Below are 56,015 nucleotides of genomic sequence, written 5' to 3' on the forward strand. Positions count from 1 at the left end.
TGCAATCTCTACTTATAAACGATGAGCCGTAAACAATGGTAAAGATATGTGGGACTACGAACAGAATTTGAGCAAATGCTGAAATAACCATCAAAATTACTTGACTGTACATGTTTGTACATCAATCGAACATATCAATCTATAAAGAACTATACTTGATGATTATACCTTAATGGTTTCATTTGTCAAATATAATGAGAAAGTGTTAGAATTAGCTTTCAAGGCTGGTTGAATTTAAAATACTTTTACAACATACAGCTCAGATTTACACTCTTGCACATATTATTGCATGGAATTTACTTTTGTTTTATGTGCTTTATCATTAGGTGAAATTTATTTCCATTGACATATCATAAACAAGAAGCATATATCGATATTATGTACGCATTAAAAATTAATCTGCAAATTGCTTAGGAAGATGGTGACTTCAAGCACAGAACGTATAAAATGCACAAATATACCTGTGGAATTCTTTTATTCATCCATAGAAAACTGACAGCTGTTTGAATTATACAACCCAGTCCATCTCTCAAACCTCCTTGGTCGAACCATCTTGCAATTACAAGACATCAAAGGCATTTGAACATTACTTGGCAAGCTACGACTAGGCCTGATTAAAGTATGATGCCAGCCTAACTTGACTACACAATGACTCCCACATGTGATATGATGAATAAGGGATCTGGCAATAGAAAAAAAATTACAATTGTATTTTAGACTCACTAAATTACTCTCAGATCTGTCGTGACAGATCGAAAGCTCACAATACAATGACTACATACATCTGCAAAACATGTTCAAAATGTGAATTGTGTTGCAGCAATAACATGCAGCCTACACATGAATAGCAGCAAGGATGAGGAATAATTGAAGAAATTCATCTCTCTAGTACACAGTGGCCTTACTACAAAATTTTCGTAAGTCATAACATATTTGGATATTTATGGGTAAACATAGCAACATTAACATCTTAAACAGAACATTTGTCTGTATAATCAACATGTGTCTCATCTTAACTTAAAATTCTTTGGCTCTGCATCCTTCAAGAATTTCTCCTCTAAATGGATACATAACATGAAAAAGACATACGAATGTGATAATTACTGCAATGAAGCCTGAAATGAAATAAGATAAATGCATTCACATCAATAGTTATTGAGGGTACACATCCCACTTTTATACAGTGCATTCCTGTTATAACAAACACAATTATAACAAAATTCTCATTACAATGAAGTAAAAATTCTGGCCCTAAAATTATCATCTTTATATCTTTGCATACTATACTGCTCCGCTTTAATGAAATGTTGATAATATAATGAAAGAAAACAGCCAGTCCCAAGGACTTCATCTTAATGGGAGTTCACTGTATTGTTGAGATATACATGTTTGGAATTCTACATTGAGTAGTCAAAGTTGAGGTGAAGGAAATGATTGATCTAGGAGTGATTGAATCATCAGCATCTCCTTACTCATCACCGATAGCATTGGTGAAGAAATTGGGTGGATAAAACCGATTTTGCTGCCATTTTCGCAAACTGAACTTGGCCATGAGAGTAGATGCAGAACCCATTCCGGACAAAGAAGAGATCTTCCCTCAACTAGCGAAAGGCAACTACTTCAGCAAGCTGGACCCAACAAAAGGTTACTGGCAGGTCCATCTAACAGAGAAGACCAACCCTCTTACAACATTTGTGACACCCCGTGGGTTATATCAATTCCGAACAATGCCCATTTGGACTAATCAACGCCCCTGCCAGCTTTAGCAGTATAATGCCCCAGTTACTACAAGGGATAGATTGAGTGCACAACTTCATCGATGACATATTGGTGAACACAACGACCTGGGAGAAACACCTCGAAGTGCTACAAGAATCCTTCAAACGACTACACCTGGTAAATTTGAAGGCGAAACCAACAAAGCATTTGCTGGGTCAGGAGAGCCTTGAATTCCTCGGACACCAGCTAGGTAGAGGGAAAAATCCAGCCATGGATAGAGAAAGTTGAGGCAATCCAGTGAGCAGAGCGACCACAAACAAAATGGCAACTGCATTCGTTTCTCGGCCTTGGAAACTACTATAGGAAGTTCATGCCAAACTTTGTGGCACTCGCCGTACCCTTCACCGTTCTCACACAGAAGGAAGAACTGAACTACCTAAGATGGGGAGAAGCGCAGGGAAATGTGTTAAGAAGTCTGAAGGGGGAGATTGCAAATGCCCCCATTTCGCATCTTCAGGATGTCGACCCCACTTTCTTCCTCTGGACAGACGCCTCAGAAAGTGGAATCAGTGCCATGCTGCTCCAGGATTTCAACAGCGAGAAGTTATCAGTCACACTTGTGAGTAAGAAGTTACTTAATCAAGAGAGGAAATATTCAAAAAGAGTATTTAAAAAGAGAATGCCTTGCAGTCATCTAGGTCATCCAGAAATTTCGAGCCGTATCTGTAGGCCTACTAGAAGGAATTTGTCCTAGAAGTGGACCATGAATCACTCTATGTGATGTGATGAAGGAAGCTTGCAAACAGGCGGACACTTTCGATGTGATTGTACAACTGTGGAGCAGAAGATCCCACGCATCACCCACTGAAGGTCAGATAGTACAAATTTAATTTTATGCCATGATCCACTGTGTTGAGTATTTCATTGCAGTTGTTTTCCCTAAAACCCTTTGACAAAGACGAACGACCACTTATTTGATTGTTTAGATGTCGGCAAAGGGGAAGGACATATATGTGGTATATTTGATGTTGTATTTCAAACTACAAAGTTATCAGCAGGTAACTGGGTGAGATAATTGCATGCATGAAGCTAGAGAGTCACATAAGAAGAATAAAGCTGACTGAAGTAAGATATTGTCGGGGTCTAAGCTGTCTTGTCCAAACAGGTCATACAATGGGAGACCTTTTCACGCCTATGGAGTCAACTTCACCAGATCTGACAACCAAGAGAAGAAATGTGCCTTTTGCACTCAAGATCATCTCTTATATCAATGAAAGACAATAAATTTTGAACTTGATATAAAAGTGATGCAAACTTCATAATACTTTCATTATACATCATCCAACGTTACATCTTGCCAATTAAATCATCAAGAAGGTGGTGAAATGAACCAGTGTTTCTTCAGGTTTTGAAGGTCTGTCTTTACACTAAGTCTATCATCTTTCTTCGCGGCATAAAATTTTAGTGAATTGTCACTGGCATTCAACGCATATGGTGTAGACAAGAAGTTTCGCAAATCTTGGCTCTCGCAAAAAGTCACAAAATTAAAATGCACGCAAACATTCTTCGTTTTACAGAAATAGGCCAAGTTAGCCAGCTGGGACTAACCGGAGGCATACCGTATTGTCGGTGGGATCTGGATGACGGGAAGACCCTTAAGAAGCAGATAATCATGCTGGAAAAGCTCTGTATGGACGTTATACATCATGCGCATGTTGGCCCATTAAAGAAGCACATCTTGGGCAGAGAGAAACACTGATCAAGTTTTAAACCTTGGTTCTACTGGTGTCGCATGACTGCAGATGCAGGTCATTTGATGAGAATATGTGACTTGTGTGCAAGGATGACGTTTTCTCCAAGACCACGTTCACTGTTACAGCAGATGAAAATGATTGCACTTGATTAGATGGGAGCATTGGCGAGAACAGAGTCGCGCAATCGATGGATTCTGGTGTTACTACCTAAAAGGATTGGTTACATGTCAGCAGATTACATCAACATTTACCCTGGCAAAAGTACTAGGGACATGGAACGAGGAGGTAGTTTACAACTACGGGATACAAAAAGAATAGTTGCGAGTACATTTCTGTACTGAGTTAAACAGTGTCAGTAAGTTACCAGGTAGTGAATATTGTTATATAAGTTTAGCAGGAATTCTTTGTTTGCTTTCTTTCTTCACATCCTATGTTCCACCATTCTCTTTCTTCTTTCATCTTTGTTTCAAATCTTCATTCCTCTTCAGACTCTAATGTTTCTTATTTTCATTCATCTTTCTTAAAATTTCTTATTCTTCCTGCAAATTTCCTACTAAAACCGTATCTTACTTCTGCATATTTAACTGAAACAAAAATGATCTTATGCTTGCATGGCATTTTATCTTAATGTGTTTACCTGTCTTGGCATCAGAAATGAATACCCATTATTCACACCCTGCAGCCATGGCAACAGAAATTAGAGTTCTCGTGCTCTTTGGACATTGGGCAAGGTACAAATTGTGAGTTAGTATTGCAATACTGCACTTACGGTACTAGCAATTGTTCTCACTGGTGACTTGGCAGATGATGCAGTTACACACACACACACACACACACACACACACACACACACACACACACACATTTCATATTTCATGTGCAGAGATCACCTTCCTAATGTCCGTTTGCATCTGAAAACACATCCCTCAGTACAGACAGTGATTTGTGCATCCTTTCACATACCCATCCACAACCACATTCATGGCCAGAGTGACTACCACATCAGTAGTGTCAGATGTGAGAAGCTGATCAGCTGATGCTGTTCTCAATCTCCATATTGCAAGTTACCCATTGTGACATCACTCTAATTCAAGCCACCAAGGGTATGCAAGATAGTACTGCAGCACAGGTTACAGGCAGTGGTTAAATACATTTGTATCAAAGTCCTACTGTGATGACAACAGACAGCGGTACATGTTGCGGCTATAAACTGCCTCACTGGTTCATCTCACCCACCACATGCAGGAGGGATGCACTCTTTGGCTGCCAGCTTTAAGGGCGATGGTGTGGGTGAGTGGGGGCAGTGCAGGTGGGTGGAGGCGGTGTAGGGGTGCTCTCTTGGGGGCTAGTGGAACATGACAGAGAGTGGATCCTGATCATCCAGGGCAGCGATGTGTCTCAGGATGTCCTTCTTGGTGATGATGCCTAGGAGTCTCCTGTCATGGGAAGAGCAGACATTTGGAGTTTAATTCATCATTTTGTTGTTCGTGTGTTTTTTATCTTTAACCATATTGAATACACATAATGACACACACAAAATATTCAGCAAAAAGGAGTCTTCTATTGCAGCACAGCAGAGTATACATATAGTAGCTGCACTAAAGAAATGTACCTTCTCATTCTTTACGTGTCACCATTCTGTCCTGTCCCAGGAGATGTGACTCCAATTTCTCCTTAATTCTAATTATTTCTTCATCAAAACACCCAGTATCAACTGCCCACATAAGTTTTCATTCTACACCTAGTGCTTAAGGAGCAACAGGGTGAGCAATCAGCACCTCAAGGGGGGGGGGGGGGGGGGGTTGCTGGTGTTTTGCTGTTGGTCCATAAGCAGTATTACTTGATCTTACACATGTGTAACAGACACTTTTATTTGCAATTTGCACTTTTCAACACATGAGAATCAAAGATAATGAAAATTGCACAATTCTGAATGCCTGGTACAAAACAAAAAATGACTAACAGAATTATACTATGAAATATATTTCATAAGCGCATGGTTCCAGAAATAACAATCAAAAATGGAGTTTCCTTTAAGATCTGATGCAAAACATACCCATTGTGAGTCACTAGCGTCTGCCGCAGTCCCAGCTTCCGAAACATGTCCACCACAGTACTCATCGGTGTTTGGTCTGTCACTTGCGTAGGACACTGGAACATGATGAACAAGAAAAGAAATGTTCATGTAAATTCGTAAATAACAAGTATATCATGGACACTGAACATTTGTATCATGAGCAAGATCTTTTTTTTTTTTAAATTTCAGTCATCAGTACTGCAAGAAGTTTCTTTCATGGTTAGAAAGGGAGACCATAAGTTCACTTATTTTCTATATTATGGCAATCACTGCATTTGGTGATAAACTTGCTTATCGCCATGAAGTATATCTTCATGCTACTGATGCGGGATCTTGTGTTCAACTCTTTTTTTTTTTATTGGAAGAGGAAAGAGGGGGAAGATGAGAAGGGAGAGGAAAACAATGATGATAACAGTAATATTAATGATTATCATAATCATATTCTTCAACAAAATCATCATTACAATAATGATAATAATAATAACAATGATAATAATAATAATAATAATAATAATAATAATAATAATAATAATAATAATAATAATAATAATAATAATAATAATAATGATAATAATGATAATAATGATAATAATAATAATAATAATAATAATAACAATGATACTACTACTACTACTACTACTACTACTACTACTACTACTACTACTAATAATAATAATAATGATAATAATAATAATAATATAAAATAATAATCATCATCATCACCATCATCATCATCAGAAGAAGAAGAAGAAGTTGAAGAAAAAGAAGAAGGAAGAGAGAGTCCTCCACCAGTTTCCAAGAGAAAAGAACCCTGAGGTGTTGAGCAGAGTTTAGTTTCATGAATCGTATTTGGCACTTGGACCAGCAGCTGAATCCCTGTCATCAGTACCTACAGGTGCTGCAAGACATTCTTACCTGACTTAGAATATGAGTCATCTTCACACCGGCGGGTCTGTCTGGTGTTGTGAACTTTGGCATAGAGTTTGTGAAGTACACTGTTGACTGGCTGACCACGCCTTCACCCTTTTTCCTTGCTCGTTCTGTAATGAGGACAAAAGTGTGACAGAGAGAATAAAATAGATCTATCCTTTACATGCACAGTATCAACTGTATGAGCTAACTAGCTCACTGCAAAGATAGAAAGATTGGAGAAAGCTCACACTTCATGCACTGGTCAGGATCCAAAAACTTCTTGCATGAAAAAATCAGCAAAGGGAAGATTATATTTACTCTTGTTAACAACAACAAAATCACTGAACACTTTAATACGAGACATTTCTACAGAGCTGAGGTGCCACTAATTCTGAGAAAATACAGAGTTGTGTGTAATAAGTAAAAACAGCATTGAATAAACAGAATGAAAGAAATACCGGGTGCACCTGTTTCAATGAGCATAGTTATAACGAAATTTCATTACGATGAAGTAAGAATTCAGGTTCCAAAATCATGTTGTCTTTATATATCATATATCTCTCTATTTGGATATCTACAAAATTCCAACAAAATAAAAGAAAACTGCTGGTCCTGAGGACTTTGCTATAGCAGGAGTCACCTGTATGTCAATGTAACAACAAACTAGTCACTTACTAAGAGCGTATATCAGTTCCCTCCGGTAGACCAATCCCACCAGTCTCTGCGACTCCTTGGATACGATGACAGGGTACGCGTTGAAGGGACTGTCTACGGTCAAGATTTCTGAAGCACCAGAAGCAGTGGAGGAAAAACAGAAACAGTATAATAAAAACTCTTCTGATAATCGAACAATTACTAATACATGAGCATCTCATTACTGTCACTACAAACACAGCCCGTCACAAGTGCAAACATATGGAGTCTAAATGTCACAGCCTTTCACTTTGCCTGAAGTCAGAACATACTTCAGATTTTGTTGTTGTTGCTAACTTGTATGGAATAACCCTCTCTTCCATTCCTTCTTTTTTTATATAACTACTTCTTTTAAAAAGATAAATAACTTCCATTTTGAAATAACACTTTCACCTGTGTACTGCAGTTAAATTGAAAGCTACATCATGTCATATTTACAACCATAGGTGAAATACATCTACATTTTAGCTACAGATATTAAAGTGGTCTAATAGAATGGTCTCTTCAGAATGTCAAAATGTCTCCCTGCTTGTCAGTGAAAACTTAAGTTCTTTCTAAATATACTCATATTTTCCTTTTCTGTTTTTTTTTAAATGAATGATCATAATTTTTTTTTTGCATGAAAAGTGTCATATCAACAACATACTTCAACAGTCAGTAGATCCTCAGTCCTATCATTGGCAAAATGTGAGAGGGTTCTACAATTAAAAATAATGGGCGATATTTTCAATGCCCCATTCTATCAATACATAACTCTGTAGATTAGACTTATCTTCAAGGTGCAAACGTCATTTCGACAAGAAATTTCATCAGAAAAAAACCCAGATGACCCACAATTCTGCTTTCAATTCCAATGATAGGTCAAAATGAAATGTCAACACTTTCACTTTTCCTTTTGCAAAAAAACCCAGGTCAAATACTGGAAATAACAACACCCGTTTTCAGTCAGAGAAGCAAAATCGATGGTTTCTACGTACCAAGATCCTCGACGGTCGTTGTGTCCTGTGTGATGACAACCAGAGGGGGATCCCCTCTCCTATACAAGAATGAGACAGAAAAACAAAACATCAACAAATGACTGGGTGTTAACATCTATTATAAGATATGTTTTGTCATTCTTTTTTTTTTTTAATAGATTATTCCAAACAGCATGGTCACTAACTGACAGTACGATGAGATGGCATCTTTCACTGCAATTACTGCTTGGATGTAAACTTGATGCAATTCCCCTCAACAGTCCCACCCATACATCATCTTGTACGCGGCACGCAGTGAGACTTACTGCGGTTTCATGACATAAAATTGATGCCATCCCCTCCTATAGTCCCACCCATACATCATCTCAAACTGGGCACCCGGAGAGACTTACTGTGGTTTCATGACGTCCACTGCCAGAGAGGTGTGCATGAAATCTCTCTTGCTGTCGAGGAAAGGGTAGCCATTGAGGTGTATGTGGCCGTCGTATCTAGCAGTGACAGCGTTAAGTCAAGGATCCAACAAGGTGGTGCACATGTTTGCCATTAACACACATTTTCCTGTCAAGCTAAACAATCTTATAAACAGACATTGCCAATTACGGGAAGACATGCTCTTTTGTGGATGTGGTACCAGACTTCTTTGCAAAACAAATATAGTGAACTTGCATTTGGAACATATGTCGCCCCCCATAAAAAACTAAGAAGAACTGGCATGGATTTTAGAAAACTTTGATGGCAGCCAAGGATTGCATACAAACACATACACTTGTCATTTGTATATTCACACATTCAATTTCTTGTTGAACTCATGTATTGCGTCAAGTGCAATTTTAACAGTGAAGTGATGGGGAGTTGTCAACACATCATCGAAGAACTTGAAACAATGTCCTCAAATGTTTACTTTTAAAGTTTTGATGCGAGACTTTTTTTTTTCTCATAATGACTAATCTATGATTGTCACACGTGAACATGGATGACAGTGATATTCCATTCACAACAAGAACCATCACCTTCCATTTTCACTTAACCCATGTTGAGGACGAGTCCTGAGTATACTCGGGCAGGTGTCTATGGGAAATGTGTGTTGTAGCAAAATCAAACCGTCCTCAACGGGTTAAAGTCTCAACTGTTCATGACCCAATACCAACTGTAAGATATGAGGGGGAAAAAAATCACAAAATAAGTTTGCACAAATCTTACACTTTGTAGAATGATGTCTCCATGTAAAGAACTGATAATCCAAAGATTAGGAACTATAAAAAGTCATGTCACATGGTTGTGCAATTAGAGAGCATTCATCATATCATATATTGGGACATTACACCCCAAAGGTAGCTGGACAAAGGATACATTCCTTCTTTGCTGAAGGCATCTCCCACCCACTTACTGACCATGACAGCCACCATGAGAGGGACAATGTAGACCAGACCACCGGTCAGCTCGAACATGATGACCACCAGCGAAACTTCAGCCAGTGCCAGGAAGCAAGAGTGAAGAAATGAGAATGATAAAAACAGGTCTCATATGAAAATATGGATGCAACTCACAGCACACACCATTTCTCCACAGTCATGTTGCATTCATAATTCGCCAAAAAGTTGAAAAGAAAGCAAAACCATCAATGTGGATATTCTAGCGTTTTTTTGAATGAAAATCTTTGCATGCTGGCCATCTTTATCCTATCAAGATACAAACAAAACGAATAAACAAACAAACTTTGTATCCCCTGCCCATAAGGATAATCCTTGCAAAGTTTGTTTTCAGTCTATCCATGTGTTTTGACAAAGATGAAAATGGGAAAAGTTCCAGAAGACAGACAACGGACAAGGGAGGTAATGCAATAACTCACTCAAGCCCTCTGGCTCAGGTGAGCTACTGTAGACAGTACCATGCAAAATGTACCATAACTTAGACCATTTATTTAGTAGTTCAGTTATTCAGTCAGTCAAGACAGTTTGCCCAGGAAATGTTGCTTGGTGTTCCCTCTTTGAGTCAATGCTATAGTGGAGAGTTCATTGTTCACATTTAGACTAGCTAATCCTGTAAGTTTAAGCCATAGCACTGAGCAACAGTTATGAGTTTGTCAGTCATTGCCAGCACAATTACACTGTTCACACCTTCAATTACTACAAATCTAACAAGAAAAGGGTGTGCATTCATTCCATTGTATGGACTGCCACATAACTATCTAAAGAAATAAATTTAGGAAAATCAATAATGCCTGAGACTCTGTATAGGATTTCTGTTGGCGGGGTCTCCCCTTTAAGCTATCTCTGAAGTATCCAAAGATCAATATTTGGTAGCCCAGAATGCTCTTTTCACAAACATCTCACCCCATTTCTCCTCCCATCAACACTTACACTTGTCAACCTTCTTTGATTTCTGTCTTAGCTTTGATGTTTGGATTCACAGTGGTCAGCCATTGGGTGTGGCTCTACCAACAAGGGTGAGGTTCTACTGATAAGGGTGCGGTTCTACCAACAAGGGTGTGGTATACCTGATAAGGGTGTGGTTCTACCAATAAGGGTGTGTTTCTACTGTCATGGGCATGTTTCTACTGACATGGGAATAGTTCCACCAATGAGGGCATGGCATACCTGTCATCCTGGTCACTCCACCCAAGGTAGCAGCCGCTCCCACCATGGCATAAAGTCCAGGGGTGACACACTTGCCGATGAACTTACATTCTTTAAAGATTATCCAGTCAGGATTCTTACTACATTGTGAGAGCAGCGAAAGGTTAAACACAACAAATATGTTGCCATGTCCACTTGCTAATGTCAACACATTTACACACATGCGCAATGAATGATGAAAATCTAATGGAAATTTCTACTTCTAATTTTCTCAAACATATCACGGGGGAGCACAACACTAAACTGCATTTGAAACACTCTAATAAACCCCAATACAGGTTAAAAAAACCCCAAACCATTATTTCATATTTCCTAAATCACAACCAAAAACCAAAATAGCCTAATTTCACAAGGGATTTCTTCCAAAGTCCCATCACATCATTCTCTGAAGTCATCCCCTTACTCATAGCCATGGCTCCAAAAATTCATAAAAACATTCCAAAAACAGCTCATCATTAACATAAGTTGCCACATTTACATCTAATTTGTACTTGTCTTTAAAGCTGTACTCACTTCACAAAGAGCAATTTGATATGTCATTCTAGCTGAATTGCTGACTATGGCTATGCCCTATTACACCACAGGTTTCCACAAGAAAAAGTATTAAGTCCTCATAAGGTGGTCTACACTCACAAGGCAATCTGCTCCACCAGGACTCCGATAATACGGCCCACGATCGCTCCCACAGCCATGCTGGGAATGAAGAGACCAGCTGGAACCTGGCAACAAATTCAACAAATGATAATGATGTCGATGACGATAATAAAATGTTGTCAAGCTAACTGCCCCAGAGGGAATTTTTTGAAACCCACACCATCCACTCCCATGAATCTTAATTTCACTAGACTCAGGATAGGTAATGCTGGATTTGTGAATATTTGAGCAAAACCGGACACAAAAACCTAGAAATTTGTGCTTATTTGTATGTCTAGGAATTAAGTGATGGGGTATCCTACAGGATTTTATACAATGGGCATCTTAACCCGTTCCATGTGGGAACCTGGTAGCCTGTGTATTAAGTCTATGGGGATTTCGGAATTCAGTATGGAATGGGTTAATAATGTGACAATGCTATTGCTTGTCTGGTAGTCCTAACTGGTTTTGGAAAAATGCTCCTAGGTGATGTAAAAATGCAAAAAGATTCTCATTTGACTCTTACTGGAACAAACAATGAACAATAAGACTCTGCTCACAAAATTTGGAGGACATCATGTTTTGACACATCCATAATAGCCATGAGTAAATTGATTCTGGCAAGCAAATTTTAGAAGATTAGAGTCACAGCCTTGTGTGGTAGACATGAGACATACTGATCTTCGCTGATCGTTCCAGTCGGGGCTGGTGCCTAAAAGTATACATTAGATCGTACAGCATTCTGCTGCAACAAAAATCAAGAGTCAAAAGGATCCTGGTGCATGAGGCAGAAGATACTTAAAGTCACACTCTGTTTTCACCATGATGACCTATCATCATGTGCTGACCTACCTTGATGCCAAATGTGAAGATGGTGATTATGGCTTTAAAGGCAAAAGCTATTGCTAGCAGCCAGAGGGCTGTGAAGACCCCCGACCCTGCCTCGGCTGTCGGGTAGACGGACTGGTCAATGCGGGTGTAGTTTCTCCTGTAATCACTGTTGACAAATGACAATGATATATTAAGTTTGGAGCAGAGTAAATCCAAGCAAACACACATACTGATCATTGGCACAACTTTTCCCTATTACAGTTGAACCTCTCGTATCCGGACAAGTCGGGACCGGGGCTCATCCGGATAAGGGAATTGGCCGGATACGGGAGACTCAATGCTTTATACATGTACATACATACACATGTAGTAATGTGTATACTGCAACCTTTTCATTGTTACATTTGGGGATGTTTGGGGATGTTAAAATGTCTGAAGGTAAGCAATTTGGATGGAAATTTGATGTAATGTATGTTAATCATGTTGGAAGTAATATGTAATTCATGTGTGTTTGTATAGGAGTTCTCAAGGAGTTGGGAATCCCCCTTTCCTCCCGTAATTATTTTAAAAAAATCACGGCGAGATTGCGTCCGTATAATAGAGAGATTCGGATAAAGGGAGGCCGGATAAGAGAGGTTCAACTGTAGGATATATCATGATAATACGTTGAATTGTGACTCAAATTTCACAAAACTTTGAGAAAAGCTAACAGGCATGTCTTCACCCACATTGATTCAATTTCTTGTAAAGTTTTCATCACATAGCCAAACAATGCTCTGTCTCTGTAAACTGGAACTAGATTTTTCAGGAAAATAAAAGCAGTTTCTAGAATAACACATTCTCTTCACATTATATTCCCCCACCCTGCTGTCAATGTTTACGGCATGACTGTGTTTGCAAATAGCTGTGTGTCATTTCATTGACCAAGATTTCTTAAATTTCAATTCATTTAAAGCACCATGACATCTCCTATAATATGTTCAAGATGTTCATGATTAGAAGTTAAAAAAGAAATCATTGAGCAAACGGGACAAATGGAGTAATAAACAAACATTGTACAAATGTTTCAGTTTCAGTTTAGATTATTTTCATATTCCTCAAAGATGAATAATACATTGTGGTAACATACATTGTGGTAACACAAAATACGTTATAAGCACAAAAATAATTTTCAAATAATCTCACAAAAGAAATATACAGTAAAAGTCATACTTAAACTGTGATATGCTGTTACTACAGATGTACATGAGCAGAGGAGGAAAAATGCGCACGAAACCTAAAAGGAATGAAGAAAAATGTGAAGTAAGGACAAGCACTAACTTAGGTTCCCCTTTGTGGTCTATCCCTGTGTATCATATTAACATAGGGAAAATGTGCAAGAATGCATTGAAACAGTGCTTTTTTAATCAATATAGAATTTATATAGAATTAAGCAAAGAATGATGAACAAATTTGGAGAATGTCCTGTATACAAATATCTTTTGTCTTACCACAGAAGGTCGTCATCTTCCGGCCCACATTCAGAGAAGAGCAGGGAAATTAACTTGCTGGTGTTCATCCTGGTGTACTGGTTTGGAAAACTGAGAACGGCTGTGACGAAGGCTAGCACAATCACCTAATGGGTAAACACACATACACATAGTAGAGAATATTTTCCACTCTACAACAGTGTCCACAACATCTATAATGAGAACCACTCAGAAAAAGGCTGTTACACAGACTAGCAGAGTGATTTGATAAGTAATATAAACTCATAGTATAGTTTCTATGCGATAAGTTTTCATAGTTACTTTCACCAGTACCGTCAGTTTCTATGCAACGAATGGTTTAGCATGCCACTCATTCATTATGAGTACACATGTGATTGATGACTATAGCTTGCTACAAGAGATGAAGTAACATATAATTATAATTTCTATGCAACACAAACATGACCACATGTCTACGGTCACTATATCAACTGAATACATGATCATATCTCACTCACACATGGGCGGTGAGTTAGCTAAGTTGGTAGCGTGTCTGCCTCACAATCCTAAGGACCACGGTTCGATTCCCGGGTCCTTTTGAGCAATGTTGTGTATAATCACACTGTCCCCTCTAACAAGAGGCAAAACACTCTGTCCCTTGAATAGGACATAAAATCCAGGTCCCATGTGTGAGAGAGTCGCAACTCATGTACATAAAAAAAACCCACTTCATTTATTCATCGCAAAGAGCAGGGTGTTTAACCCGATGAAGTGGTCCCGCCTTACATCCAACTGGACCCCATGGAAGCCCAACTATTGCAGCTGAATATGGGCTATCCAGCCATCTTCTCAAATGGAAATGAAACAAACAAATTGGTGTCTTTACTGACTTTAAATGTGGTGGACTCACCTCTGTCACTGGGTATTTTTTGAGTCTGGAAGTCTTTCTGAATTTGCACCATTTCAGATTCAGTTTATTGAAGAAAGCACCATACAGACCCTGTAAAAAAAAATATATATACAGAAATATGCTTCTGATCTGATCTAACAAGGTGGCAAAATAATGAAAACTTTTGTTCATATGGTACTGAGAGAAAAATCCAGAATAAAAGCAAACACGCACGCCATCAATTATAAGTTAAAACATATCAATCCATGATCTTGACATCAAAATTCATGAGAAAGAACATGTATTCTTTTCTCTCAATCTGACCAATGTATTACATACGGGTTCCAAAGGGCAATGAATGGACAAGATAAAAAAAGTTGAATCCTGTTTATACTGTAAAAGTGGATATTTTCGTGTGAGTAATTTCTTGCACTCCGCAGGGTAAGAAGAATATTGAGTGTTTTTAACTTCACGGAATCAGGACATTAACTACTGGAACATATGATATGCAAAAATATTTGTGTGCTTTTATTTTCACACTAGCTTCCGCTTGCGCGAAATCCACAAAAATTTCCACACCACAAAAATGTTCACTTTTACAGTATGTGCATGTGTACATCATGTGTACAGTGTGTATATGAGAGTGAGAATGCTCACCCCAAATATTCCCAGAATGATGAAGAAGAAGAGCTCATAGAGTGACCATGGAAGGTCGTACTCCACGTAGAACATGACCAGGTGCTCAGTCCCGAATGGGTTCATGCTGCGCAGCACAAAGGCTGCCACCAGGGCACAGAAGAACGACCGCCACAGTGTCTTCAGGGGGAAGTAGTAACTGACCTAAGGGGTGAAAAATAAAATGAAATTATCATGTCAGTGTGTGTGTGTGTGTGTGTGTGTGTGTGTGGTTGTTTTGTTTTGTTGTTGTTGTTGTTTTTTTTTTGTCATACAACAGTGTCACATGCATTGTCAGGCTTGTCAAATAAGGAAATTCAATGAATATATGTGTGCAAATTAATTGAAGACTTTATTAAAACCACAATATCATCTCAACATCAAATTTGCATGTGTGGTTTTTGTTATCAATATGATCCCTCTTTTCTCAATTGAAAAAATGCAAAACTATAAAAGTCTAAACTTTGCTATTCTATGTGTAACTTTCATGAAACATGTACACTACTCTGCTTGATCTACTCTGTTAACTAAAGCCAACTAGAATATGGTGTAGAACTGTATTTTTTTTTTCCACAAGAAATCCTAGCTTCAAATCATGCCTAGTGCATATATTCTTGGTCAAGATGTTTGACCAGCAATGGGCCGGATGCATAAATGCTAGCAATTGCTTGTGCTAGCCTTTTACTCGAATCCGTATGCATAAAAACAAGCAAGTGCTTGCGAGCAGAAGCTTTTGCTAGCAAGCAAATGCAATTGCTTGCTGCCCACAAGCAATTGCTTAAAGACCAAGCATTTACTTAAAACGTATGCATAAAACATACTTTTGCTTGTTCTTGCTAGCAATTGCTTACGATTTTCCAAGCTCTGTAAAATGAGCTTGAGCTTTTGCTTAACTGGGACGTTCCCTTTTAAGTACCATTTTCATATTCATAAAAGAAAGACCACACTTGTGCAGGAGTGGTATAAATCTACAAGAAATTACTCCGAAGTAGTGTAAGAAACTTTTTCGTTTCAACAACGGGAATGTCCAATGGTTAGCACCCAAAATGTGATGAAAAACAGGTAGGATGTCTGACTTCGGTGGAGAGCAAGGAGACCTCTCTCCACGTGCGATCTGGCAGATCCGGGCTACTATAAGCAGTGATGGGAATCAGCCAGTAAGTGTGTGTGTGTATAGATGAATGTGTGCATCTGTGTGTGCATTTATGAGTGTTATTTCATAGCTCTTCTGCTATGTCAGGAAATGTTTCCGCACACACATGCCCTTTCAAATAAATGCTGTCACACTCGCCTTTGTTCTTGTGTTCGCACACGCGTGACATCCCTTTTGTTGAAAATGCAAGCAATTGCTTGTGCGGGACAAGCAAAAGGTATAAGCACAAGCAAAATGTTATGCATATGGATTTAAGCAATTGCTTGAGCTAGACCTGTTGCTAGACGAGCTTGTGCTTTTGCTTGTTTTATGCATTCGGCCCAATGTCTTGACCTAGCTGTAAGAGTAGGTATCTGCCAATGCAGGGGACAATAGTTATGATAGGGCCCTCTGGAAGAGGTCCTTGACACTAGTGAGAATACACTGGTTAGGTTTCGGCTCAGTTTCAGTTTGTTTTTTATTTCTCCACTTGTACAAATGAATCTTGTGATGAATCAACAATAATCTTCTCATGAAAATATAAGTGATTAATAAGAGTCCCTAAAGAAACAAATGGTATCATGTGTACACACAATTATATTTTGTACTTTTATGATACAGGTGGAGGAGACCATCATAAGTGAGCAATTTGCTTGGCTCAGATAACGGCCTCAGGGGGCTATGGTATCTTGATAAAGTCTCTCTTTTTTTGTACGAAATCATATGATAAACTATGCAATAACATAGCATAGTAAATGGAGTGTCAACCAAAGCATATACTGACAAAAGTGTGTGCCAAGTGTGAATTTTAAATCAGAGGATCAAAAACCTTTAAAGGATATCCATATAAGAGCTTTGTCTAATCTGAGAGTATATTCACACTTTCGCACAGCTTGATAAAATATCATACCTGTTGGAAATTGAATGCTATGTGAAAGTTGTGTGTACTCACCTCTTCCAGACTGAACAACACGCCACCAATGGGAGCCCCAAAGGCAACGGACACCCCTGCTGCTGCCGCTGCAGACAGGACCTGAAATCAAAATCGGTTCAGTCTAGTTCAGTTTATTTTCATTCATCATAAAATACATAAAAATACAAAGACACATACAACTACAAACTTAGAAAAACTTGTTTCATGTGAATGGGATCAACAAAAAGAACTTTAAAGTCTTATGAAACGTTAACCCCGGAAATACAAAATATAAAATTAAGAAGGACATGAAAGACGAAAACAACCGTATGATCATAAAAGAAGTAGATGTTACAAAAGTAGCCTTCAAACAAATCAGTAACAGAAAGAATACAAATTCATAAATCAGCACTTCTCATTGAAGAGTATCACTAGAAACACAGCTACCCTTCGCATCTCTTCTGCAATGTAATGCTCTACCTATCATGACTGAATTACTTCTAAATATCACGATAAGTCCATGTCTCCTAATTTGTTTCATTTTTAAAAAGATAGCATATGAATGAATCATTCCCTATCAATGACCTACCTTCTGAGCCTCTATTGACATAAATCTAATGCATCATGTTGTCACCTTGGAGGAAAATCACCAATTTGTCTCTCAAAAAGAAATCATACTTTTTAATGTTTCTAACTGCGGTTCTCAGTCTCAACTTGTCAACTCATGAAATTGTCTACCAAGTCCTGATTCACACAATATTATAATGTGCGAGGGTGTGCTTATACTCATGAAATATATAATATGGCACGGTTCTTACAGTAAACGGTGAATAATACCCCTTCCAGTAACTTATGTATTTTTGGCCAGCTCCTGGCCGGAGTTAAATTGTCCCGCGCCAAGCAGCAAAAATTGCGTTCAGCAACTATAACAGACCTATTCATGAACTTGGCCACATAAGGGATAACTACCATGGTAACTGAATGCGCGCTCCAGCAGAGGCACGACCATGTAATTGTGACCTTTGACTGTGTACAAAATTTTGGCTTGAGCCTGGCACTGCTATCATTCATAAACTCTTTGATCTGCGCTAGGCCCGCACTTGGCCCACACCTGGTGCTAGCTTACAGCAGCGCCAAAATAGCCTGAGCCTGGCATGGGCCACCTTGGCCCAACCCATTCAAAAACTCAAAATTTCATGACTTAGCTTGGGTCTGGCCCGAGCCAGAGAGTTACTAAAAGGGGTATAACGTGGACTTCAGTCATGCCCACCTCTCTTTTCTTGGCCTCGTTCCTGTAGTATTTTGGGAAGAAGTAGGTGAAGACATTGCCACAGCAGCAAGCCACGTGGACCAGGGGCCCCTCCTTGCCCAGGCTCAGGCCGGCCCCGACGGCCATCATCATGGTCAGCGTCTTGATCAGCAGTGTCCACTTGCCCAGGTAGCCCCTCATGATGAACCCACTGAGAATGGTCTTGATCTGAAATGACCATTGTCAAATTAAGTCTGGTCAAGCTACCTGACAGTGTAAAATTGCAAGTGAGAAAAGAAGCTTTAAAAGAAGCATGGAACCTGGTGCCTGGCACTTAAAGGGATATCAATGAATGTATTTGTACATATCAAGACAACTTAATGGTGCCAGAGTAGTCACATACCAATAAATTCATCTTCAATTCTGTCTGCAGTACTTTAAAGATAATGTTTCACTTTTTTTTTTTTTTATGGGCCAATGAATCACATTTCAATCGGTCTTTGATAAGTCATCATTTTGATAAATGGCTTCTTGCATGCTAAAATTGCCTTCTCCATTTTAGCCAGGGGCATCAGATTCTTTTGAAAGTATAAACTTATTGCTTTGCGAATAAGTCTCTAAAAATCACTGCATGCCTTATAAAAAAATCCTGAAAAATATGAAAATAATTTGAGGGTGAACAAATTTGGTCTAAAATTGAACATAAAATACACAACACCCCTGTGCAGTGCACCCACCTCTGGAATGCCAGACCCACATGCATAGGGAGCATACACCCGCACCAGAAGCACCGTGGTTGAGGCTAAACCCACGGCCCACAGGACGTACGCCAGATAGTTGAGGACATACGCGACCGTGTCCGAGGCTGCGTGGCCGACGACCGACGACCACGTCATCCAGGCCGGGCAGTCGTTGGAGTCGAACATGGAGGTATTGCGGATCCAGCAGCACTCCTCCTTGTTCAGCCAGAAGGCATCCCGGCAGACGCCCACCTTGAGGTCACTCATCCAGCTTGTCCCGATGTCAACGATGCCAGCAAAGGCACCTGGTGAGGTTAACAGAGGTCATGACGATGACATGCATATATTTAGGGCATTGCTTCAAACTGAAGTATTCACTTTATACCCAAAGCATGTAGTCTGTGGGAGTCTAAGGAATGATTTTCTTTGATTTATAAACAACACCTCCATGTTCATCCCAAGAACAATTACAGACTGGAACACACTCCTATCGACAGTCTCCAACATCACAAACAAAGACTCCTTCAAAGCAGCAATCCTACAGTACATCCAGGAGCAAAGCAACTAGACCCCACACATCTCTCTCTCCGTGCAATACAACACCAGCGCACCCCCTGTCTGGTTGGACCCTACTAAGGGGTGTTGGACAGTATACAAGAAGAAGAAGAAGAACTCCATCTATCTTATAACAAATTTTTCTACAAAGGTATATAGGATATGTCTTCGTTTTTTGGCAGCTAATTCACGATTACAGAGAAAAGGTACTCAAACTTTGAATTCATATTTATCTTTTTCAATTTTCTGCTCCCCTGCAAAGATATCTTTACTGCAAATCAGCGGCTCTAAACAACATTTACTATCTGCCACTGTTTTTACCTTTTCCTTATTTTTTCCAGTTTTTTTAATGTCTATAAAGAAAATTTCGCAAACAGGATAAACTCACTGAGCTCCACTGCTTTTTGCTTTGAAGAATTATTCTAAAATGTATGGAAGGTGACTATGATAGTCTGATATGGATCACACACATACACAAACACAATTCATACTTACACACACACACACACATATCTAACTACTCAACTACATAACCACGCACTGACGGTTTCACATATTCTGCAGATCTCTCTGCAGTGCCCTTAGTCCCACCTGTAGCCAGGCCGACAAGCAAGACCACTGTCCACCCGGACACACTAAACATCATGTCCTTCAAGGTGTCCCAGCACGAGTCCTTCCGGTTCTTCTTCAGGTTCTTCCGCTCCTGGCGGTAGCGAGCAATGTCCCGCACCCAGTCTATGGTATGAAAGTCATCATACTGGCTCATTTCGGCTGAGAATCTGTCTACATGATCTGGGGGGGGGGGGGAAAGAACAAAGAGAACAAAAACACAAAAATATGAAGAAAATGGAACTAAAGCAGGATGGTTTTGAATAATGACTTTAACTTTCCAATAAAGATGAGTGTCTTCGCATGTAGATTCATCATATCTACTTTTAATGCTGGAATCTTACCTTCAAATCCTTAAAGGGAAATCTCATTACAGAAATCTTGCAAAATCTTGCAAAAGGCTATTTGAGATGTAAAAGGCAGTCTTCCCTATCAAAAATTAAAAGTGTCTACACTGAAATTTTCTATGTCATCTATGATACAAATTTGCACACCAATTAAAAAAAGTGTTTTTACTTGAACTGTCACTAATTTCAAACATTTGCCATGAAAATGTAAGGCTATCATGTTATATGATGCATTCTGAATACTACAATCTTACATATCCTCAGTGGGTACTCCTTCACAAGACTCCAGAAGAAAAAACGATATCTGGCTGCATCTGAAACCGAAAATAACTCAGTTTCACATACAATATGTGTTGAATATCAAGTTGCATTCAGAAAGAACCACAAGATCCAGACAAACATGGTATCACAATGCATTCAAGGTCTGGCACACTGCATGAATTTTTCTACAACTAAGACGGTAAAAACTTTCCCTTCTATTTTCTTTACTGTATTTGAAATTCTTTATGGTCTTTTTAATATTTCACAGACACCTTTATCTTGATGGAATGTCTTTTGATTTACACTGACCACCATTGTTGTTAGATCTCCCGAATGAAAAGCTTCTGTTTGGAGATGGCAAGAAGGGCGTTGCAGGCATGTCGCTGATGTCTAAGAGCTCTTCATCGTCGGTGTCAGAACGATGTCTGCTGCCGACTGTGTCATCGCCCTCTGCACTGCTACCGCTGGGTCCCGGTTCAGATAGCAGACGAGTCGTGTCCTCTGATGCCATGTCATCAAGCTCTAGCCACCTGCAGTAAAGCGACATTGATAATTTCTTCTTCTCGTTTTTTAAAATAGAAATCTCCTTGTCTTCACCAGAACACAGATAAAGTACCAGAACAATCTGCAAGTATGCCTGAATCTCTCATGGTAGGAATGATGAATAGTTACTATGAATCAGTCGTGCTGTTAACAGTGTAATTTGCTTTGGCGCAATAACAATGCACCACTCTAATGGGTTGCAGACCCTTAGTCTGGGTTAGTTAATACTCTCAGTTTCAGGACAAATCATATCTAATAAAAACAAGACAAGTGCCATAATGTGTCTCGCCCATTCGTGTACAAGAAATTGTACGCGAATGGGATATAACAGATAAAAAAAGAGAGATATAACAGATAAAAAGAGATATAAAAGGGTAAAAATTTATGGCAAAAAAGAAACGTGCCATAAAAACTTAACATTGGGTCCTTAAAGTTTGTTGACCCCTGCCTGTGACCTTTGACCTTGTGGTGACCATCCACTCCCCTAGGGACATCTACCATCCAAGTTTGGTCACAAACAGACCTATGGATCAACAGTTATGACCCATGATAGAAACGCGCCATAAAAAATTAACATTGGGCTCTAAAAGTTCGTTGACCCATGCTTGTGACCATTGACCTTGTGGTGACCATCCACTCCCCTAGGGACATCTACCATCCAAGTTTAGTCACAAATGGAGTTATGGATCAAAAGTTATGACCCATAATAGAAACGCGCCATAAAAACTTAACATTGGGCTCTAAAAGTTTGTTGACCCATGCTTGTGACCTTTGACCTTGTGGTGATCATCCGCTCCCCAAGGGACATCTGCCATCCAAGTTTAGTCACAAACGGACCTATGGATCAAAAGTTATGACCCATAATAGAATCGCGCCATTGGGCTCTAAAAGTTCGTTGACCCATGCTTGTAACCATTGACCTTGTGGCGACCATCCACTCCACAAGGGACATCTACCATCCAAGTTTGGTTACAAATGGAGTTATGGATCAAAAGTTATGACCCATAATAGAAACGCGCCATAAAAACTTAACATTGGGCCCTAAAGTTCATTGACCCCTGCCTGTGAGCTTTGACCTTGAGGTGTCCATCCACTCCACAAGGGACATCTACCATCCAAGTTTGGTCACAAATGGAGTTATGGATCAAAAGTTATGACCCATAATAGAAACGCGCCATAAAAACTTAACATTGGGCCCTAAAGTTCATTGACCCCTGCCTGTGAGCTTTGACCTTGAGGTGACCTTCATGGTAAAATGTGAAACTTTGTATGACCCCTCTTCCCTCGAAGTTTGATTGTAATTGAAGCGCAGAGTAAAGAGTTATTGAAGTTTTTGTAGCATTACGGACAGACAACGGACGGACGACGGACGGAGGGATGACGGACGGACAGACGCCGCAGGCGATCCCTAAGTCTCCCCGCACCTCCGTTGGGCTCGACAAAAAATGAACAAACAAATAAAACAAAGATATTCGAAGAAAATCAGGGTACAGTGCACACGTACATATGCAATTGTACACCAAAGACTCAGTGCACTCTTTGAAGAAAATCAATGAGACAATTTTGCCTTATTTTGACTCAGGTTGGATTTTGCATCATGGGTATTATCAGTTTGTCAACCATACTTTTGTCATGCAGTACTCTTTTGTGCTCATACACTGTAATGTTGGGGATGGTGTGGAAGGGGAATCTCCCCCCCCCCCCCCCCCTTCTCTTTCTGCTGGAGGGAGTTTTGACAATTTCACATCATAAATGGTGCACTCCAGTGGATACTTCAGTAAAGATTTCAACATATGCATAAAAAGAGTGTGCCTGTGGGAAAATCTAAAAGATTTGGGCTTGGGCATTTAAATTAAAGGTCGGATTATCAGGGATTTGGGGGACATTTCTTGTTTTACTCCTGCTTTGGGGGTTCAGTGTGAGAATTCTTCATCAGAGCTTGAGACAGTTAAAATTTGGTGAATTGCATGAGTCTCACAACTAATTCCGTGAAGGTTGGCAACCCTGATATCATTAGCATTCTTCTTCTTTTTCTTTTTATTACTATCATGGCTTACAATCAGCCCATCCTAAATTTATTAAAATCACTATTATAAACTATTCACACCATTCAGCAAAAAGGGACCCGAATAACCCAAAGAGATTATAACACAAGAGGGCGTAGTCCAGTGGGGAGGCAGCCGCGCGAGGTAGCTGCCATTTCCCGTTGTGGGAGCCGCCATTGCACGGATCCTGGCAGCGCACTGTTTAATGCGCTCGACTTGAATATTCGGCGCAGTGACCTTGCGTTGCTTTATTGTGACGTCACAATGGTCATCTTTAAGCGTCATAATGGTGCTGAGGTTGTTTGATTTTATGGCTTGAGTGGGAATGTACGCGAAACAAACGTCATAATGCTCAAGTACTGTCTAGTCTACACCCAAGTTCCCACTCTTTATTTTGCAAACAACAAAAAAGTCTGGACTCTACCAAATGGTTCAAATAATATGATACCATCGTAGAAACTAATATTCAAACAATTAACCACATTGTGATTCTGAAAATGAAAATGTGTAATGAAGAATAACATATCATTCCAGATATGATATGAGAAGATATGACTTGAACGTAGACTTAGATCCAGTGCCAGGAGCTGAGTGTGCGCTCCCTCTTCAATTTTGGACGCACTATTTGTACGCACGCGTATGGCGACTACTTACTCTATAGGTATAATCTCTTTGGAATAACCCAATACCTACTGACATATGGATGAACAATCCATGGATACACATATGAAAAGCAGGAAGTCCATGGAGTTTACATGATGCTCTGAAGATGTATAAAGATATTCCTGTGAATGCATTTTAGTGATACCTGATCACATTGCATTACACATCACATCATTTCCTGTCCTTGATCTCGACCTGGACAGATATGTTATTGTAGGACAAGTGAAACCCAAACCTAAGATTCCCCATATTCTATCATACAGACCCTTTTGAACAATTGACGCAAATACAGCATTGGGCCTTTTTGGTGGTTTTGCTGTTGTTGTTGACATGGGTTATGCTCTCCGGGATTCCTATTTAAACTCCAAACAAAAGCATGAAAAAAGTAGCTAGATCTAATGTCGCTTCAATAAAGTCTGAAAATGTGGCATCTTATTCCTTTGCTTAATGAGGAAATAGATTTAAGAAATTAAACTTCCAAACAACAAATCTAGTTTCTCAAGGAAAGATTGGCATCTAATATATTTCACTTACAGTGAACAATGAAGTGATGTATAAAATAAATATTTTTTCACTTCTTTTTTATTCTAAGCAAAAGGGAATCTAAGAGAAAAATTCTTTTGATGATTACTATGATTTTGGGGCTGAATACTTCTCAGACCGAACTGCATTTATTTTGCTAGAACAACTATTGAGCAGCACAAAGTACATAAACCAGGCCTGCATACACCCAGATTTTTTTTTGAATTTCACAAGGAGCTATTAAAGACCCACAAAAGTAAAATGCACCAAAAAGTTCTTGTATACACAATGCATTGAATGGCTCTGGAATTTTACAAAGTTTAATGCCATGGCTATTTTTGGATCGATATGTACACTAACTTATCAACAGATTTGTAGCAATCACAAAAAGACAAGAAATGGATGATGGGATAGGTCATGTAATAAGCTTCAAACAAAAGAGTGAATGGAAGTTTCCCAAACTAGGGTGTAACTACAGACAGAAGAATTTGGGCATAATGATGAACCTGCGCTCATGGGTGAATTGTGCACAAAGCATGATCAAGCATGGATACAAGAGAGAGATCCACTACAAATTGCTAATGATTTTATCGAAATACAGGAACTCTAATTTGCAGGGCTCCAAGGATACAATGTACATCATTTGTGTGTGTTTTTTTGTGTGTGGTGATGATATTACTTACCGTTGAGTTGCGAGTACTTGTGAATAATGATAGGTTTATATTGCAATGGTATGTAATGTGTGTTTTGCTGACCACTCTATGGAGCTTACTGCAGTTATGGCATAGTGTGGGGGGCAGAAGAAAAATTTACTTTTCAAAGATCATACAGCTATCTTATGTTTGATTCAAAAAAACACAATGATTTCAGTCATGTCTAAATTCATCGCCCTCTCTCTCTTTCTCTCTCTCTCTCTCAATTTATATAACAGTACGTACTGCTTTCACTTAATTTGTGGATTATTATTCATTCTTTATTGTGATGAATGCATTTAAAGTACAGAATTTGGTGCAAACACACAATTCTACAGGATGAGGAAGTCTTTATGAACTGGTTTCATGCCCGTGATGTGAATGCAGAGATCAACTAAAAGTGGATGTAAACTTTATTTTCAACTTTCATATTTCTTGCAATCACAGCATTCAATATGACACTCTCTCAGTTTGACATTCACAATCTATTTTTCACAACTTTTGATGTTTCTTTCATGTCACACTTTGACCATTACTAGTTGAAACTATGACAAAATAAACTTCAGAGGATACAATTTTTGCTTGGTTTTCTTTGCTTACATGGACTTCTCTGGTAGTTATGTAGGACTGCGGTACATTGCAAATTACACTAAGTTTCATCACGGGAAATCTTCCTCACTTGTAAACTATGACAGCTTAATTAAACTTCCAAAGCAGAAATTGTGTCAATAATGCATGATAATGAGATCAAGAAAGAATCATAAAAATTTGCTTAACTTTTCAAACTTCTGAAAGTTTCTATGCAGTATGAAATAGTGAAAAGCCAAATGTTTTTTGTTTTTGTTTTTGTTTTTTGCTGTTGATGTTGGTTTGGTTTTCTTTGCTAGCATGGAGTCCCCTGTACTTACATTGAATCCCACATGGCCAATTGATAATATGAAGCAGAACCTTCACCTGTGGTATTCATACTCTCTGCATTTGTACAAAAGGAGACCATGTTTATGCAGGGGGAACAGACTGAGTGTTGTTACACATTATAATAATAATAATAATAATAATAACAATAATAATAATAATAATAATAATAATAATAATAATAATAATAATAATAATAATAATAATAATAATAATAATAATAATGGGCAATTATAATGCGCCAATTCCACATGACTTATGTGCTCATGGTGCAGTAGGAAAATAAATTATGAAATTAAACAAAAATTATTACACACACATATACATGAAAATGAATGAAACAACGATTAAAAAAAATACATACAGCTGTAATGTACAATTCTACTCGAAAGCGGTTACAAACAAATGAGTCTTGATGGCAACTTTAAAAAAGTCCATATTCAAAATGTTACAGATACCCGGTACAAGTAGCTTGAGGCAACTGATTCCACTGGCAAGGTCCAGCATGTGCAAGTGGCCACTTACATGTATTACACTTATAGTCTTAACAGAAATAAATCAAACACAGTTTTTGTTTCTTTGACATATTTACATTTACAAAGTAGGCCTACTGGTACAAGAGAAAAAAAAAATCACTATATTGAAAAACTGAGCTATAGGTACTGGAAAAGGGAAGGAATTTACACTATTGTTGGCCTAAGTATAAAAAGACTGTTCAATTTCATTTCTGTTTATATTTTTTTTAATTATTCAAACACAACTGGAACATGTGCATAATAACTCAAATTAGAGTACAGAGGAATTCCAGTCTGTCTAATAACAAAGAGTAAAATCTTTCAAGTATAAAAGTGATAATTTGATCAAAATCAGATAGAAATTAGGGAAGTTATAAAATTGTGCAATTTCACTAATATCAGCAAAACAATTTTTTTTAAAATAACTTTTTGATATGAATATGCAAATAGGTGAGATGTGGCCTATGATGTCATCACCTCACAATTTTCCACTGATCTTGTGCTAAGAAATGATGAAATTCAATGTTTCTGTTATCAACATGATGTCATCCCTTGTTGAATAACTTCAGAATAATGATCAGTTAGATATATGACAATTAGGGATTGGGACATAACTGCATATGAATGAAGAATTGGAAATTTCCAAAATTGATGTACAAACTATATATAATTAAATGGCAAGTTGTGAGGGGATGACATCCTCTCTTCAATTGACTGTTCAAGAACTGTTATCTGAAAAATTAGAGAAACTTCATTTATATCATAAAGTTCCTTTTTTTTAATGTGATTTTGACTAAATTTCCACTGTTTTGCTAAGCAATTTTACTCCTTCTTCTATGACTGTAAACTTTCAACAGCACTGGAATTTCCCTTTAAAGGTCGATCAATGACACACAAGCATCTAAACATGGATCTTTTTTTTTAATTCCCATATTGCAGAAAGACCTGGTTCACAAATGCGGAAACCTGCAGATGATCAAAGCCCTACTTCACACAACAGTCAGTAGGTGTGGACCTTGTTTGTTTGTTTGTTCGTTTGGTTTTTTTTTTTTGGTGGTGGTTGTGGTGGTTTTTTTCTTCTCACATTTATTGATAGCTGCCATACACTCAGTCATACACTGTGAGTTATCTCAAAGTCTGACCTGTCTGTTGGACCAGTAGACCAGTTACCCAGTTTTGTTTTGTTTTTTCTTTTTTTTTTCATGCTTTATATTGGTCCATTCCTGAAAAAGTTACTGGTCCAACAGTGATTTTTACAGGTCAGGGACCATCGGATTAGTGCCAGTGACAGTGTGCAACGTTGGTTTAGTAAAATCAATTAAATGTGTCTCATTGGTGATTCGAGTATATTGTAATAGATCTACATGACATTCAGTGTGATGCTATCTAGGGACAGAGTATGGTGATGGCTTTGTACACTGCACTGCCACTGGTCACTGTGCACACTGTCACAAAAAAAAAAAAAAAAAATTAGTGTAAACTACACTGAGGTCACTGCCACTACTGCATGCTGCACTAGCACATATCATATGCATGGTAACATTACCATCCATCTAAAGCTTACGTTAGCTGGTACGTGAAAATCAATTATAGACACGAAGTGACGAATATGAACTAATTCTATACCGGTACACAATTAAATTTACATAATGCTCGCTATTCACTTAGATTTGACCTAACGTTAGGCCTACTGCTACTGCCGACTGGGTACTGCAGATGCTGGTAAAGGTTTACTATACTGCAGGTGCGCCTCCCTCGTACAAGGAAACCTTCCATAATAATCACGTGAAGTAAAACACATCATGTGATTCCATGTTTCCCTGCCTCGCCCCGCCCGGCCGCGGCCCCGGGCCCCGTCTCGCTGCCTCTCGTCGTTCTTTTCTCTCTTTGGCTCAACTCAGTAATGCACTTGTCAATTGTAGTCCCGGCCCATGGGTACCCGGGGATGGCCGGGACTTGCATTCCACTTGCAACTTTGCGATGTTACACCACCCGGCCAAGTCCCGGCCAAGTCCCGGCCAGGTCGGGCAAAATTTTCACGGAAATCCCCCGCTAAGTCCCCGGCAGGCCGGGCAAAACTGAAGTTGAAATCCCCGGTCAATTCCCCGACAGTCCGGGCAATATTTGTGCAGAAATCCCCGGCCAAGTCCCGGACAAGTCGGGCATATTTGCATAGAAATCCCCGGTCAAGTCCCGACCCTCAAGGCCCGGTCACACTGCCCAAAAGTCGCGTAAGTTTGCATGAATCACGCAAGAAATTTGGTTGTGCGTGCTTAACCGTCGAGAATTTTCGCTTATTTACGCGATAAAAATCACCGATGAATTGCGCAAGAACTACGGAAATATCACTCAAAAATCACTAAACCACGCACTTTCAGCGCATAGGCAAGCAATAAAGGCCCCAAATAGGGCGAATTCGTGGTTGTGCACGACGACTGAGGTCCACGGAAAATTTATCACAATGAATTGCGCATGAATCACGCATGATTCGCACATGAACGTGATAGCGGCAACATTTTTGCAAACGATCACTGATATTCCAAGCATATTTCGCGCGTTTTTCGCGTAAGGACAACGCAAACTACGCAAAAATTACGTAAAACAGCGCAATACTGCCTAGAACTTTTGGTTTTACGCGAAGCCGAGTTTTGAGCTGCTCAAAAACCTGGCCTTTGAGGACCTGTCACACTGCCCAAAAGTCGCGTAAACGCATGAATCACGTAAGAAATTCGAGCCTTATTTACGCGATACATGCGCATTTCATGAGTTTGTCTACAACGTGGAACCTTCGTAGTTTACGCAATTCCGGGTTTTGAGGAGCTCAAAACTCGGCTTCGCGTAAAACTTTACGCATTATTGCACTGTTTTACGTAATTTTTGCGTAGTTTGCGTGGTGCCTACGTGAACAATGCGCGAAATATGCGTGGAATATCAGCGATTGTTCGCGAAAATGTTGCCGCTATCGCGTTCACCAACGACTGTCCGCTGACGATTACTAGTAGCAGACATGAATAATGACGCATGTTTCGCGCTTGTAACACCTACGTATCACTGAAAATCACTAAAAAAAAATATTGGCGTAGGCCTATGTATCTCTAACAGAACACGCAAATAAGCGCATGTATAAATTACGAAATGCTGATCGATAAATCACTAATGTATCACTAACAACTCACGTATGATTGTGGCGCTATATTTTTGCGTGATCTTTCCGTAATTCTTGCGCAATTCATCGGTGATTTTTCAATGCGTAAATCAGCGAAAATGGTCAAATTCTTGACGGACAAGCACGCAAAACCAAATTTCTTACGTGATTTATGCGATTACGCAACTTTTGGGCAGTGTGACCGAGCCCGCATGGAATCGCGTAAAGCGCAGATCCGGCGCACATCCGCGGACAATACGAGCGAAGGTTCCACGTCAGAAAAATGCATGAAATGCACAAATCGCGCATGTTTCGCGCTAGGCTCTATTTTCTTACGTGATTCATGCGTTAAACGTGACTTTGGGCAATGTTACCGAGTCCTCAATAGCGGGGAATTGCTAGTCAAGCGAAATAATTTATGGTCACATTACCGTACTGGAAATGGTACAAGTCATGGTCAACTCTCAAGCAAAATCTGGCTCAATCCCGGCCAAAATTCCCACCCCAAATGCCTGCCATTTGGTTGGAGCGAATTTCCCCCGACAAACCCCGGTTTATTCCCCGCCCACCGGGGCAAAATGAGTGAATCTCCCCCGACAAAGCCCGGTCCATTCCCGACCCACCGGGGCAAATAAATTGAATTTCCCCCGACAACACCCCGGTACATCCCCCGGCCCACCGGGGCAAATTAAGTGAATTTCCCCCTACAAAGCCCGGTCTATTCCCGACCCACCCGGGCGAAAAAAATGCTGAATTCCCCGCCCAACTTGGTTGCAAGTCCCGGCCATCCCCGGGTACCCATGGGCCGGGACTACAACACTACAATTGACAAGTGCATAAGACTCAGTAAAATTTACCTTACACATTTCTTTATGCATGGGACTATACTGACTACTATGACGCAATTCACCACACTAGCGAGAACGTAATTAAACTCACCAGTCTGTTGAAGGAACTGATCTTGGATTTGATATTCTTTTCAATACGTAGTGACTTTTATGGTAAAAGGCACTCATTTGATCCTGTCACCGACTTTCTTATCGCTCAACTCATGAATGAAAGCTAGCTGTAGCTGGTAACGCCATCGAACAATACATCCGCCGTTGACGTAACTTACTAAAGGGTCACTTTGCACTACTGCGGGTGCTGTGGACCGGCCATGGGTGGGCTGCACGAGCGCACTAAATAATTCTAGTGCTCTTCGAACTGGATGCAAATGGGATTTGCAAATATCCCCCATATCATTTAGTCGATCTTGTGACTTCGCTTGACACAAAATCATGACTGTGGTACCATTTAGATAGAGGAAAAAATATTGTAAAAAAAAAAAAAGAAAAAAGAAAAACTAGAAAAACGCGGGGGAGGGGGTGTACTGTATTAATTTTTTTTCTTTTTTTTTTACCCCCGATATTTCATCTATTTATAAATATTCACTATTCAATGTATTTTCATTCTCTCTCCATGTCTGTCTCTGGACCCTTGAGTACCTTCGATTCATGCGAATTTTGAATAGGGGATTTTAAAATTAGTTATATCTTGAAGATCAAAGAAAAAAATGATCAAATCCCGGGATGAGAGAGACATGGTGGGTAAAAACGTCTTGTCCAAGGACCTAAGCATTGGGCAGGAATCGGACTCGTGTCCGCCGATTGGGAGTCGGGAGTCTTATCTATATCATTAGCGGTATTCTTTTTGTCGTGTCACTCTTCTTTCTATTTTCCGTCTTTTTTTTTTTATCATCATTATCATTACAGAATAGATTATCCTTATCGTAATCTTCGTCATCGTCACCTCGATCATTTCCATATTTCTCATCCCTAGATAAAGTTTTCTTGTGCCTCTCATTAAGTTATTATCAAGAGACGTAAAAATGGGATGCAGTATAGACGCATCATCTTTCTGTCATCTCTCTGTCACTTTGTGTGCTAGGAATACATAGGTGTCATCACTTTGGGCTCCCACACTCAACCCGGAAGTACGTAAGAGGCACTACAATGGGAGGGGAGAGAATGAGCTGAGGACCTTTTTTTTTTTTTTTTTTTTTGCTTGTTAGCTCATGAAACCCGGAAGTACACTTTTGAAAACAGTGCGCCGGCCCTGAGGTATATCATTACTCTCAGTATTATTATCACTTGTCTTGTAATATTGAAACCGTAACCTACTATAAGCAAGCGACTTTGTCATTGAAGGGCGCGTCAGCGCTTGCGCTTTGTATAAAGACAGCATTACCGTCCATGCACTGAACTGTTCGGTTATACCACATCACTAAATATTTCTTTTTCTTGCTTTTATGATTGAAATTTTTCTCGAAATTCCACCAAAAGAATTCATCAGATCACTAAATTTCATTTCTAAAAATTCAAATACTCCCTCGAGAAGGAGGGGAACTCCATAGCACACCTCCCCCGCTACACTAGGGTGCACCGCCATGTTTACACAGTAAAAGGACGCAAACGCAGAAATTTGATCTAGTAATTCATGTCTGAATGGCCTCAATAGTTGTTTCTCAAGTTTTTCATGTAAAATCTTCTTAATATCCCCCTCCCAAATATGCTCCTGATCGTTAAATTTAAGTTCGATATATTATGCAAAAGCTCAGTCGGGAATACCAGATAGGGGATACCCCTTCCCACACCCTCCCCCTTCTTTCTAACCATTAAAAAAAGAGATAAATAAAATAGTACACTATACAGTGAAAAGACGAATGATAAGCGGAAAATTCAGTCATTCACACTCCTTCATTATTTACATTTCTTATTTGGGATTGAACATTTTCCAATCCCCCTAAATGTGCACCAGATCGTTGAATATCGGTTTTAAAAATGCAGATGCTTCACATTCATCCCTTTGTTCCAGCTCCATAAACTTAGTACATTATCAACACATACACGCGGAGAAAGAGGAGAGAAATGGGCCGTATACCATAATCTAAGCCATTCACGTTGTCTTTGAATATTCGTTTTCTTCTTTCTGAGTGAAAAATCGTCGAAATATTCATCCAGAAGTGTTCACCAGACCGTTGAATTTCAACTTTAAAAATGTGAAAGCTCCATCGTGTGCACCAGATTACAGGATTTCAGTGCTTATAGAATACAAAATCTCCAGAGACCGAGAGGGGGTTACACCCCCTCCCGGTCTTTTCGCTTCCTAGGCCTTTATAGCTTGCGATTGAGTGCTCGCCCACAAAATATTGAATATATTCTACCCACCCTCCCGGTCTTTTCGCTCCCTAGGCCTTTAGCTTGCGATTGAGTGTTCGCCCACAAAATATTGAATATATTCTACCCATTTCCCCCCCCCCCCCCTCCGGAAACTAGACTGCCACTTTTGCCCGTGTGTATGTTTGTGTGTGTTGTGTGTGTCGTTATTTGAACGAAATACATGTATATTGTCATCACCTCTTTGGGCCGCAAATCATACTCCCCTCCCCCCCCCCCCCCCCCCCCCCCCAGATCAGAGGACCTGTCTTTATCGTTTTTGAGCAGCGTTCCGGATTTGAATTCTGAAATAGGCAATGCTGAGATTGGGGGGGGGGGGGGCACTATGAATATTTGCTTTCTACTTGTACCAGTTGATTCCGTTTATGAAAAATCCCCCATATTTTACTTGTCCTTGAGATTGCATGTGTAGCTTGCCCACAGACCTTTTCCATTCATTTCCTTTTCCTTTTCTTTCTCCTTTCTTGTCCCATACTGTATTTTGCAGCCACCACTGCTTCGTTGGTTCTGACCGCCTTCTATCACCGATAGTTGCACAGTGAAGAAGTGCCAGAGGTTTCGCCTGTTTAAAACCAATTCTCCCTTTTTTCTATACAAATTATATCAAAAAAAAAAGGATTAGGATTTCTAGTAGTGAAACTATACTTGAAACAGTGCCGACAGTGGTGCTAAGTGCACTGGGTCGGGCAGAGTCCCCTTAGTGATCCGTCATCTTGACACGGTTAGTCCTCTTTTGACCTCTGTCATAACCCTTATGACCCATGGCACGTTTCCCTATGAATATATTAAGACTATAATTTCTACTGACATCTCATTATTCTGAATGAGTGTAGGCATTATAAGTCAAATACACAGGAAAAAAATCACAGTTCTGCTGCTACAATGTCTGTGCCATAATTGTTTTCTATGTTATGATATACTCTACATGTTTGTATTCTAAAATCATAGTAAGTACTGTTTATAGTTATAATTTATGTTTGTATACAATTATCAGCATCAAGAGTATCAATGAGCAATAATGTACAAAGGTGTATATTATTTACTATTGGTATAACATGGGTGCTGTCGTTGTTTTTATTCCAGTGTTTCACGTCTTACACGCTTGGCTTTTTAGTGGAACTCTGTTTTCCGTCGTTATGATTACTTACTTTTCTTTGTTACCATGACAACGTGTGGATTGTTTCTTTATTTTTTAATAATATCATTCGTGCATATACTTTATATTGTATTCGAAGAAACTGGCCTTATCAGATGAATGAAAGACAAATCGACAACTTGTACCGCTTTGAATCATATTTTCTTTTTCTTCTTTCATGATAGAAATAAATAAATAAACTATCGAATTCAATTCAATTCAATTCAGTTATAGCGATTGGGACCTGTTGCAGTTGCAGTGGGGTGTACGGGGAAACATACAACAGTATAGCGGTGCATATATAGGTATTGGTAAAAAGTGTAGTTGGTATAATCCATGACATAATATTATCTGCGTTCATGCGATGGTCCCTGGAAGTTCCTTGTGTCAATGATTGTTTTTAGTTCTGTGTCTGTCGTCGAAGGCTTCTATATTCCTTATACATGTAGTGCAAAATCGCAGGTCTGCTAGTGTGTGATTCGTTGTGTTGAAATGTTGCGCGACTGGACTCGTGTTTGATTTCTAATTATGGTGCTTTTGTGGTTGTTGAATCGTTGCCTGAACTTATCGTTTCCCGATGTGGACAGCCAGGGTTGTTTGCATGTTAGGCTGTACACCGTACTGTCGAATAACACTCGATAATAGAGGCAGCGTGGTAGAGTCATATAAGTTCAATAATGAAGCATTACACATTCATTTGAATTTCACCAGCAGATATACGAGATGTTTCGAACATGTAGGCAAATTCACAATGAAGTCCAGTACAAGCAATGACAAGTGATGTAGGTCCCCTGCGCAGCATGGACCTACCACGAAACACCTGTTTCTGTGAAAAGAGTAATAACATTCTAAAGATGTTTTCCTGCTTTGATATCATAGTGCATCACTGACAGCCAGCCTGGAGTAAAAACAAGACGGCGCTTTGAGATATCTAAAAACTACATGCGCAGAAGATAATAACTCTCTCATATCAAGAAACATACAAGTGCAGTCGTAGTAGTATCGTTGGGAAATCATCGCTCAGTTAATTTCATTTGCGAAATGCACGTATCACTTTCCGATAAAGAAAGCATGTTCGGCAGGTTGGTTGTAATTTGTAATCTAATTTTCCCCATTTTCGCAGTGTTTCAGATCGAGTAAACATGGACAGTAATCAATGATAGATGACATGTACGTTACACGAGTGTCCACAACTCCCTTACTATAGTATTCCAAGCCTTATCAAACTTAGGGCCTACATAAAAACTACCTTACACTACATTCTTGCGGTCGCAGTCTCCTGACTTCGGACGGAGGGTGTGGCCGGTTCCAAGTTTGATTTCTGTATCTGCTACCAGATGGTCGCATATCTGACATCCTAAATTTTTTGGTTGTCAGTAGGTCAGATCGTTTTGTGGACATTATGATCGCGTCCACAAAAGTCCAGCAGTTCTCGGGATCGCGCTATCACTCGTCATAGTCAGCGAAAAAAAAAAAAACCCACCCCAAAACAGAATCGGTAAAAAGAGTCCAGAACTAGACTACTGAGAGTCAAGTCCACACAGTCGAAAAGACCATGACCTCTTTCTGTGAGTGACCATCTTTTGCGGTGATATGCACACATGCGCGACAGCCGGTGCATGCAAATGCAGCTAGCTAGCTAGCTATCGCTGCAGTCTCCCATTGCTGTCCCCATAGATTCCCATACCATTCGGTGACACTGCAGCACACGGTGATCATTCTGACAACATTTTTACATCATGGCTGGTATTGACGCAAAGATGGCAGAATATTTCCAACGCTTTCTGCTGCCCATTGCAGCAGTAATTATTGGCATTCGATTGATTGCCATCATCTACAAGAAAAGCACCCCTCGTTTTTTCGCATATCTCTGCAGACAACTGAGTGGAAAACATCATGAAGCAATACAGAAACACAAGGAGAAGCTGTTTGCCGGAATTTCCTCGCTCTCTCAGGAGAACAAGCGATGCTTTGCTCTAGAAATCGGATGTGGAACTGGCAGCAACTTTGATATGTACCCGCCGAATACTTCCCTGATCGTCGTCGAACCGAATGAGCACTTCAGGACTGATGTAGCGAGTAATGCGGCGAAATTTTCATCGCTGGAAATCGCAGACTTCCTTGCTATGGGAGCGGAAGATTTGAAAGAGCACGTCGCCGACGGGAGCCAAGACGCAGTGGTCAGTACCCTCACCCTCTGCTCCGTCCAGGACCTCGAGGCGGTTGTGAGCGAGGTCTTCCGTGTCCTCAAACCAGTATGTTTGAATTTTGTTTTGTATTATTGTACCAGTGTGAGTTATAAATTGATGGTGATGATAATGATGATGATGAGGGAGAAAGATTTGCGGTGACACCATGTGCATGTAGGCCCGGATCGTTGTTTGGCGGAAGGAGAGCATATAGAAAGAGGAGAATTGAAGAGGGAAGCGACACAATGGGGGCAAAAAGTGAAGAGTGGGGACAGTAATGGGCTAGAAGTTGAAGTTGCACTAGTGGGGCAGGGAGCTGGGAAGAGACGGTACGTGGAGAAAGGAACAGAGAGAGTGGTAAGGAAGAATAGAGCGAGAATCAACTAAGATGTTCGGACATCGTTAGAAGAAGAACGATGAAATAGAAGGGAAGAGGAAGAGGGAGGTGTTGAATGTTGGAAAATCATGGAGATATAAAAGAGATAAAAGTAAAGATTCATGAAAACTAGAGAAGAACGAAGTCGGCGAACAATGTGGACTATAATGAAGATAATAATGATAATGATGATGATGATAATTAAAGTATCAATAATAGCAATAATAATAATAATTATAATGATAATAATCATAATCATAATCATAACAGTGAAATATACACAATTTAGAAAAACCTTCTTTCCTGATGTGTTAAACGGAAGTCATGTAATTGTAAAGCGCACATAATTATGTGACATATTGTATATATCTTTGTTGTGGATGCCTATATATACATCGTAGATGGATGATTCTGAACGCAGGCTTTAAAGGGATGGTCAAGTTTTGGATGAGATGGGGATACAGATTTTGACCTTTTTTTTAGATGACGAGAAACCATGTACCGGTAATATCAAAGAGCATACACGTGTGGAGACTTTAGAGGTGTTCAAAGTTTATTTTTAATTAAGTGTTTAAATGGCCAATTTATCCAATTGAAAATATAAGTAAAACAATGTGGCCCTATACCACTTTATATCAAAAACTCTTTATTTCTGAATATCTCGGCTATTTTCATACCAATTTTCATCAATTAAACTTTGATTTCGGCTTAGAATTGTGTGCTCTTTCATATTGTAAGAGAGGTTTCAATCTACATCTCACAAAAAATGAAAATAGTTGGAAACATAAGCCCTATCTCAACCTACATTATATTCAGATCAAGTGTGGTCAATTTTAAAGTACAGGTAGGTTGGGTCATAGGCATGGCCAGGTTGGATGGCGTCAAACTTATCAGGTAAACTTGATAGATTTGTTATGCCAAACCTTAGGCCTATATAAACCAGAAAATATTATTTCAAATTCGTAAGATGCTGGCTGCATCTCTCGACTTTCCCAAGATTCCTTAATATGCATGAAAAAAAATAAAGATTTTTTTTTTTGTAGTGGTATGTGATCTAAAACTATACAACTTTTTATCATGTCTGTGCGTTGGTGTTTTTTTATCACCGATGTCAAATAATCTGGTAATACTATCTGATCATTATAATCATATCACCATGCACTTACCTGGCGGTAAAGCCAAAGTTGGAAGTCTAAGTTGACTCAACCTCTGTCTGTTCATATGACAAAGCTCTTATCTCATTCTCACCTTTATCCAGTTTTGTGGCTCTCCTTTCAACATTCTCTAAAGCTAATATCCAAATAAGGACTATATACTGGTACTAAATGAGGTCTTACCAGAGCTCTCTATGAATAGTCAGAAGTTTCCCTTTCCAAGTGTAAATAAACAAATGTTCATAATTGGTATTGGTGTTTTTTTTTTTTTTGCTAATTATATCTGTGTCATGTGCTTTACACTATTTCCATCTTACGCATCAGAAAAAGAGGTATAAACCATCAAGATATAGTTTTCAACAATTTTACAATATTATGATGTTCTGTTTCAGTACTAAGTCTATACCTATTCCACAGAATAAACACTGCAATGACATTTAGCAAAACAAAAATTAATGTCCATGATACACAATGAGCAGGTGGATGACATTCATATACAGTAGGTTAATATGCATAATACATAAGAAACATAACTCAGTGGCGGATCCAGAGGGGGGCGCAAGAGGCGCACGCCCCCCCTTATTTATCGTTAAAACAAAAGAAATAAAAAGAAAAAAAATGAAATGAAACCCGGAAGTGGCACCAAAAATAAGAGTCACGCCCCCCCCCCCCCTTTACAGAATTCCTGGATCCGCCCCTGTAACTTATATAATTGTTCGACGATGCAAACATGACTGAGTTAATTTTGCCAGCAAATCCAAATGCAGTGTACTGCATGTGTATAGGGACATTATTCTAATCATCACATGGAATTACATTACAAATCTGGCTTCAATCTGAGAAACAAGCAACTATAGAATAGAACTTGATGATAAAGAATTTCTGTATGTTTCTCTGATCCCTGCGACTCGTTTCTGCGGCAGGGAGGACATTTCTACTTCATCGAGCACACGGAGGCCCACAAGAAGGGGTGCTGGTCCCATATCTTTCAGCGGCTCCTAGCTCCGACCTTTTATGCGCTTACCCAGTGCAATTTGATCACAAATCCATGGATAGCTGTAGAGCGGGCAGGTTTCTCCAAAGTCCAGTACACCAAGACTCAAATTGGATCTGTTCCGAACATCTTCAAGTGGCATGTGTTTGGCTGTGCTGTCAAATAGGATGGGAATCAGACACGATAGTGGATTTGCTCCTTTTTCTTCTTTTTCCTCTTACTTTTGATTTGATGAGTTTTTCCTGTCATGTTCTTATAGTCTACATTTTTTTTTTGCGCTTGAAGTAATTTTTGTTTTTGCGGAATTTGACAAAACGATTGAATATTAAAGGAAAGTGTTAGTTTTAGTTGAGTTTGGTTTATTGCACATGACTTTCATGTGCAAAAGTTCGAGTTGAAGGTAGCGTTTGCATAAAAGATAGAAGTAGGGTTTTCTGTATAGAAATGTCTGTATTTTGCTAATGAAGAATTCAAGTTCAATCCTGTCCCAAACATTGTTTTCCCTTCGTATTCATTCTGATTTCCTGGTATGTCTTTTTTCTGTCTGCATTCCAAATGGCATAGTTTTTTTTTGTCAAAAACCTGCCTCCGAAGAAAGCCAAAAAATTGCATTGAAAGACAATGACATTCAATGCAGTGATCTCATAGTACTTGTAAGCAGTTACACAGAATATTCTTGAAATAATTTGAATGTAGAGGACATTTTTCACATGCTGCCTTTTATAATTCATTATCAAAGATTACATTGTGTTTTCATCCTGATCAGCACAGATGATAGTAAGCTTATGATGTGCACTTTTGTAATTCTGTAATATTTTCTGAAAGAATTCTACTTGAATAAAAGATTGTATATGTGTATTACAGTTCTTTGTTATATTCCAGGTTTGACGATGTCAAATGGATTGAAATTAGTAGCTTTGTACCAAAGAAGAAGCAGCTGGCTGTAAAGTAGTACCATTATACCTTATGATGAAAATATCAAGCAGCCCATAATTAGTTATCAAAGTAAAGTTTAATGTATACTGAGTGGACAGAGTGCTTCGAGTAAACTTTATTGTTGCACTCTTTTCAAACTGAAAAGTTCTGAGGAGCTCTATTAGCACTGTGAAAGTTAACCTGCATATAGACAGATAGAATGCTGTAATACCATATTGACTATTTCACCCACATTTGTATCATGAATAAGAATGTAACTACACATACAGTAGACAATTTGCGTATAACCAAAGATGTACAATGGTGTTCTTTTCAAATTTATGAATGATTTATATGCATGAATGTATAATGTAGTAATGTAGTAAGTGATTAGGGCGAAATTTGTAGTTTTGCTGAGTAGAATATTGATGTGTCAAGTATTGAGCTGCAGAAGCTAACGGTAGAAAATCAAATGAAAATAAAGAAACATAAAAATAAAGAATAAAGAATCAGTACAAATTCAGAAGATGATCCGAGAGGATTTATACTCAGATTACCTAATGAGCTCTCCTAGTCACGTATACAGCAGTGTAAATACTTATCACTGGTACTGCAATTTAAAATGTCTTGACCGCTTGCTTTGCTAACCACACCCATTTTAGTTCAAACTAAGTGCTTTCCACCGCAAGTACAATGTACATTGTATGGTAAATAATATGCTCAACTTGTTAAACACTGACGCTTGTCATTTTTTTTTAAAGACTACAGCTGCTTAATAAGTTTTGGTATCTGCTGTTACTTGTAAGGTGAAAGTACAATGTATTGTCAAAGCTCTGGTCCTGATTTTATAGCATAACAGAATATCGCAAACATATATATTGGAAGTAATGTCTACAGTGTTTTTATTCTGATCTTTTTTTTTTAATAATTCCGCAGAGAAGAAAATATATGAAGGGAAGAGATTCTATGTTCTTGTTTTTGCAGTTTTAGAGCTAAGACTATCGCTATATATACAGAGTTCTCCTGTTAAACGAGTCACTTCATTGAAAGTAATTGAAATTTTTAAGGAAATTAAGTCTGAAGATGAGACTAACATCCCGTTTTATCCTGGAGGACAGTCAAGGTGGAGACCTTTGGACTTTGCAGGTCACGGGCAAATATAGGTCTTTTTCATTCGTCTATATAGAGCTGAGGTGAGGAAGTTCCAGTGACGTGAATTTGTAGCCAAGCATCATTCGTTCCATGTGCTGCTACTGACACACGGTTTCTATACAATGTACTGACCTTGGCGAGGCAGAACTCAATAAGCTGTCCAAACAATTCGCCTGCAGGAGGCACCTATGAGTCTTATGATGACCCATCACAAGTTATTACCATGACAACTGAAGACATTGAAATCGAGGACTATATACTTTCGGCGATAATTATGTCGTTCCCCTTTCTCCCCTCTTAATGTTCCTGCTTATCTTCAGACAGTTTCAACCGGTTTCAGCCGGTTCAGTACGTGAAGTTTAATGATGGCTGTGCCGAGATGCACCACAGAGCCTTCGAGGAACAAAAGGAACTAGAAATGCCGCTTTGGCAACTGGTATACCTCCGCCATAATGTATGATTTTACTAATAAGTCCTTATAGTACAGCTTGACAATGTGTGATGACAGTTTCATCTATTGGCAAAATATCAAAATAAATATGAGGAAAAGATTAAACTTTCAGAAGTTGACCTTGACCTTTGACCCCCTGATCTTTGATCTCATGACCCCAAAAATTCCCTGGATAATAATTATGCACTGCCAGTCAGTACATGCATATGTGCTATGTTCCATGAAGATACCTTGAACCATTTCCGAAAAAGTGAAATGTTAACATTTCACTTGACCTTTGACCTCATGACCCGAAACTTTCACTAGAAAATCTTTATTGGATAGCAGATGTATACACTAAGTTTCAAGAAAATACCTTCAGGCATTGCATAGATAGGGGGAAATAGTGAAATTTTGGGCATTTGACCTCGAACATTATGCACTCAAAAGTTGATAAACACAACTTCACCCCCCTCATACATAACATGCCATGTTTCATTAGGAAACCTCAAACAGTTTTTTAGTCATGCCGTCCACATAATTGATTACGGACGGACGGAAGGACGGACAACCCGAAAACATAATGCCTCCACCGACACTTCGTGGCGGAGGCATAAAAACTCCTCTCACAGATGTCAAGCTTCGCCTTCGGGGCAAAGATGGACGCAGGAGACGACAAGATTGACCAGAGTAGCAAGAGGATACGAGCCCTGGAGATCGGCTGCTGGCCTGGAGGGTGTCCGGACACCTCGCTGACCGTTGTTGAACCGAACCGTCACTTCACTTGAAGGCCGTTGCGGAGAACTCGGCCGCGCATCCCAACCTGCGGGTACAGGCGGAGAATCTGAAGGAGCACATAGGGGATGCCTCACAGGACATCGTGGTCAGCATCCTCGCCTTGTTCTCCGTCCGAGATGTCACTGCGTTCATCGGCGAAGTTCACCGCATCTTGAAACCGGTGAGTTTGCATCCGGTCAGGCAGGTTTCACTGCGCCCTTGTGGCATTTGCTTTATTCTTGAAGCATTTCGTATTTGTTTATTCTAATGAAAGTTTCTGTTAGTTTTCATAAACATGTTTATTCAGCTGTGATAACCGTCTTGATGATGAATATTGGTGTTGAATTATATACAGTCAACCTCGCCTAAGTCGACATAATCGGACTGAGCAAAACACGTTGACTTACGCAAAAGTCGACTTACCCGTAAGTCGACATTTTGTCGACTCGACATTTTGTCGACTGATGTAAATGAAAATTGATTTCCCCTGTACTGAGTAAGTTTTGGATCGTATATCCAAATCTCACTCCTTTTGCCGTCGAAATATGCGTACTGTATCTTAGCAACGATCCTATTTTAGTTCTTGCATAAATCTCGCGCTGATATGTAACCAACGCACAATTGCCAGCTCTCTCGACTGAGATTTTGAGAGAGCAGGATCGGAAACCTCGGCCCGTTTCTATAAACTGTACGTTTTAAACTTAATTTGATAAATCAAACGCAAATTCCCCAAATCGCATGCAACTTTGCGGTTTGAATTAGTGCGTTGCTGAAAAGATTTGCGTTTGATTTCGTATGATCCTGTCGACCTGATTTTTTCAGTGCCAACTGAGTTAAAAATATATGTAGGACTACATTCCTCTCCTATAAGTCGCCATATTTGTTTTGCTTAAATCTTTATTGCCATACTCTGAAAAAAGTATTGTTCTCGCGCTCGGATTCGCAACATTACCGCTCTGTACGGCGCGATCCCGTCTGAAAAAAAGAGAGAAGTTTGTTAATCTGAAAAAACCTCATCCCATTGTCGGACTAATAAAACTTTTGACTAACATTTAAACCTCCAGTTTGTTACCATTTCTTATTGATATTTCGTGAAGCTGCATTGCGTTTTGGTAGTTTGAAACGTGTCATGTCTTTCCCTTGCTATAAGTTCGGTCACGGCGAAAGTTCCGTTTGATATCTTAATTTGCGTACGGAATCAAATGCAAGTCATTTCAACAACGCACTTGCGTTGGTTATTTTTTTTAATTTCTTTTTAGAGATGCAGTTTCAAGTTTCGTACGAAAAACCACAAGTTTTTTCGCAGTGCTCTTGCGTTTAAATACAGCGTTTCGTGTGATTTGATGGACTTGCATTTGAGTTTTTAGAGTTGCGTTTAAACACAATTCGGTGAGTTTCAGTTTCGTACAATTTTCTAGTTTTGTATGATTATCAAACGCAAGTCTTTTCAGCAACGCACTCGTTTTTAAATGCAAAATTGCACGTGATTTGATACACCTGCATTTGATTTTTTTATTTTTTATTTTTTGAGTTGGTTTGAACGCAAAGTTTCTAGAAACGGGCCAGGTTTCTAATTCCGCTTCGGAATAATTAACGTTAGAATATTCGGATTATCGAAAAGGCCTATTTCATATTCGGATAACGAATATCTACTATGTAGGATCTAGGTGAACAAAATTTGTGTGTTTTGCGAATTACGGATCTTCAGAATAACAATCGACTCATAACGTGATTTCATGAACACAAGCTATTATAGTAATTATCCCAGGAGATAAAAATTTCTGAGGAGCAAGGGGATTCCCTTTGGATACCAATACAGGGGAGAATGGAGTGAACGCGGGAGAAGTGGGATACCTCTCATGATTTTATCTCAAAAAAGTTTTGAACTAATCAGATTTCAAGTTATTAGGCATTTGGCATCAGAGTACAAGCACATGACTGCTCTCCAACAACTCTGCGGGAGAGTTTAATTTTGAATTATTTTTCCTGACACAGTTTTTGTATTTTTGTATTTTTTTTTTTTGCATTCAGTGTAAATGTTTTCTGAATATTATTCATCGTACGGCTTTAGCAGGCACTTTGGCATGTTATGTAGGTCTTATGAGTTTCAATCATTTGCCATTAAAAGATTTTGCAAAAATTAGCTAAATTGTGGTATTAGCTGCCATTTTGATTTTTTTTTTTTTTTGGGGGGGGGGGGGAGGGTTACTGGGGTGAACTGGGACAGCATCAATGTTCTACTTCTTCCTGTATTGAAAGATATGATAAAATAGTTCATATAAAAAATGTTAATGCAACTTTCTCTGATGGACCATAATGGATTAGACACTATTGTATCACGTTTTCCAATGAAACTCTTCATGTGTAAATATTCAAACACACACACATATAGGGCCTACACGCGCGAGCGCGCACACACACACACAAACACACACACACATTATTATATGATATGCTTGTAATATTGTCTAAGCCTATAGTTACTGTTCGTCCCACTTCACCTCAACCAATGTCCCACTTCTCCCATGGGGTGGCCCACTTCTCCCGGTTCAGTAAGCCTTTTTAAATGAGTCAATAATGACACAAATATGAGACTTTTAGGAATATCACGTGGCCTAGCATGTAGTCTTTTGGTCCGAGACATGAGTGCCCCATTCTATAAATATCAGAAAAGTTATACGAGCAAATTCATCAAATCACATTTTTTGTCCCACTTCTCCCCACCCTCCCACAGGATATAGTCATTGATAGTAATCACTCAGATGTTGTGTTGTGGAGGAGGAGGGGGTTATCGTCCTGTATCACAAAGGGAAATCGTCATGGCGTTATACCAAGGAGGTATGAGAGAACTCTCATACCTCCTTGGTTATTGTCCTCACGCTATAGCTGTTCCGGGATTGGAGGGGGGGGGGGGGGGGGTTGGTAGTGTCGAGGGGATTTTCTCTTGGGTGATTGTCCTATACTTTATTCGTTATTCCAAAGGTTGGTTAATCCAAAATTGCATTTTCATTTTCGGATTAACGAACCTTATTACATTTTCGTCCAATTGAACCGTCGGAACAGCAGACTTTATTTCACTCTCGGATGAGAGAGAAAATCCACTCCAATAATAGATAAACTTCGAAAGAAAGAAAAAATTTTCCCGACAGAATCACCCCCCCCTCCAAAAAAAGGGACAAAAATCGGATAAGAAATAAGGAAGATATGACATTTTGAAATTTCACTTTTTTTTGAAGAAGACATTTTTTGACCAGTGCTTACGAATATTAAAACCAACAAGTTGACGATGTCATGCTTTCACAATATCATTACGAAAATCTCATATATCAGCTGTATGAATAATTATAAAATTGGTCTTGAAACCACAAACGGAGAACAAAGTTAACTCTGATATTACCTGGTATGGGAACATGCTTTTACTTGCATAAGGTAAAAATAACAATTTTTCCAAAATTCATGTATAGAATACATGAAAAATTGTGGGGATATGACATGAACTCGCTTATTCGAATATTCAAGGATTGATCAAGAAATGTTTTCAAAAAAAGGTGAAATTTCAAAATGTCATGTCTTCCTTATTTCTGATCTGATTGTTATCATATTTGTAGCATTCTGTAGGGAATATTTTTCTCTTTCTTTAGAAAGTTTTTGTTTTATTATTATTATCATTTTTTTTGGGGGGGGGGGCTGTAGCAGACTATTGATTTTCACCAAAGATGCTTCTTATTGATGGAGAGCCAAAGTTCCGAACTTCTATCATAATGATAAATTATCACAAACAAAAGCCGTGAGACATTAAAAATGTAAAAATATTTGACTTCTACTTTGCACATGCCGGTGCACATGCTACGAAAACAACCCCACAACAGGATAATATTGACATTATCCTCCAATTTAATGTAGTTGTCTATCAAACAAGATGATGACTTGAGTTTTTGTAATCAATGTTGTCTCAATTTGCATCGTCATGATTATCATTGTTTGCTTTTTAAATGAATTGAATCATCGTTCGTTTGAATAAGAATTAAATGCCTACACCGTATACACTAGTACATGTACAACGCAACAAGGATTACGGGGGGAGGGGGGGGGGGAGGGGTGGGGGTGTATCTCTGTGGTTTCCATCTTTGTTGTAGCCACTCTTTTCTTATCACGTGACACATAAAGGGCCTTGGACGCACATGCGACTTTACGGCGTGGTTGTTACGCAATCGACCGCTTTGAGATCATATCAAGCATCGGCCATAATTTACTCGGCCTTCTTATTTCTGCACCATACTTTTGTACAGTTTTTCCTGATTGGTCAAGACGAAATAATAAGAAGAGTAAGAATTGGCACCTTTAAACGTCGAGAAATACAACTGTATATCACTTTTCCGAGTGTAGTATCAGTATAGGAAAAGAACATTAATTGCTCAAGTTCACCAAAGTTGCTGTCGTAGAAAGGAACGTCGAGAAATATATCACTTTTCCGAGTGAAGTATCAGTATACCCAGTATAGAAAAAGAACATTAATGCTCAAGTTCACCAAAGTTGCTGTCGTAGAAATGTCCCTATCTAGCTGTTGCGACGCCAGAGCTTGTATTGCTGTGTATTGTATTCAGGTTTGAGCTTTGAATAAAAAATAACAACAACAACAAACTAGGACGCCTTTGAATATTCATTTTCTTCAGATGAAAGGCGCTATATAGATGCTGTTCCATCATCATCATCATCATCATCATCATCGGAGTCATCATCACCATCATCATAATATAGGTTTTCCCGGCCAATTTCGCACTTTTGTCAGTCCATTTGATAAAAGGTTCATTCAATTTAGCGAAAATCCTCGTCACTGCACATTCTGTCATTCAAAATTGCAACTTTGTCGTTCAATTTAGCATTTCGATCAGTGAAATTTGCACATGTGCCTTTCGATTTCGTAAAATGAGCATTCAAATTGGCACGTGCTCTTCAGTCATTCAAATTCGCCAACACTGGCCGAAAGGGGTATTTCAGTCATTCAATTTCGCGTATGGGCAGTCAAATTCCTAACATGTTCATTCAAATCAACGTCATGTTATTTCTTTTTTGAAAAGGTGATAACATTAAACGCGTATTTCTATGTGACTTTTTGTTTCATCCACGCACTGTTAAGCAGTAAAAGTATCATATTTGTTACCATATATAACTCGAGTTTGTTGTTCTGTAACGCCCCTTTTCTTTCTTACATGTCATTTTAGGCCTATGTACCAATACTACAAATTAACTTCATCTTCCTACAGTCATGACAGCACAAGTTAGATGCAGACGTATTTATCAAGAAGACAGAAAAAGAATTATAGGAACATTTCATGATCATTAAACCTTGACTTCCTAGAACTGGCCGACACACTCGAAATAAAGCACTCAACGGCCAGATAAGTTGTGGCCACATGATGCACTATATCTTCGGACTGGAAGAATCACTAAGCACATTGAAGAAAAAAAAAACTGTTTCCAAAATCTCTAAAATAAGTACGAAAATATGAAATGTAATGACGCTTGCAAAACAATAAATATGTTGGCAAAAAACAAATAAAGAAAGAACCAAAGCATAAACATGCGTGCTAAATTGACTGCAAAAGATGTTAAATTGGATGCCCCAAAAATGAATTTGAATGAACGAGTGCGGCATGTCCGTGATCACGTGACTATGTCATTCTAAATTGAATGAACGAATAACGAAATGGCGCTTGTTTTACGAATTTCTATTGAAAAAGTGTTACTAGTAATTAGAATGAGGCTAAAGGTAATTTGAATGCTCCCAAAATGAATTTGAATGAAGAGATCATAAAATTGAACTACCGAACATGTCATCTACTCTAAATTTTGCTAAAAAATTGAACGCAGCAATTATATAGGAATTGGACTGACAAAAGTGCGAAATTGGCCGGGAAAACCTATATTTAGATCAACATTCGGAATGTTCACTATGCACTATTCCTGCTTTTGCCTGAAAGGCTTGTTTGAGATAATCATATCGGATTCACTGACCTGTATTATTAGGATGCTAAGTACTGACTCGCCGATCATTCCTCGGGTTGAAGGCGGAAACTCAGAATCACAGGAGATCGATCCGTTGAAGGTTCTTTGAGGATCTCAGGTAGAATTGATCACTGCACCCAAATGGACTCCCCCTAATAATTTATCTTTGCTCATCGGATGGCATTCCAAGGAGCCTTTCTGGAGGACCCGGTGCACCGTATCTTATCAAGTATGGACCAGGGACCGAGGTTTAAACTGTGTTAAATATCGCATATCCATACCCATGTACAGTACCCAGAACTGCGGTGCAGCATCCTCACCCCCCCCCCCACACACACACACACTTTTGGCTCTTCAAAAAATCAAACTCGATATACAGTATTCTGTTAAAGAAAAAAGAGTTATGTTTTAATTAAAAAACAACCCAACAAAACCAATTGCTTTGCGAAGGTTCCACCCCGAGAAAAGATAAACCCGCCACCAGAAAACAAAGAATATTACGTTCTACCAATGCTGTGATGAGAAAAAAAAGCAAAGAAAGTATGCAGGAGTTAGTGCTTAGTGAGTGTATACAGTCATGTACTACAGTCAAACCTATCTATAGCGGCCACCCAAGGGAGACGAAAAAAGTGGCAGCTATATACAGGTGGCCGCTATAGACAGGTTATTCAACTTCGTGTGATGCATTGCCTACATACATGTACATGTGTCATCGTTGTATACATCAGTAGGTACTTACGTACATCTGATGTGTACGTATGCACACGTGTGTTTCATGTATTGAACAATGCCGGTGGCGGTGTTTATGAAATTGTTGCACAGTAGCATGTGTACAGTCGTGAAGATGACTTGGCCACTGGCCGCGTTAGACAGGTGGCCGCTATGCACAGGGTGGGTCTTTAACAGGGTTTTTCTCTCGGGGGGATTTTTCAGTGGCCGTTAGGACAGTCAGACAGATGGTCGCTATAGACAGGTGGACGCTAAGGCAGGTTTGACTGTGATATAATTCTGGCCGATTGTGCCCCGACTGCTAGAGCGAGATGGGAGAGTTTTACAGGGCGAGTTGCACGGGGTAGACCTCTATGCTGAGCACTGATTGATTATCGTGTTTACATGATTGTGGTGATAATGTACACTCCGATTCTGCGCGCGGCAGCCTCCCCATTCATTCAACACATCATCATTCACGCGTCCACCACATTCACTTACATATTATCCACATTGTAACAGCACATGGTATCTAGCAGTCATTCAAGCAACATCCGTACATTATGGCTGGTATTGACGCGGAGATGGCAGAATATTTCCAACGTTTTCTGCTGCCCATTGCAGCAGTAATCATTGGCATTCGATTAATTGTCTTCATCTACAGGAAAATCTTCCCTCCTGTTTTTGCAAGTTTCTGTAGGCGGGTGAGCAGAATACATCACGAAGCAATACAGAAACACAAGGAGAAGCTGTTTGCTGGAATTTCCTCGCTCTCTCAGGAGAACAAGCGATGCTTTGCTCTGGAAATCGGATGTGGACCTGGCAGCAACTTTGCTATGTACCCGCCGAATACTTCCCTGACTGTCGTCGAACCGAATGAGAACTTCAAGACTGATGTAGCGAGTAACGCGGCGAAATTTTCATCGCTGGAAATCGCAAACTTCCTTGCTATGGGAGCGGAAGATTTGAAAGAGCACGTCGCAGACGGGAGCCAAGACGCAGTAGTCAGTACCCTCACCCTCTGCTCCGTCCAGGACCTCGAGGCGGTTGTGAGCGAGGTCTACCGTGTGCTCAAACCAGTATGTTTGAATTTTTTGGTACATTGACATTGTATTGAAAAACCAGTTAGAACAATGATGATAATAATAATAATGATGATAATAATAATAATAATAATAATGATGATGATGATGATGATATTGAAAATAACATGCCTATCACAATCCTAATAAATATGCATTAGAGAAAAAATATTTGTTTTATAAATTAGTTATGTTAAAACAAACAAAAAAAACCTGGTACAAATTTTTATCATGTCAACTTTTTACCAAAAAGAAAAAATAAATAAATGTTCATCTCATTAAATTCATCAATCTATTGTCTTTGCTATTAATTTATATCTTTGCCATTTGCTTTCCTTTACTTGAAATATCTAAAAAGATGGAATATAGACCATCTAGGTTTGGGTTTTCACCAATCTCACAAATGCTTTTTTATAGTTTAATTCATATTGTTCTGCACAAACAAGACTGAGTTTAATCATTTTGCCAGCAATTAGCCAAATTCTGCATTTGTATAGGGACATTTAATATTAATCATTAGATCCTATAAGGAATTACATTACAAATGGTTTCAATGGGGGGAAAAAGCAAATAGAGAATAAAACTGGATTATAAAGGACTTCTGTATTGAATCTCTCTGATCCATGCAACTTGTTTCTGCCGCAGGGAGGACATTTCTACTTCATCGAACACACGGAAGCACACAAGAAGGGATGCTGGTCCCATATCTTTCAGCGGCTCCTTGCTCCGGCCTTCTATGCCCTTGCCGAGTGCAATTTGACCAGAACCCCGTGGGTGACTGTGGATCGGGCAGGATTCTCCAAAGTCCAGTACACCAAGACTCAAATTGGATCCCTTCCTAGCCTCTTCAAGTGGCATGTGTTTGGCTGTGCTGTCAAATAGGAGGAAAAGGCGATAGTGGATTTGCTCCTTTCTTCAGATTTTTTCTCTTTTCTTTCATAATAGTAAATAAGCTTTACAGTTGAAGGAAGTTTGCTTGTTTGTTTTCTAAGGAATTTGACCGAATGATTTAGCAAGGAAAGTGTTTGTTTTAATTAAGTTTGGTCTAGTGCACATGACTTTCACCTAGTAGCACTGGCTAGAGTTGAAGGTAGTATTTGCATGATCTAGACAAGCTGTAGATGTAGGTTTTTTCTGTCTAGAAATGTCTGCATTTCAGTAATGACAAATTCAGGTTTGATCCTGGCCCAGATATTCTTTTTTCCCCTTCATATCCATTCTGAGACTGGTGTGTCTTCTTTCTATCTGCATTCCAAATTGGGATTGTTTTTTATTTTGTTTTTTATTGTTTTTGTTTTTGTTTTTGTTTTTTGTCAAACCTATCTCCGAAGAAAACCAAAAATGCTGCATTCAAAGATGATGAAATTCAATGCAGTGATCTCATAGTACTTGTACAGGCAGTTGTACAGAATATTCTTGAAATTTTCAAAGAAAACATGCTATGTCTGTATGTTTTCACACCCACCAATATCATGAATGTAGATCACATTGTTGACATTATGCCTTCGATAAGTCATTACAATAAGATTGTGTTGGGATTTTGTTTTGGCGAACTAATGTCATTTCTGTTTTGGCTTTATGTTTCCAGCGTACTCGGACACTGAAATTGCTATGACTTTTCATTCTGATCAGCACAGATGATAGCGAGCTTATTACAATATGCGCTTTTGTTAATTTTGTATTTCCTGTAAGAATTCGAAAAGAATAAAAGATTGTACATGTATTAGAGTTCATTGTTGCTTGCTGGGCATGGTGATGTCAGATGGATTGAAATTAGTAGCTTTGTATAAAAGAAAAAGACAACCTGCTCTAAAGTGGTACCACATCTTGTGAAAATATCCAAACTAAGCAGCCCATATTAAGTAAATGTAGATATCTGAGTGGACAGGGTACTCCAAGGAAACTCTATAGTCGCACTATTTTCAGACTGAAAAGTTTTTTGAGAGCTCTACCAGCACTGTGAAAGTTAACCTCCATAGAGAGATAGGATGCTGTAATATTGATTACTTCACCAGTATTATCATGAATAGAAATAGTAAACATGTTGCACATAACCAAGAGGTAGTTCTTTTCAAACAAGTATTTCTGTAAAAATCATTTTATTGCATTATGATTAGAAATGTAGTAAGCTGTAATGTAATGATGGAAATCTGTAGTTTTACAGAGTAGGATATTGATGTCAAGTATTGAGCTGCAGAAACCAATGGTAGGGAATAAAAAAAAGTAAAGAGCTCTCCTAGTCAAGTATACAGCAGTGTATGCTTAGAATTCAAATGCACTGGTACTGCAATGTAAAATGTCTTCATTGCTTGACTGGCAAGCCACACCCATTTTGAGTTTAAACTAAATGCTCTTTTAAGTATGTACATGTAGTACAGCTTTCCACTGTGAGTTCAATGTTCATTGTATGGCAAACATGCTCAGCTTGTTAAACACAGACCCTTGTCCATTCTTTGTAGACGACAGCCACAGAATAAGTTTTGTTATCTGCTGATTGTAGGGTGAAAGTGCACATTATTATTGTCAAATGGAGTGACTAAGACAGTAGCTAGACATTCATTTATTAGCTGTGAGCATATTGGTTGGTTCTGTACCAGAAGTACAAGTTGTACCTTGCATCATGTAATTATTTTTAGGGCCTGCGCAACGGGAGGGTTGGTGATGATGGGTTTGAGTGGCCCCCCTTTTGTTTTTGCATAATACTACATTGTAGAAGTTTCTAAGAATTGAAGCATGTGCCCCTACCCCCCCCCCCCTGAAATGGCACCATAAAATTGCACTTAAACCCTTTTTCTCAGCTGATTAAACCCGGAAGTGACACCAGAAATATAAACTGCTCCCCCCTCCCACTTTTAAAAACACAGTGCCAGCCCTGATTTTAACATACATTGTAACAGAATATCCCAAGTGATTGGACGTGATAACCCACAGTTTCTTTTGGTGATAATTCTGCAGAGAAGAAGATATATGGAGGAAAGAGATTGTATAAAAGTAGTTCATGTTGCAGTTTTAGAGCTAAGACTATTTCTACAGATCTCCTTTAAAACAAGTCACTTCATTATGAAGTGTGGAAGAGTATAAAGGTTACTTCGTCTGAAGATAAGACTAACAAGCGGCTCTTTCTGGAGGAGAGTGGAGACCTTTGGACTTTGTAGGTCACCTGCCTTTAAATCTCACAGGCAAATAGAGGTCTCTTTCATTCAGAGCTGTGGAGGTTCCAATGACATGAATTTGTAGCCAAGCACCTTGCATTTGTACCACGTGCTGCCACAGACACAGCGTTTCTATGCTGAACTTGGGGAGCAGAACTCTAAATAAGCTGTTCAAACAATTCACCTGCATGAGGCACATTGTCACAAGTTGGTACCATGGCAACTGAAGACAGTGAAATCGGGGACTATTTTCGGCGATATGTCGTTCCCCTTGCGATCCTCTTTCTCTGTCTCAGAGTGTTCCTGTTTGTCTTCAGACGGTATCAGCCGGTTATATACGTGAAGTTTTACGACGGCTATGCGGAGATGCACCACAAAGCCTTCAAGGTACAGAAGGAAAAACTCCTCTCACAGATGTCCAGCTTCGGGGCGAAGATGGACGCAGGAGACGACAAGAGTGACCAGAACAACAAGAGTGACCACAGCGGCAAGAGGATACGAGCAGTGGAGATTGGCTGCGGACCGGGAGTGAATTTCGGCTACTACCCTCCAGACACCTCGCTGACCGTCGTCGAGCCGAACCGTCACTTCATGAAGGCCGTTGCGGAGAACTCGGCTGCGCATCCCAACCTGCGGGTGACGGGGTTTGTCTGCGCAGAGGCGGAGAATCTGAAGGAGCACATAGCGGATGCCTCACAGGACATCGTGGTCAGCACCCTCGCCTTGTGCTCAGTCCGAGATGTCACTGCTGTCATCAGCGAAGTTCACCGCATCTTGAAACCGGTGAGTTTGCATCCTAGCTGTCATTTATTGTTCGATTGTTGTTGTTGTTGTTTTAATAAATGTAAGGTAGGTTTCACTGCATGATAAAGCCTTTGCCAAAATTTACTATTTTCTCAGTGTTCCTCACAATTTACTGTTATCTACAATGTATTATGTAACTTGCTCCTGCCATAACAGGTGCAGAACTTTGAATTGCTCTTTGACACAAACTGTTTTGCAATTCAGTCTACAAAGCCTACTTATGGAAGAACACACACTAGAGTGAAAGGGTCCCCAAAACAAAAATGTAAAATAGGAGGGGTAGGGTGGAAAAATGTCTTTCACTGTGACTCTGTAGTGTGTGTGTGTGTGTGTGTGTGTGTGTGTGTGCGCCCGTGTGTGTTTCTTTTTTCTTTGTTTTCTTTTTCTTTTTATTAGTACAGTGTAGTTATCAGTGGTGAAGGCAATATAATGTGTCATTGGCCGCGCGCGGGGAGGGGTAAGTTTTTGGTGGCGTAAAGGTTATAGGATTTTGTCCGCAGTTAGGAGTTTGATGAGTTTTGTTTGATGAATTTGAATGTGTATTTGGAGCGGTATTGGGTTTGGGCGGACGATGCTTTTCTGCATATGGCCCATTACACGCTTGTATGTTGTAGGTATCAATTTGGAAGTCGTTTTCATTAGGAAGGAAGGTGTTATCGCTTCGGGTGTGTTTGTGTGTGGGGTGTATGTGTGTTTTGGTGTTTGGTGTGTATGTGTGTTGGTGTTTGGGGTGTATGTGTTTGAGGTTGTGGTGGGGGTGTGGGATAGGTTTGAGTGCATCGGGGTTGGTGGGGATGGGGATTTGATTTTCAATGAAATGATTTCATTCTAGTTTTGTCTAACATATTTTTGTTGCTTTTTTTTAATGTATATACCCTTGTATTTATACCCTTATATACTTGATTTATAATCGAGTTGTTATGTTGAAGAGAGATGATTGGCAGTATAAGCATACCATAGTCAAAGATATATATACATGTATACCATATTTTTTTTTTTGGTACTCGTGTCAATACTTTCTCGTGAAGAAATGGTCAGTAGGATTGATTTATAATCGAGTTGTTATGTTGAAGGGAGATGTTGGTAATGGATTTGTCTTTTGAATGGCATTTGTACCGTTTTTATGTTCATGTTACACCCAGAATGGGTTGATTTATGAATGATTTGAATGAAATCAATAAAATATCATTGAAAAACAAAAGTATATATCTTGGGGGGGGGGGGTATGTGCTTTTTTGTGTATGAAGAGGAGAAAAAGTGCGTGCATTTGATGGAGCTTATTCTACAAGAGACAAGAGATTGTGTTTATGTTCACCTGGAATATCTACACATGGTACTAATCCCATTGGTTGCAATATCTACCAGTGCATATCACTGATGAAATGATTGTTTTACCAGAATATTTTATTTTATATAGCACCTAAATAGATCCTTGTGATTTGATTGGTCGTTTGATATTGATCATTTGTCCCATTTTAATAATTATGTTATCATATGTGCAGTTTAGTTAAAAAATATTGCAAATGCCGTTTGATTGTGTATCTTGTCCCTACCCTTGGTAATTGTTTCATCTTCACAAAAAAAGTTGTGAAGGAAAATACCAGTACCTAACTGGCTTTACTGTTGGTATATATTACAGTGTACATCCTTGATGAGGAAACTGGCTGTATGTATGACCATTAGTTAGTCTTCTTGAATGTGACTGGGTACCAGCTAAAAAGTGAGTTCCAGGGTTTAGCTTTTCTACTGGACTGGATTGCCCCCCCCCCCCCAAAAAAAAAGAGAATGCAAAACTAATCCTGGCTTGAATGA

The 56,015-nt window shown here is 39.2% G+C and overlaps 4 protein-coding genes across 4 annotated transcripts in view; 3 read left to right on the forward strand and 1 right to left on the reverse strand.

The window, feature by feature from the left end:
- Window positions 1-4,818: 4,818 nt before the first annotated feature.
- Window positions 4,819-31,148, reverse strand: LOC139722787 (H(+)/Cl(-) exchange transporter 4-like). Its single transcript, XM_071634079.1, has 19 exons — window positions 31,051-31,148; window positions 21,381-21,601; window positions 20,446-20,646; window positions 19,297-19,604; window positions 18,581-18,787; window positions 17,350-17,430; window positions 15,248-15,430; window positions 14,612-14,701; window positions 13,723-13,847; window positions 12,254-12,398; window positions 11,402-11,487; window positions 10,730-10,848; window positions 9,483-9,597; window positions 8,525-8,620; window positions 8,133-8,191; window positions 7,138-7,245; window positions 6,466-6,590; window positions 5,530-5,624; window positions 4,819-4,909 (listed from the first exon to the last, which is right to left on the reverse strand). The coding sequence occupies exons 1-19, from the start codon at window positions 31,125-31,127 to the stop codon at window positions 4,819-4,821; spliced, it is 2,532 nt and encodes an 843-aa protein (XP_071490180.1). The 5' UTR covers window positions 31,128-31,148.
- A 4,916-nt stretch (window positions 31,149-36,064) lies between these two features.
- LOC139722797 (thiol S-methyltransferase TMT1A-like) lies at window positions 36,065-40,111 on the forward strand. The gene is made up of 2 exons (XM_071634090.1): window positions 36,065-36,719; window positions 39,107-40,111. Exons 1-2 carry the CDS (start codon window positions 36,204-36,206, stop codon window positions 39,341-39,343), a joined length of 753 nt encoding a protein of 250 aa, XP_071490191.1. The 5' UTR covers window positions 36,065-36,203; the 3' UTR covers window positions 39,344-40,111.
- Window positions 40,112-49,704: 9,593 nt separating this feature from the next.
- Window positions 49,705-51,466, forward strand: LOC139722807 (thiol S-methyltransferase TMT1A-like). The gene is made up of 2 exons (XM_071634101.1): window positions 49,705-50,244; window positions 50,893-51,466. Exons 1-2 carry the CDS (start codon window positions 49,729-49,731, stop codon window positions 51,127-51,129), a joined length of 753 nt encoding a protein of 250 aa, XP_071490202.1. The 5' UTR covers window positions 49,705-49,728; the 3' UTR covers window positions 51,130-51,466.
- A 1,771-nt stretch (window positions 51,467-53,237) lies between these two features.
- LOC139721846 (thiol S-methyltransferase TMT1A-like) overlaps window positions 53,238-56,015 on the forward strand; it is a 6,770-nt gene continuing 3,992 nt past the window's right edge. The window contains exon 1 of the mRNA XM_071633168.1: window positions 53,238-54,182. Within this exon, the coding sequence (XP_071489269.1) occupies window positions 53,616-54,182 (567 nt within the window). The 5' untranslated portion in view covers window positions 53,238-53,615. The remainder of the gene's footprint in view (window positions 54,183-56,015) is intronic.

Source organism: Diadema antillarum, unplaced genomic scaffold (genome assembly GCF_040938485.1).
Source record: "Diadema antillarum isolate AM-2024a unplaced genomic scaffold, OU_Dant_1.0 scf00000014, whole genome shotgun sequence".
Classification (NCBI taxonomy): domain Eukaryota; kingdom Metazoa; phylum Echinodermata; class Echinoidea; order Diadematoida; family Diadematidae; genus Diadema; species Diadema antillarum.

What these genes read in the sequence shown, in the direction of transcription:
- LOC139722787 (XM_071634079.1), bottom strand. Translation starts at nt 31,127, where the DNA reads ATGAGTGCCTTTTACCATAAAAGTCACTACGTATTGAAAAGAATATCA. An exon ending in ACGAGGCCAAGAAAAGAGAG is followed by an intron (nt 17,431 to 18,580) that starts GTGGGCATGACT and finishes TTTTGATTTCAG; the next exon opens with GTCCTGTCTGCAGCGGCAGC. An exon ending in TCATTCTGGGAATATTTGGG is followed by an intron (nt 14,702 to 15,247) that starts GTGAGCATTCTC and finishes TTTTTTTTACAG; the next exon opens with GGTCTGTATGGTGCTTTCTT.
- LOC139722807 (XM_071634101.1), top strand. Translation starts at nt 49,729, where the DNA reads ATGGCTGGTATTGACGCGGAGATGGCAGAATATTTCCAACGTTTTCTG. An exon ending in TCTACCGTGTGCTCAAACCA is followed by an intron (nt 50,245 to 50,892) that starts GTATGTTTGAAT and finishes TTTCTGCCGCAG; the next exon opens with GGAGGACATTTCTACTTCAT.
- LOC139722797 (XM_071634090.1), top strand. Translation starts at nt 36,204, where the DNA reads ATGGCTGGTATTGACGCAAAGATGGCAGAATATTTCCAACGCTTTCTG. An exon ending in TCTTCCGTGTCCTCAAACCA is followed by an intron (nt 36,720 to 39,106) that starts GTATGTTTGAAT and finishes TTTCTGCGGCAG; the next exon opens with GGAGGACATTTCTACTTCAT.